Below are 72,089 nucleotides of genomic sequence, written 5' to 3'. Positions count from 1 at the left end.
AACTTTACATCCAAAGCACAAGCAACAAAAGAAAAAATAAATAAATGGGAACTGCTCAAAATAAAATGTTTCTGCACCTCAAAAGACTTTGTCAAAAAGATGCAGAGACAGACAACTCAATGGAAGAAAATATTTGGAAATCACACATCAGGCAAAGATTTGATATCCTGCATACATAAAGAATTCATACAACTCAACAACAAAAGAATAAACAACCCAATTATAAAATAGGCTAAAGATGTGAATAGGCATTTTTCTGAAGAGCAAATACAGATGGCTCAAAAGCACATGAAGGGATGCTCATTTTCATTAGCTATATATGCTGTATGGTTGGGGTCACATTTCATTCTTTTTCCGCGTGAGAATCCCCTACTACAGCACCATTTGCTGAGGTTTTGGCTGGTTGGTTTTTTTCATTTGTTTATTTATTTGGAAAGTACATGGGCCAGGACATGAACAAATATTGTATGGTCTTCTTTAAAAAATGCTTACAAGAAAACAGGGGCCTAGAATGTAGACTCTTATAGCAGACACATTTAGTCCAGAATGGTAATTATTTTTATATATCTATAACCTGGTATTTGAGATAAGAACAAAGCCATTCAGATCGGGATTAAGGTAATTCAGAACACAGGGATAAGGGAGACATTGTCTATACTTTAGAATTATACCTACTCTTTGAGACCAAAGGAAGAAAAGTTCATTTGGTCTGGAACCTAAACTTTCTGTACACATAGTCTAATTCAACCTGTCTGGATAGCTCATTTGAATGACTGAAACACAGGGAGCCCAGAATAAGAATGAACCTTTAATTCTGTTTAGGTTAACATAATGCCTAGATATATTCTAGAATATATTAAGAAAATAATAAAAAAATATTGGCAAAGTCCCTTGAGGGATGGGCGAAAAAATATGGAGCTCTTAAACTTTACCATCAGGTAATTCCCTAATACTGTGTCAAACATTAGGGACACCTAAATCAATAGGACAAGCCCTTAATCTTGAAGCTTACTCTTGTGAAGCTTATGTAGGTAGTGGAGACGCTTTGCCTACCTATAAGTGTGCCTAAGAGTTACTCCTGGAGAACCTCTTTTATTGCTCAGATGTGGTCTCACTCTTTCTAAGTCCAACTCTGTAAGTGAAATCACTGCCCTTCCACCTCTGTGGGACATGACATCCATGGGTGAAAGTCTTCCTGGTGGTGTGGGAGATGACTCCCAGGGATGAGTCCAGCCCTGGCACTGTGGGATCAACAATTCCACCCAAACCATAAGAGGGAAAAAAGTGTAACTAATAAAGTATCAGTGGCTGAGAGAGTTCAAATAGAGTTGAGAGGCTACTCTGGAGGTCATTCTTATGCAGGCTTCTGGGACACATTGATACCTATCATAACTTGCCAAATCCCAACCAAAACTATTTCAGCCAATCCCAAAGAACACCTTGGCAACATGGGACAGGACTCCCAGGATGAGCCAGGATCCAGCATCATGGGATTGAGAAAGACTTCTTGACCAAAAGAGAAAAGAGAGAAATGAGACAAAATAAAATTTCAGTGGCTGAGAGATTTCAAATAGAGTCAAGAGGTTCTTGTGGAGGTTATTCTTATGCATTATATCGATATCCATATTTAGTTTATGGTTTGAAGTGGCTGGAGGGAAGTACCTGAAACTGCTGAGCTGTGTTGATTCCTGAAGATGATTGTATTACTACATAACTTTTACAATGTGACAATGTGATTGTGAAACCTTGTATGTGATGCTCCTTTTATCCAGGGTATGGACAGATGAGTAAAAAAATAAGGACAAAATAATAAATAAACAATGAAGGTAAAAGGTGAAAAAATGGGTAGATTGAAATACTAATGGTCAATGAGAGGGACGGGTAAAAGGTATGGGATTTATGAGTTTTTTCTTTTTTCTTTTTATTTCTTTTTCTGGAATAATGCAAATGTTCTAAAAATGATCAATGGTGATGAATACACAACTATGTGATGATATTGTGAACCATTGATTTTATACCACGTATGGACTCCAAGTGTATGAAGTTTTCTCAATAAAATATTTTTTAAAAAATTATTCATTGGGCAGTGCAATGCTGGCTCAGCAGGCAGAGTTCTTGCCTGCCAAGCTGGAGACCTGGGTTTGATTTCCAGTGCCTGCCCATGCAAAAAAAAAAAAAAGTATTCATTATTCACCTGAAATTTGAATTTGACTTTATACGCTGTATTTTTACTTCCTAACTTTAGAGATGAAATGAATCATAAGAATCTGTATTTTACAATTTCAACAAATAATCAATGAAAAAAGTAAGAAATATTTTAAATTTAAGTTTTAAGTATTTAACAGTAAACAAAATTTAAAATTCAGTTTCACACTAGCCACATGTCAATCGTTTGCTTGGCTAAAGGCTACTGTAATGACCAGCTCAATTTGACACTATTAACTCCTGAGCTCTGAAAATGTTCACCTGTGTCATCTCCCTATTTGATGGAGATGTCATAATTTATTGCCAACATGGCTGCCGTGGCTGATACAAGGCAACACAAAATGGCCTAGCTTGCAACCGGCTTTCTTCCAGGAACTGGCGGTGGTTCGCCCCAAAACCGCTAACCTTAAACCTGCCCTCTGCCCTAGCAACAATGGTGACCAATCCCAGAAATCTGCCCTCTGCCATAGCAACAGCGGTGACCAATCCCAGAAATCTGCCCTCTGTCCTAGCAACAATGGTGACCAATCCCAGAAACCTGCCCTCTGCTGTAGCAACAGCGGTGACCAATCCCAGAAATCTGCCCTCCACCCTAGCAACAACGGTGACCAATCCCAGCCCGACACATGTCCCTGCATGCTCCCAGCCTATATAAGCCTGTGTACTTCCTCAATAAAGTAGACGCCTTCCACTCACCCCTGAGGGTTGTCTCGTGAGTTGTGTGCTGTGTGTCTGTGTGACTGACGCAGTACGGCCACTTACCCCCAGCCATCAGCTAATCAATTGACCAACATAGTATCAAGATTCAGTAATTACCACTGCCAAGAGGAAATGCACAATAATGAGCACAGAAGAAAAGTACTATATATGCTGAGTGGAAGATCTTTCTCAAGACCTAAGAACTTGTATCTTTCAGATAGATATTTATATGAAAAAGATGATCCTTAGAGAAACAGTTTCATAACCAATTGGAACCTAATCTTAAAGAAATCTTTGTGTGCTTCAGCAGTATATACAGTGAAGAGGGAACAGAATCTTTTAAGAAAGTTTCTATCGCAGCAGACATGGGACATTTATTTCCCTGCATTTTATAGGGAACTTAATTCATAAAATGAATATATGCTTTTGAAATAGAATTTGAAATTCCATTTATAAGACTGCAAAGACAAAGTCTCCCTAAGAATTCCATAGAGCAAAGAGTTGTGAAGCTGATATCTCTGATGAACATGGCTATTTTCTTTAAAACCTCTCAGGGTGTATTTTTGTCTCCTAAAATGAAAACAACTCGGCAATTATTTACTTCATGGTGAAGACCCAGAAGAGTGATGGCGGGCTGAACGCTCACAAAAGGGAAGGCTGAAGCTGCCCATTTCTTCGGGGAAAAACAATCCGAGTCTGGCAGCATTGCCGTCATTTTCCCCCTGCTATTCTTTTTATTTGCCAAAGCTGTGCTCTCCTAGAACATTCATCAGGCAGCCTTTTCTTGGTTAGCAGCGAGAAGTCTGCATGAATTCTAGCTCACCAATATGATCAATCTTGGGGAAAGCAAAACATAATAAAAAGGAGGGGAGATCATTCTTGTATTGATATTTACAATTCCTAGAACATATAAAACTATCATTTAAAATTAATTTCTCACCATCCCAGGAACCCACTAAAAAAATAGTTTTATTCAGAGAGGAAACTAACCTGGAGCCAGTTTGAATTGGAAATACTGTCTTAATTACTCTTCACTCTACATCCTTCTGATGAGTCCCCTGTAATGGTTCAGTTTGTTGAAAATTCCCCTCCTTTGTATTTTTAGTCTGCTGAAGTTTAAAACTCATTATATATAATTTTTAATTAGTTATAAGGTTAATTTTATAAACTTATGAACTTCCAAAACGATAATTGCTTTCCAGTCTATAAATGGATTTTTTCAGTGACTGTTAAAGGACCACATTTTGACAATAGAATCTACCACGGTGCTAAGATTAACATCCCCAGTTTGTGGACAAGGACGGCATGAAATTTTCAATGATCTTACAGTGGCTAGGTAATGCATGAGCATTGGAAAGATGACATTCAAAGCACATTACCCCACTAATATTTTACTAAGACATGAACTCAGGAGCAATAACTTGAAGAGAAAGGTCACTGTGTAATGAAGAATCATTTACTACTTAGCATTGACAAAAAATCAACAAGTTATGAATCTTTGAGTATACTCAACACACAAGAACAACACTTTGCGTCCCTTTCTTCTCTTCCCTTATTCCTCGAACTAGTGTAACAACCCTACAGAAAGGCTTAGGATAAGACTGAAGTACTGGCTGGAAATAATTCAACTCACCTTCATCCTAAAAATAATATATTACCAGCTTTGTCCTATACAAAAAGTATTGTTTGGATACAATTCTCTTGTCAGTCTTTTGCTTCTGCACAGTTTTCAAGGGAAGTACTGATTGCCCTTTAATTCTGAACTATATTTTTTAAGGTGTTAGTATAGCAAACAACCTTAGAAGTAGAGCTAGAATCTCCCTCTAGAACAAAGGACAGGTATTCTTTCTGCCCAGCATGATAAAGAAGATGTCACCATCGAGACCTAAGGACAGTAATGCTTACTGACCACTATAAAATGTCTGGGCTCCCTAAACTCAGGGTTCCTCTCCAGTAAGTAACACGCTAACACGCTATGTGTACTGGTGTCATCAGGCCTGTCTTTGTATCTCTCTGTGGGACTCAGGGAACTGGCAAAAAAAAATATATATATACATATATATATATATATATACACGTATATACATACATATATATATATTCGTTGTTGTTACTGGGAGTAGTAAGTAGTCACTTATCTTACCCAGGAGTCTCACATCTTCCACTAGTATCCATGAAGCTATGTCAGGCTGACTTGTTTGCAAGTAGAGTAAAATCTCAGACTCATCACAGCTCTTGACTGAAATTGGCTAGGAAAAGATTTCCAGAGACACAGGCTTTGCTGTCTCAAATACCTACTCCTGAGGAATTCCTTCAAATTGAAGCTGGAGAGGACCAGAAATGAGGGCTTTCTAGAGCAGAGGTTCTTGACTAGTTGCAGCAGATTCATATACTACAAATCTTTTATAGGTGCACAGTTATCGTTCAATATGTAAAATTCTCATTTCTATTTTTTTGTAATTCGACATGTAAAATGGACCTTTGCTGCAATGAGGAGGTGTACCATTATGGCACAGGCCATCAGGTGGAATGCTGAGAGGACCCAATCATGCATATGGTAGAAAATAGAGTATTTCTTGCTAAGCATATGGCATGAGAGGCCAAACTCAACCCAGAACGGGGATAAAAAGCAGAGCATTTTCTATAACACGTGAGAGTCTTGCTTCAGGGATGTAAAAATGCAGCCAAAGCTTTCAAGAACTTTATTCAAACAGGAACTGCACCTGGAGGCCCCAAGAGTGACCACACAAAGAATGTAATAACTGCAGGAAGTTTTTTCTGTTTCCCAAAACTTGCTCTCTTTTTTTAAATTGGTATTCACCTTTCCATCTGTTTAAAGGTGCTACCTCCTCAGCTTAGTAGTCAAACGTGCGCCACAAAGACAGAAGTGATGTAAACCCCAGATGTGGAGCGTTCACAGCCATGCATTGGGTTGGGACTTGTCAGGCCCAGTATTCCCCACCCACCCCTGCCAAAAAAAAAAAGAAAAAAGAAAAACACACTTATGAGGTTGATCTTCACAGGAATTTACAGATCACAACTGAGTCTTAATACAGAGCTGACCAGAATTAATAGTACCTGCTCGGAATCATTTTAGAAACAATGGGGAAAATACTTTCTCCCCAGCCCTCTAAGTTCCACCTCTAATTCTTAAGGCTAACTCAGTGTAGGTCCTAAATGAACAGATTTAGGGATTTACTCCTCTGAGGTCCTACTTGAGAGGAAGAGAGATGGGAGAGAGACATGCAGTTCACTAGTCCTCAGCAGAAGGAATCCCCGAGGAGACGGTCCTTGGCCTCTGGAGAGGAATCCCAGGTCAGGAGAAGGATGGCACAGTCTACAGACAACGAGTAGCTCGATGCAGGGAGGAACAAAGACAAATCAGCCTGGCTGAGCCCATCTTTTCCTGCCCAGTAAAGGGGTAAAATGGGTGAGCTACCACAATGCCAACTGGAATCCAAAACTGCCCTCGGACATTTTCATTTTCTCCTGACGGTTAAAAAAAAAAAAAAGGCTTCCACTTCCGTGAGGTCCTGGCAGTTGAGCTTTAAAAAAGTGACCTCCTCTGACATTATCTGGAGAACAAAGAAGAGAGCTGTCTCTTAGGAATGACTTCCTTCTCCACCTTTACTTAAAAGTAAAAAACAGATAAATATTTTAGGTTGAGTGCTGGTCAGCCACCTGCTACATTTACAATTTTACTTTGTAAAGGAAATCCCTGCTGTCTTTCTGCTAAAGATGCCTTACAGAATAAAGCTCTTTTCAGGAAAGACCAATTTGTGGCAGGCTATACGTTTTAATGAAGACTTTTGACCCTTGGGGAATACGAGAGGAACATCCAGGGATAACGGATAATAGATTTTCTGCCTTTTAATCCTGATGAGAAAGATTATTTTGAAGAATTTCAATTCTTCATGAAGAAACACAACAGATAACAGAACTGATTACTAAGAACTCAATTCTTCCCAAGCAAACTATTCCAGATTTTTTTTCCCTATTAAAACTCAATGCTTGAGTCCACTAGTGAGAGAAGGAAGGAAAATAATGTCTCTTGCTTCAAACTCATAATGGCTTCCAACTCTGCTCTGCCCACTTGAAGTGGATTGCTTGCTTTGGCCTCTTACACTGTTTTTTCTGGAAACCACTCATACTTCTTCTGGGTCACACTCCTAAACCACTGGAAGTAGTTTGGCTAAGAGGGAATTAGAGTCCAAGTATTTATTTATGACTTTATTTTACCTGTTCATTTTGAGCAACCTGCACTTTAACAAACAAAGAAAACAAACTTATTGGTGACTTTTGCAAGTACACCCTAAGGGGAGATTTTGCTGTTACCCAAACTTCGTTCCAAGTTTGACTGTGAAAGGGTAATCAGTATCAAATCCAGCTTGCGACTCCCATGGAAAAACTTACTATAGAAACATTTGCAGTCGGTTAAGACTTTGGTCCCACAATGCTTAGCAAAAGAAACTGAAGACAATTCAGAACAGAAATGGGATTCTGTAAGCCAAAACCTTAGAGCTAAGCTTTAGAAAATCAGCCATCAAAAAGCAAGATCTGTGCTTTCCTCGTTGTTTGATGCCTAGTGGCTGGAGACTGCTGTGTCTTTAAGGAGATTTTAACCAATATATTTGGGGCTGCATCTGTACAGAACATTACCTTCCGTTGGCAAGCCCCCTAGACTTACCAACATCTGTTTCTGCTTTCATTTCTATTACCCTAGTCATTTCTGGCAAGGGGTCAAGAGGAACTGCAGGCAAGTTTATAAGTGCCACGGAGGCATACAGTTGAAGAGAATTTTTTCCCTTTTACCAAGTCCCTATTTCTGCTCTTTTTATTTTTTCCTACTTTTCAATTAACTAGGAGTAACCAAAACTGGGTAGAGGTATTCATTACTATTCTGGAAAATAACACTTTAAAGGGGCAATTTAGAGTGCTCTAAATGCCTAGAAACTTATTTTTCCAGCTGAACTATGGATTGTACTCAGAGGCACCTCTTTATTGAAAGACCATGCGTTTCAGAGTTCGGCAGAGTTAGATTCTGACCCTGGTTCTGCCACTTACGTGGAGTCTGGCCTAAATCCTGGGTTTTCTCATCTGTATATAGTGATTAAAAATTATTTTTTAACCCTACGTCGTCAGGTTGTTGTGGGGATGAACATGTAATTGCAAGTTAAAGGCCTAGAAAAGGCTAAGTGTTATTAATTGAGAGTAGCTCCTTAATATTTTGCAGCAGTAGAACGCAACATTAAGGACACACTTGACAATTTTAAAAAGTTGCTGGTTATCCTCTCTGTGAAATCTGATTATTATGTAGCAGTTTGCCATTATGTCCAATAGAATGCAGTGCTAATAATCAGAGATACAAAGGCTTACTGCAGCCTTTGTTTGTTTAATGTGAGAGAAAGAGCCCAAGGACAATATATTTCTATTTTGGGAAAAAGAAACAAATTCCTCTAAAAGTCAATTGCACACTGAACATGTCAAAAGAAAACATAACACTGATAAAACATGAAAATAAGTCCTGGTGCCGGGAATAAAGTAAAACAGTGACTGTCATCTAAGGAGCAGATAGTAGACATAAACATAACAAAACAAGATCGGGAGAAGGAAACTATCCTCCATCTCTCTGCTCTATTCTCTTGATTATAATCAGCTTTGGCTCGTAAATGAAGGGAAGTAGGATGGCTCCAACCAGGTAAAGCCAGTGCCAATCTTAACCATTTGCCAAGTTCTGATGAAGAAGAATAGAGATGACTAACTGGAATTGCCATGCGATGGCCAATTTTGGTTTTGCACTGCAGGCAATTAAATTGCACGAGACTTATCTCTACTCATCTGACTCAAGGATAAACATAAAAGAGACAGAAGCTTAAAACGAAATATTTCAACAAGATTTAAAAGGCAATAACATTCTGTGCTGTTTATTCAACTACTGTAGTCAAAGTTGAGTAAGAAATACTCTGCTACTTTGATAGGATTTGCTCAACCGGCCGGATTTAAAGGTTGCTCCTTTGTTCTAGGTGATGGTATTTGGTGTTTCAGTGGAGATATTTATAATTCTTCTCGCCAAAGCAGTAATTATTTCCTATATTCCCTAACAATCTTCAGGCACCCAAAAGACGGCCACATTCTGATCTATATTCTCTAAAAATTTATATATATATATGCTTTGTTTTTCACTCTCTCAGGTGAGGGTGACTTTCATAAAGGAAGAGCAGGATTCTGGTAAATATTGGAGTCTTTTCTTTAATCAGCTTTCTTGTCTTCTATTTAGTATCACTTACTTCCCTCTGGGTTGTTTCAATGAAATTAGACTTACTGCACCATACTAAATAAAAGAAAAGTGGAGTCTGAATTAATGGAGTTTAGGTAATATTATTCTTTTAATGTAATCCAGGCTTATTACTTTAAAGAATTTATGATAATTAAAACGAGACTGAGAACTGCTTCGTTGAGATTCAAATTTAATAAATAAAGAAGCAAGATTTGCAATTAGAATATCATATCCAGGCACCAGTCCAAAGTATTGCCAACCTCTGCTTTTATTATAGGTTATTATTTTCTTCACTTATTCATTCATTCTTTCAAACACAGTTATTGAACTCATATTACTTTCCAGGCACTATGCTAGTTAATAGGGGTAGACGATTAACAAGAGAGAACTACTTCAACTGCTTGCGTCTTGTATGCTTGGAAAAACATTATCTTATTAACCTTTCCCCTAATGATCTTATTTATATTATTCGGTGTACTAGTATAATTACAAACTCATAATTAATCTAAATTACAAACTCATAATTAATCTAAATTAATGAGGTTTTATTCTACGTTTCTTCAAGAACAGAAAGTGATCAGCAACCCTTTCTTTCTCTGCAGCTGTGTACTGTAAAAGATGAAAAGCTGCCTGAATTTATTTTCTTTTGTATGACAACTTACAGGAAATGTATGCTTTCTGACTGAAAACAACTGGGCAGGTCAGTTTTTTCTTTATTCCTGCTATATCACTTATTATGAAAGTTCTACCAATAACAAATTAAGAGAAATATTATAAAGTCAGGCAAATGCTGCATGGTAAAAATATGCTGGAAATATATTATAATGAAAAGACACTGAAATTTCCAATATAGATAGTAATACAATGCCTCAGGTGGCAAAGTGACTTTGGAAAGTTAAGCACAAAAAGACAGAGCCTTGTAGTGCTCAGTATATCCAACTCCTCTTGCATGAGGCAGTAGCCACAAAAGGCTGAGTCCTGGAAGGAGAACTGAGTCTGGTGGTCCCAGCACTGTGTGACCTTGAGAGAGTCACCCCACCTCTTAGAGATGCAGCCACCCCAAACACAGGGGATGAAATCTGAAATTTGGTCTTCCCAGAACCTGATCTGATTTGTGAATTTGGCAAAACTCTTTCGCTCATTGGGCTCTTTTTTCAAAATGATGGGGTTGGACAGGGAGGTCCTCTGAAAAACATAGTGTTAACAATCTTCATTTCTAGCACTAGCTTTAATCCCACAGTTGTTTCCCAGATGAAAAATCAGAAAACAATTTCTGCATGGCCCCTGTTTCGCTCACCACTCTCCTTCACCCTATTCCTTTTGGGATCATTCAACTGGGACCATCCCTGGGCAGAGGAGAAGGTCGCATCCCCACTAGCTAGTTTCCCATCACCGCCACTCCCCAAATGGCCTGACATTCCCAAATGACAAAGACCGTGAGGGCTGAATCTTACACTTCTTGCTCTTTCTAACTACACATCCCAATCTGCATGTTTCCCTTCCAAGACATCTTTTTCTCCCATATCCCACACCCCACACTCCCCAAAGCTGCCTAGAGGCACATTTTAACTTGCTATGAATATGACAATTTGAAGGTGAGTACATGTAATCTGATTTTTCCAGGTTTACCTATCCTCCTTAATTGCCTCAGTGCAGTCTTCTTTGTAAATCTAGTTGGTTGTACTGGAGAGAGAGGACTCCTTTTAGCAGGGAAAGCAATGCAGGGAATGCAATAAGGAGACACTGAGAGATTTTGAGAGGAGGAATGACGTGATTAAAAGGGTGTTTTAGGAAGATAATTAGTGATAACGCAAAGGAGGCATTAGAAGGAGGGAGAAGCAGAGGCTGAGACAACAATTGCTACAATTGCTCAGGCAGGTGATGCCACTAAGCAGTCAGCAGGATTAGGCTAGAGCAGTGGCTCTTACATTTGAGCTTGCATCGTAATTGTCTGGAGGGCCTTTAACAGAGATGGCTGGGTCCTATCCCTGCAGACCCTGCTTCAGTAGGTCTGGGCTAAGGGCTCAGAATTTCTATTTCTAACCATCACCAAATGATGCTGATGGTGCTTGGCCAGGGCCTACAATTTGAGAACCACTGGACTTGGATCATCACAGCCACAATGATCTAGAGTATTGGGGCCACCAGTTCCACTATAAAAAATAAATGTATTTTTCCTTATTTGGTTTTAGGCAAAAACAGGGTATATTTTTGCTTTTGACTCTGTATTGACCTTAATCATCCAAGCTATTACATATACAAGAGTGTCAACTCAATGATAATTGCTTGTGCAAAATTCCTTTTTATTTGGAGCCACATCATCGAGAATTAGAAGCCTCAGACTCTAAGACTTCTTAGGGAAAGGATCATGAATTGGCATCTTCAGCTCTAGTGACAGTCTTCTTTAAATTAATAACCCAGGTGGACCTGTTCCTCCACCTCCCCACCCCAGTTGAGAAGCACTGGCTTCATAACTTGCAAAACCTTTGCACATACATCATTCTGCCTGATTTTTAAGAACAATTTTTGAATCTGCAAATTTTGGTTCTATTTATCATTCTGATTTCCCTGAGAAACATTACCCCCAACTTACAGATGAAAGAAATGAGTCTTAAAAAGGATTTTCCCCTCTCTCATTTCTGGTTTTTGCCATGATTTTAATAAATTGCCAAAAGATTGCTTATATGATAAGATAAATGATAGTAATATATCATGAAATTAGACATATAGAGACTGATCATGAAATTCAGACAACTAATCTGAAGCAAAGCATCACATATCAAAGTCCATTATAAACAGTCCATCAGCCTGAATGGACTGTCTTCTCCATTGGTAAATACAGATTCCACTTGAATATTCAACCTATAAACTCGATCAAGTATCTGTTTATTTCCCTGTGTTCTTAGAATTGATTTGATATAAAGTGGCCTCAAGCTAAGATTCAGCAAATAGTCCTTTGTTAAATGAGGAGAAAATAAGCTTCTCATTTCTGGTTTTCTGCAATTTCATGAAGAGAAAAAACTCTAAGAAATGTACTTCATATTAAACTGAGAAGAGAGATGTGTAATGAGGAAAAAATGTTGTTCAACAATAGAAGCAGTGCCACATAGCTGACCAGCTGGAGCCAAGCCAGGCTGTGGCTACACAACCCTCCCTTCATGAGAGAAGCCAACGTGGCTCCCAGAACCACCCTCACAGAGAGGTCTGCCCTCAGCCTCCCTCTGAGAAACCTAGCCATCCCTTTCCATTGCAGAATTAATGCACTTATAAAACTTTTGGGTGTTCTTTCTCTCCCTCTCCCCCACTTCCTCTCCCCCTCCCCCTCCCTCTCCCCTTCCCATCTCCATTCCCTTCCTCTCCCCCTCCCTCCCCTTTTCCCTCCCCTCCCCCTCTCCCATTCTCCCTCCCCCTCCCTCTCTCCCATTTTCCCTCCTTCTCCTCTCCCTCCCCCTCTCCCTTTCCTTCTCCCTCTCTTTCCCACTCTCTGACTCCCAACTCCTAGCTTTGAAATCAGTTTTGTAGCTTTAACATGCACATTTTAGCGTATTGAGTACACCCAAGCTATCATGGATTTAAATGAGAAATAAGTTGCTTGTATTTCCTTGGAGATTTAATTTTACTCAAAAGGTGAAGGTTACACACTGACACTTAATCTTCATCAGAGAGATAAAAAGAGAGAGAGACCATTCTGAGGCCAGCATTTCAACCTCCCCTTCCTGATTGCTATTTAAAGCACTTATTCTGACATGGAGAAAATGTAATATGTAGTTCCTTAATCTGTTTAGTTAAGGACCTCATGAATCATGTGGATTTCTCTACAACCTAAGTGGTTATTATGCTGACCCAAGGGTGTGCCATTTTGTGGACACTTCATCTTCATGTCCCTGTTTATTTGTAGCAAGTAAGCTCAGTTCTCTAAGACACTGATTAGAGGGACAATGGAAGTTGTTATCTACTGTAAGTTGCATATAGCAAAAGCTGCCAAGTGGTGTTCACATAAGTGATGATGCTGATCTTTCAGACTTGATTGTGATTTTTGATTTGGGGCTTCTAACTCTAGTTCTGGTTCTCAATAAGACCAAGAGTAGTGCTTATCCTAAATGGTTACTTTTCAGGAATACACTCCAACAGTGAATCTTGTAGATTTGCATACCAGTTATTGCATTTATAAACCTCCCTTTTAACTACAATCATCTCATCCTTAGTCTTCCCAAAGCTGTGAATCCAAACTACTTCCTTTGCTTAGCTCTCAACTCTGCAAGGAATTTTACTAAGTGGAGGGAGGGGGTGGGGGGTGGGGATGGGCAAAGTTACTAAGTAGAATTCAGCAGTGAAGGAGATGCTGAGATTTCTTACCAGCTGTTCTACATCAAGAGGAGACCTGATTTTGTAACCCTTTCCTGGCACACTAGTTGGAAAGAAGAGCCAGACGCTGTTTCAATAAAAATTTTCCTGTGAAAACATATATACAACATAACACTATGACTTAATTTGTATCTAAATATGATTTAGATAGAATTGACACTGTTTTGAATTCAACAAGAAAGTGTGAAAACACAAAGCATTGAACAGTGTGGAATCACTGGCATCTAAATTGCATAATTTGCTCCTCTCTCGAGGAAAGCAACTGTTTTCCACTGAGGTTTATGTAAAGAAAACACTAGTCCGTAAAATACAAAGAAAAAGCCAATGGTCTGAACTGCTCTTGGTCAAAACCCAGAAGTGTACTCAAATGCGCCCACGAAGAGTTAATGATGGGCACCTCCCAGGAAATGACAAATGGTTCCACAGGCGGAGTACTGCTCACTGCCCTGCCCCCAAAATCCAGACTTCCAGACTTCTAATAGTTGAAAAAGAATTTGGTTTAAAATGATTCCTGAGGTTTAGCTTGCCTCACAAACCACATTCTTTTTACCCTCCTCCCCTAGCCCAGTTAGAAAAGAAAGAAAGAAAGAAAAAAGCAGAGAAGGAGGGGAAGGAAACGAATGTGGAATTCTGATGACAGATTTACAAAATTGTCCACGTTGCTTGCTGAGGCAGACACACACACACACACACACACACACACACACACACACACACACACACACACACACACACACAGAGCTATATAAGGCCTCTGACTTCTTCTGTAGCTACTAAAATGTTTATCTCCAAAAACAGATTTTTGTCTTCCATTTTTACTTCTTTATATCTTGAATTCTTACTGTAGTTTTTAGTTTGAAATTTTCCATTTTAACTATTTAATACCATTTTATTAAATAGTTAAAATGAAGATATTGACTGTTTTTGACTCTCAAGGTCCCTGGATATCCCAAACCATATTTTTATGCCCACCTGTGATGACTGTACACACAAGGTGACATTTAATCTGCAGATACATAGGGCCCACCCTTAAAAATTCTTATTCAGTAAGTCTGGGTTGGGGCCTTAGAAAGTGTTACTGGTTCCTTCGGTGACTTTAACGCAGAGCTTAGCTTGGAAACACTGCTGCATCTTGCATACCTACACATACACATATGCACATGACTCCCATTTAATGAACACCATCAGAAAAGAACAGTCACCATTAAGAGTTCTGTCTGTAATTCTTTTACAGAGGATAACCTATTTTCCTTCATTGCTAAACTTCTTGAAAAAGTGGTCAGACTGTCCTCGCTGCTCCTGCTTCTGAGGATGGTTCCCACCCTTTCCACTGGGAACACTCTAGCTTTCCTCCTTACACTTCCTTTGTAAATCCTCTCACTTTGGTCAGTGACCACTTAATCATAAAGTTCAATAGTCTTCTGTTGTCCCTGCTTCTTCTTCAACACATTTCCAGCATTCAACACTTGACCACCTCACCTTCTTGAAAGCCCCCTTCTGCTTTGAATTATGGTGCTGGGCCCACCCCCACGTCTCCTCCTCTCTCTCTCCCTTTGCTCACTCTCTGAAGCCACTTATTTTCTCTGCTGCAAAAAATCCCCCCATATTTGCCCTTGGCTATTTCTCCTCCTTCATTACAAATTCTCCTATAGCAGGTATTTCCACCTTACAACCTCTACTACCATCTCCTCACAAAAAGGCTCCCAGGTCTACCTCACTAATCATGACCAATGCCGCAAAAAAAAAACTCCTTTTTCATGCTTGTAAGAGTCTCTCACCTGGCTCCTGACTAACACCTCAAAGGTAACATGTTCAGAAGGGAATTCATCTTTTCTCTCAAACTCACTGCTCACCTGATGGTTCATGATTCTGTAATTGGCTCAAAGCTCTCATTAAACCACAACAACCAAAAAGGTATTTAGTCCTGTTGACACTTCCACTCAAATATCTCCTACCCAGTCCCAAATTCCTATGGCCAGACTATAATTGCTGCTGTGTTCAAATAGAGGGAAAATTTTTTTGTGAAAATACATGGGCATATAAAAATACTACTCATACTTTACGGACATGTCTGAGACCCACTTCAATTAATTTTAGATTCCTTTCTTATTAAAACACTAAATTGAGATGTATTAAGTTACTTAATCTTGTCTCATTCAAAACACACTATATATTTACAGTATGAGTAGTATGTTAATTTATCAAATACTTCCAATTTTTACCTCCTTTTGATCTCTGCTTTAGGGAAGATTTTTTGAGGACTAAAATATTCAGAGTAAAAAATTAAATGTTCAAGATGAGATTTGAACAATCCTCAAAAGACAGGTAGCCCCCTCCCCTTCTATCCTGATGAAGATGACAAAGTGAGATGCTTCAGGGTTCCATCCCTCCACAGATGTTTTGAACAACCAGCAAGAATTGACAAAATCATCTTTCTCAAAGTGCCAAATAATGGTCAAGGGACTACAGCAACAGGGCAAAGACCAAATCAAGAAAAAGGCTACTTAAAATCACCCTAATCTCAGTGCACCCTGGCTAGTCCCCTCACCAGTTCGAGGCAGAGCCAGCCCATGCTCCCACTGCTGAGCCCTCATCCTGGTTCTGGAGGGAGCAGCATAATCCTTGTGCACATTCTGGAAGCATATACGTCTGGTCCAATCTGTCTGATGTTGGCCTGAGGGACTCACTGTCCCAGAACTTGCCATGAGGGTAGAAGACAGCTCACAGAGTGCTTTGGGAGGGCAGTCAAGTTGTGCTGTGGGGGGGGGGGGGGTTCTTGGTGTAGGACATACAGTGCAGTGCCTGGGACTGTGAGGAATCTGTTTCCTAGGGAAGAGGGGACATTCAGAACTATGTAAATGGAGGAATTTCTAGGGCCATGCATGCATGCCCAAGACAGGAGGCATATGCAGAAAGGATGGGGGTGGCCATCTCCAAATACATTGCATGGATCAGCCCTGCAGGAGAGCACAAGCACTGGTCAGTTTGCAGACAGGGAAAGGTATTTTTTTCCCCCTCTCCTCTGCCTCCTCATCATCCCTCTTCTTCTCCTTCTTTTCCTCCTCCTCCCTTCTTCCTCCTCCTCCTCCCTTCCTCCTCCTCCTCCTCCTCCTCCTCCTCCTCCTTTTCTCCTTCTTCTCCTTCTTTGTCAGCTCCTGGCATTCAAGGAAAGCTCTATCATAACACTAGCAGGATAAAATCTTAAAGAACTGATGCCTAAATTCCAGAGTCTAAATTCCAGTGAATACATGTTAAAATATCAAAATGCTCAGGTTTTGACAAATGTTATAAAACATAGAACAAGACAGGAAGTGGTGGCCCAGGCAAAGAAGAATATTAAAGCATTAGAAACCATCAACAAGGAGAACCAGACCTGGGATATACCAGACAAAGACTTAAAAATAGTCCTAATTATTCTAAAAGAGCTAAAAGAAAACAGAGACAAAATATTAAAGGTAATCAGAAAAATGGTGGATGAATACAAAAAGAATATCACCAGAGAGATCAAAATTATGAAACGGAACCAAAGGGAGCAAAAGGTCACAGTCACAGAAATTAAAAACTCCCTAGAAGTGTTCAACAGCAGATTGGTGCTGGCAGAAAAAAAAAATCAGAGAACTCATAGATAAGACAATTGAAATAATTCAGTCTGAGGAGCAGAAAGGAAAAAGAATGAAGAAAAGTGAACAGAGACCGAGGCACCTTGGGGACAACCATCAAGCATATTCCCTGTGGGAGTTTGAGAAGGAGAGAAAGAAAGTGGCAGAGAGAATATTCAAGGAAATAATGGCTGAAAATCTCCCAGATTTAATGAAAGACAAGAATAATCACATCCAAGATACTCAAAGATCTTCAAACAGGGCAATAAACTCAAAGAGACTACATCATGGCATATTATAGTCTGTCAAATACCAAAGGTGAAGAGTGAATTCTGAAAGCCACAAAGAGAAGCAACATGTCATGTACAAGGGAGCCTCAATGATATTAAGTGACAATTTCATGTTGGAAACCATGGAGGTGAAAAGGCAGTGGCATGAAATATTTAAAGTACTGAAAACAAAAAAATTACCAACCGAGCACTCTATACCTGGCAAAACTGTCTTTCAAAATGAGGGAGAGATTAAGCATTCCTAGATAATCAAAAGCTGAAGGAGTTAATCACTATGAGAATGGACCACTAAAGAGATTTCTGCAAGTTGAAAAGAAAGGACAATAGACAATAAATCAAAGCCTCATGTAGAAATAAAGGTCTCTGATGAGGACAATATCATGGGTAAATATAAGTTCTATCATATTTTCAGTTTGTAATTCCAGTTTTTACTTCCTACAGCATCTAAAAGGCAAATGTATAAAATGTAATGACAAGTCAGTAGTTTGCAATGTATAATGTATAAACATGTAATTTGTGACAAGAACTACATAAAAGCAGGGTGTCGGAGGGGTATAAGGACAAAGCGCGTGTATGCTATTGAAGTTAAGTTGCTATCAAAGCAAATGAGATTTTTATAGATTTAGGGGGTTAAATTTAAGCCACATAGTAACAACAAAGAAAATATTGGATAATATACAAGCTCACAGGGGCAGTACAGCTTACCAGGGGTGGGAGGTAAGGTGGGAAATTAATGCATAGGGGGTACAAAGTTTCTGTTTGAGGAGATGGGAAAATTATAGTAATGGAAGGTGGTGAGGGTCCTGAATGTGATCAGTCCCACAGAACGGTATGCTTGGGTGTGTTTGAGATGGGAAAATCTATATTGTATATATGTTCCACAATTTAAAGAAAAAAAAACAACTAGAGAGCAAAGTCAGTTAGAAGCAGTCCATGATCCTGGATGGGGTCTAGCAAGGAAGGTAAAAAAGGGCATTATTTGGACATATGAAGATAGGATAATAGACTGTAAGCTTTATGCCAACATTAAGTGTCTTGATCTTGATATCTCCAGTTAAGATGGTTGCATAAGCAAATGTCCTTGCTCTTAGGAAATGTACATGGCAGTACTCTCAGTGTTCAAGGAGCGCGATATATATAAGCTACACCAAGTGTTCATGAAACAGGTAAGTAGGAAGGTAGGTAGATGTATAGATAGATGATACAAAGAAGGAGGGTGGAACGATGGCAAATGTGGCAAAATGATAAAATTGGTGGCTCTGGATATATGGGGGAGTGAGTAGGGGTGTGGGTATGTTTGAGTTCTCTGTGTGGGGTTTGTATTATTTTTGCAGCTGTCCTGTAAGTTTTAATGTATTTAGAAATAAAAAGGTTTTTTTTTTTTAAAAATATACATTTAAAAAAAAACAGGATTTAAGTAAGTCAGGGGGCAGACAGAATGGAATGGAGTGGCAAGAACAACATCAGTAAAGGTCCAGACACAGGAAAAAGCATGACATATGTAAGTACAGCAAGCATATATGTTACATTTCACAATATAATGTGCTCATTAGTTCCAAAGGTTGCTCTCCAATAAACCATGCTTCCAGATGGTCAGACCTGGTATAACTCATTTCCTTGGAATCTCGTTGAACTGTCTCACTTTTTGATTAATAGAATGTAGTGGAAGTCACACCGCATAATTTCCCTGGCTAGGGCAAAAGAAACCTGCAGCTTCTGCTATTGCCTCTTAGAACACTCTCAGGGAGCTCTGCATCACCCGATAAGTAGTATGACTATTATGCTAGAGATGGAAAACATAGGCATTCACATGGTATGCCAAGCCCCAACTAACAGTATCCCTGAAAACCCTAAAGCATACCCAGGTTCTATTTGAGAATCAAAAATGTTTCACTCACTAAGTTTATTTTTCAGAAACCTAAAACTTCCAGATACTTCCTAGGCCAGATAAGTTCTGAGACCCATAGTTACTAGTGTCTCCAAGAGCATCAACCGGTTCCATTCCCCTACCCGATAATGTCAAAACCCCTTTGCAGCATGAAGAAGTTAGAATGGTCAATGCCCTGATATCCCTAAAGATTGGGAGAAGGCTTAAATGAGAGGGCAGAGTTATCATAGAGAAGGTAGGACTTAACAAAAGAGAGACTGCTGAATCATTATACTATTTCTTCTTAGTCTCCAGTGTCTTCAGGCAGCTAGAAGGAAACGCCTGAAATTGTGGAACTGTAACCCATACCATACATTTAAATTTGTTCTATAATTACTTGTTAAAATGTACTTGGAAATTTACTGCTTTTTTGTATTTGTATATATATTTCACAATAAAACTGGAAAAAAATAAAATCTTAATTTTAAAAAGTAGGCATTCAATTCAACAGTCCTGGCTGAGTCTAGCCTTCCAGTCATCTCTGTCAAGGTACCAGATGTACAAAGCTGTCTTGGACACTTTGGACCAGACCAGCTGCCAGTTGAATCCTGAGTGACCCCAATCAATACTAGGTAGAACAGAATTATTGACCAGCCTAATCAGCCCTACTTGAATTCCTGATCTATAAGCCAAGAGAGACAAAAATTGTTTTTGTTTTAAGTCATTAAGTTTAGAGGTGGCTTGTTATGCAGTAATAGATAACCAAACCACAAAGACACACTTGTAGAGTAGGAGAAAATAATATTAAATATGTATTCCAAATTATGGAGAGTCTTGGAAAAGTTAAGCAAAGAGGCTTTTCTTGCTGTTGTAGGAAATAGGGAGCTAATGAAAGTTTAGAGCAGTAGAAATAACCATAGTATTTTATGTAAGTTTGTTTGGCAGAAGTATTCAAAATGTACAGGTGAATGGCAAGCATTTGGCAATTTGATTTAGAAGACCTGTGGTCTAAACTTGACTGTGTGATACTGAGAAAGTTATTAACTCAAGCTTCCGATCTCATGGAATTTTATGATGATTAAATGATAAAATGTACATGAAAAGTCATTCTAAATACTACATAAAGTAATATTACTAATCAGATGAAGAAAACGGACTGGACACAGCAAAAGCAGATAGAGAGTTGGGACAGCAATCTGGGTTTAGGACGATGAATTCTTTAATTAGGATGATCAATTTGCTCCCTCTCTAGCCTTATTTCCTGTCATGTTATGCTATCCAACTTATACTCTAATCACCCCAACTAGAGACAATTCCTGCAACTTTTCTACGGGTATGCTGTGTCCTCTAAAGGGAGTCTTCTTTTCTACTTCTTGTCTACCATACCCCTGCTGATCTCCCAAGACTCAGCTAGGGTTTGCCTCTTATACACTTTTCCTTGATTCAAAGTGTGAAGCAGTCATTCTCTCATTGGTGTTCCCACTGCACCTTGTCCTCTACGGTGGTTCCATATCACATTAAGTGACGTTTTTGGTTTACATATGTGTCCCTCTGCTAGCACTGGATTCTGAGCTTCTTTGATTACTGGGCACATAGTACAGTCTTAATGAATGCATTTTTTCTTTTGAAAAAACTGGAACAATATGAGTGGCAATGTATAAAGACTGAAATAAGAGACATATTAAAGGAAAAAATCAACAACACTATATAACTGAATTTGGAGAATGAGGATTATGGAATTATCAAAGATGATCCTAAAGCTTCAAGTATTTGCAAGTAGGAGAATATTGGTGCCACAGAGAGACTCAGGGAAAATTAGGATCTAAGACGTAATGGAGGAAAAATGGAAAGCTTAGATGTGAACATGTGGAGTTGACAAAATGGGAAAACATGCAAATAAAAATATCCGGAGCTTATTGTAAATATATAGTGCCCATTGAATTCACAAATAAAGGTCCACTTAAGGTTGTGGCACCTACAATAGAGTGATAAAAAACAGTTATGCCCTTGAGAACAAATTCTCTGAAGGATCATGTACAGAGTCTCACCTTAGGGATCAAGAGAAAGAAAGGTGTTATAGAAGGAACTTCTGGATAGATCAGCTTTAATAAGTCTAATAATGGCCATGCCCCAGAAGCTAGCAGCTAGTTAACAGCAGATGGATGCCCCAGACCATCTCACACATATCGTGTCCAAATCCAAGCCCAAAATCACATATTTGCCTTTCCTCCTACTTTCCCCATCTCTGTAAACAGTTCCATTATCCACTCAGTCTTCTAAAGGAAATCTAGGAATCATGGTTAATTTTCCCTTTCCTCTTAACCCTGATATTTCCTCAACGAATCCTATGAACCTACCCCTGAAATACAATACTCGTCTTCCCTCTCCTGGCAGTCATATTTGATTCTTACCTCCACATTCCAAATCCATCTAATTCTCTTCATCCCCAATGTTATGAGCCCAGATCCAACCACTACTCAACTCTTATCTAGATGAATCTTTTACAGGTTTTGTTCCATTTGCCCTGCTACAATCCATTCTCTATGCCACAACTGAGTTATCTTTCTAAACAGAAATCTGATCAGATTTAGAGTTAAAGTGAAGATTTGGGTTAATATTTAGATTAGAGTGTACAGCGGATTCTCACTGCAGTTAGGATAAAATCTGAATTCTTTAACATGCCCTTCAAGGCCCTCTTTATCTCTGGCTAAACTGAAGCATAATTCTACCAACTCAACACCTGTCCTCACCTCCTTCCTTTAGCTAACAGCTGCCCATTCTTGTTCTCAGTTTTTCATTTCCTCAGAGTCCTTCCCTGTGTCCCATGGCAAAATACATGGTATGTATTCCCATAGCACCTTACTCATTTCCTATCAGACAAAACATCACAGTTTACTGTGCAGACTTCGGCCTGTCTTTCCTATAAGACCATGAGGGCAGGAACCCTTTTACCTTAGATCCCAGGTTGCATCACAGTGCCTGAGACACAGGAGACATAGCATTAATAAATAGATGAAAAACTAGATTGTACCATGTCACCATGCTTTTGCACATTCCTGCTTCTTTCATAGGGTGACAGTCCCTTTGTGGCCAACCTAACATATTCTCACCCTTCAAGACCCAAACTCTTGTGGAGAGTCCACCTTAATATTCTCAGGCAAAATTAGATACCTTATTTCTATTTTTCCATAGAAAACTTGCATCATTAATCTTTTCATATTATTGTGTTTACTTGTCAAACTTGAGTAACTTGAAGGCAATTATAATCTCAAGCCTCCATGCATTTTCAGTGCCTATTATTCAACACATGTTTTCCAAATGAATGAATAAATGATTCACTTGAGAAGGAAGTAGACTAAGCAAATTTCTTGCAATATAGAAGGAGGGGGCTATCCTAACCATTCAGTGATTCCAGGTTTTCTTTTCCCTGTTTGAGAGGTTTTATAACCAGACCCAATATTTTATTTTTAAAAAAGAAGCACAGAAAATACAGGTGTAAATGTAGTCATTTTACATTAGGGAAATACCTTCAGTTAATTATGAGACCACTCTGCCAGTTACTTATGTTCCCATTAGACTATTCTTTGCTTTTAAGAAAAAATGGATTCCTTAATTTTTTTTAGAAATTAATGTAAGAACATTAAAGACCACACAACTTTACATCGTTTCATGAGTTTCCACAATCTTTTTAAACATTTTTTTTTCTATTTGTAACTGTTCTAATGATCACTCTCCTTCTTCTCTGATTTTATTTCTACAACTATTTTGGAGATGAAACCTGTAGAAGGAGAAATTTCCGAAATCGATGAACCATGTTCCGTTTCAGACCTCTACCACCGACTGGTCACATGACCCGAACAGACGCCCTCCACGTCTCCGTAATGACTCCACGATGCCTCCTGTGAAGGGTGGCAATCAGGACTGTGCAAACAGTGCAAATGGTCTCTTAAATTCTCCCTCACTCCTTGCCACTGCCACGGTCTTTCACTGCTATTAAGACCTTTTCTGAATGGTTTCTTCTGCTTGAAGATCCTTTTGTATTATTTTAGACAATCAGAGATGGCTCAGGTTTATCTGTCATATTCTTACTGGGCTTTCTCTCTCATGAGACAGGGAAGCTTCATAAGGACAGGAAATATTTATCTTGATAGCCTCAGTCTCCAGGCAGTTGGTACATAAAAGGTCTGTTGAGAGGAATGAGATAAGTTAGTGTTTGAATGAATATTCAAAAGCAAACTCATCACACACACACACATGCACACATACAATTCTGTTTCTCCTCCTATATTCCTCATCCCAAGTAATGGCAACAGCTACTCAGTAGTCCAAGCCAGAAAACTGTCCTCCATCTTTCATGTTTAATTCATCACCAGGTCCTATCAATCCTAAATCCTAAACATTTCCCAAGTCTGTCCCTTTCTATTCACTGCCCCCACCTTAGGTTAAACCCCATCACCCCTGGCCTATGTTATTACCAGGCCTTTCCAAAGCTAAGTGACCACCCAGCCTCCAGGTTCTTCCCACCGCTGCTTGGTTATCTTACTAAAACATAAATCTGATGGTATAATTTCCTGCTTAAAACTCTCTATTGGGTCTCCATGGGCTACATATTAAAGGAAGACACCTTAATATGGCATAGGTATCAATATTCACAATTTCCCTCTATCATATCACCAGCCTTATTTTTCATTGCTCTTTAATCATGCCATAACTTCTAACTCTGGACACATATATTGCCTTTTCCTAAACATGCCTCCTCCTTCATGCCTCTATTCATTCAACTCTGCCTCCAACCATGCTAGACCCTGGAGCACAGTGGTGAATAAGAAAGAAAGGCAAGGCTCCAGCCTTCATGGGACCTATCTCCTAGAGCAATGGCACCATTGACATTTGAGGTGGGTAGTCCTTTGTGGTTGGGAACTATCCTGTGCACTGTAGGATGTTTAGCACCATCCCTTGCCACTCCCCACCAGATGCCAAAGCCATTTACCCACCTCCCTTCCAGTAGCAACAGGCAAAAATGCCTCCAGATATTGCCAAATGTCCCTTAGGGTGAAAAGTCACCCCAGATTTGAGGACCACTGCTCTTGAAGGAGAGGGATCATTATAACTAATTATTTAAATACAAGTGACGGGAAGCAACATCTACCTCTTCACGTGTTGTACTATCTTCCTTCTTTCTGCCTGTTGAATTCCCCCAGATTCAAGTCCAAGTCACCTTCTCCTGGAAGCCACTCAAACTTTCCCAAACAAAATCAGGCACTTTTTACTCTATGATCCTCTTTCAGGAAGTCCTCAGTGCTTGTTAGTACATGGCTCCCTACATAAATGTGCACTATCTTTTTCTCAATGAACTAATGTGCTGCTTCTTAAGTTAGGTAAAAGTAATGCCATCCCCATTAGCAAATTATCCAGAATTCAATTTAACAAACAGGGGATTTCAGTATGTACAGATTTAGTTTTGTATACTTTTCCCCAACTGCAAGAATTTTTTTTTTCTTGAAAATGATTGCATAATGATATAGCTTTCACAATGTGATGCAAGAATTTTTGTTCTAGTATATTAGATTTATGAGTCACTCCTGAAGGGGATAATTAGGAAAAGAGGAAATAGGGTGATGGGAATAAAGAAGTAAAATAAAGCAGATGGCACAACAGTAACAGGTTTTGCCTTGAGGCTTTAGCCAGTAAGGGAATCTGAGGAGATGGAAACCTTAAAACAGCACCCCTGCAGCTACAAGGAAGGAGGCAAGTGATATTTGGGTAAGAAGGGCCTGATGGCATGTGCTTGGGGAGTGATCTCTGGGACTGAGGATGTAGAAGCCAACAATTCCAAATCATGAAATCAGGAAGGCCTGGCGCATTTGGATGGAGAACAAGAAACTGGGAAAAATATCTTTTTTATGTGCATATCATTTTCAGCAAAGCAAAGCAAATTTATGGGCATCTCATTGAAATGGCAGGGGAGGAAGGAACTGAGAAATTTCTACTGAGCAAAAGATGGTAAATGGAAGGCAATCACAGTAGAACCATTTTTGATAATTTAGAATGTGAAAAATGTCACTAATACTCTTTATTTAGCATGCTGTCCTGATGGTTCTACTTTAGAGATGCTACAAAGGAGATCTATAAGCATTTGCATTTAGTCCCTTTATGACTTATTTTCCCCCTAAAGCTTAAGTACCTCAAATTGCAAAATCTCCTTACCCACACAATTGGGGAGGATCTACTATACTTTTGATAATCTCCTGATATTGTAATCTATATATTACCCCTCCATCTAATCCCAGCAGCTGCACTTGACACATAACCTCTCTATCATTGTTTTTTAAACATCCAAATCAAACAAAATGAGGCCAGAGGAACTGGCAAAAACCACCCTCTTCTCTTAGATGGAAATTCTAAGGGAAAATTAGAGATTGGAGGCAGGCAGAGCAGAAGTCAGAGGGAGGGAAAGCACAAAGATAACTAGCACATTCTATGCCAAACCAGGACTGCCCTCAGTGAGGTACTGCAAGAAGGAATGCAGGTTTTGCAACAGGTGCTAGAATACAGAGCCCTGAGCAATGTTTATCGAATCCAGGAAGATAAGTCTTCAACAATAAAAAGACATGGTGCCAAAGTTTAGGGTTAGGACTCCAAGTTTCAGGGTAAAGAGTTGATAATAGACAAAGTGTACATCACGTCTCTGATCCAATTTCTAATAGTGTACCTTCCACAGACATCAGTAGGTTTACTGAATGCATGCATGAATGACTGGAATGAATAAAGTCAGTCCTAGAGGAACCAGGCACATTATCAAAAGAGGAACTCAGATGCATGAGGATAAGATAGAATATATGTTATAAGAATGTGCATTTTATATGTCCCAGGCATATCTCTAGAAATGAGGATGTGGCATATATAGTTAATTTAGACTTGTTTTCAGAAACATGAACTCCAGACAAAAGAACAAGGCCATAAAGTCCATTTCAATGAATGGCAATTAGAAAATGCTGTATCTGGAACTTCTTAAATTCATCTTATGCCAGGATAGCCTATTTCCAGGTTCTGAGGCACCGTGTTCACCATGTGCCCTTCCAGCCGAGAGAGAAGCCCTGACTGTGCTCGCCATGTGCCTTCTCACTTGAGAAAGAAACCCTGAACTTCATCAGCCTTCTTGAACCAAGGTATCTTTCCCTGGATGCCTTTGATTGGACATTTCTATAGACTTGTTTTAATTGGGACATTTTCTCGGCCTTAGAACTGTAAACTAGCAACTCATTAAATTCCCCTTTTTAAAAGCCATTCCGTTTCTGGTATACTGCATTCCAGCAGCTAGCAAACTAGAACAGTAGGTATGATAAAAAAAAAAAAGCATGGTTATAATAAGACCATGGCAAGACCAACAGGGACTCACAGGCAACAAACAATGACTTTTATGATTGTTTTAGTCCAGTAGCTTCTGATTCTGAAGTTCTGAATAGGAAGATCTATTCTCTTATTTACTATCTTGGGTGCTTCAGAAGCTTATTCTTTCAGGCTCAGAGATGCCATTTTTATTCAAGTATCAAAATGTGATGTGGGCCCTAGGGAGAATGGAGGCTCATGTCTGTGATGTCAATCTGTAAATAAAATGTTCCAAAGCATCATTGGAACCTTTGGGGTATTTTCAAGAATGAATGGATTTGCAATAAACCATTAATTTTTTTTTGCCTCACCTGTTCTGTTTAATTACCAAAGGAATTACATCCCAAGTCCACAGAGTGATGAATTTGAAGGTACTATAACAGGGAGGAGTTAATTGGTCCTTAGAGGACCTGAGGCTACAACCAAGACTTCATGCTCCCAACTTCATGAGTGGTTCTATCCACTGGGCCAATCACACTCAGCTTTCTTGAGAGTTAATGCACATCCTTCAGCACACAGTATTCCACTGTGAAGAGTTATGTCACTGAAATAACCTTACGTAGAGTTGGAACTAGCAAAATAGAATCAGAATGGTCTTCCTTTGATGCTGCAAATACCGTAAGAAGACAACAACAAATAGCCTTTCAGACAACAACTGCTGTTCACCTACCCAGTGCCTTGAACCAGGCAGAACCAAGGAAATAAGCAGTGTCCACAGATATATTAGGAAGAGAGCAAAATTGGATATGACAGAGGCCTTAGGAGGCAAAGGAAATAAAGAAAAGGAGTGGGCAGAAAAGGGCCCTCCCACTTTTTCATCTCATCCAGCTATTTATCTAAATTGAACAAGTTTAACAATAATGGTTACATTCCTCAACATCAGAGTGTCTCAAATTTTAGCTCACATGGGAATTACCTAGAAGGCTTGTTACAAAATCGCTGTTCCAGAGTTTCCAAGTCAATCTGAGGTGGAGCCTAAGAATTTGTATTTCCAACAAGTTCTAATGTGATGTTGTTGTTTTGGGACCACACGTTGAAGGCACTGATCTACAGAAACCCTCTTTGTTTAGTCTCAGTTTTCTTCTCTATAAAATAATAGCTACTCTTCATATTGATCTAAAGGTTAAATATTGCAAAATATTACATGTAAATGTTAGATGTTATTTTAATGTGGAGGAAAGAACAATCAATTGGAACTCAGGAGTCCATCCCCCTGATTACAGGTCTACCATGAGCTGGCCCTCTCTGGGCTTGTTTTCTCATTTATAAAATGCATTAATTCATGCAACTAACACTTATTGAATACCTGTTATATGTCAAGCATTTGCCAGGCATTAGGAGTATGATAGAAAAAAAAATCCTATCCACACATTTATGATTATGATTATGCTTTGGATAATATCTAAACTGCCTTTCAACTGCAGAATTTCATGACTTTACAATTTAAAAAATAGCTTTTTCCTAGTTTTCAAGCACATCTTCGTAAGTTTGGCTTAATAAAATAAAATAATTGGGTGTTACTGCATCCAATTGACTAAATTGATGAATTGACTAAAACACATTTATGTATTATTCAAATATATTTCATGCATGCGTCACCACTCTTCTCTGTCAATAAAAAGAAATTTAAAATGTATTGGTTAAGTTGCAAACCATCAGGCAGGCCATGGTGGCTCAGTGGCAGAGTTCTCGCCTGCCATACCGGAGACCTGGGTTCAATTCCTGGTGCCTGATGGTGCGGGGGTGGGGTGGGGTGGTGGATGGGGGTGGATATAAAACAACATCAATGAAGAAGAAAGCCATTATTTACATTTAAGTTCTGTATGCTCCAATTATACCATTTCAGGTCAGTCCGTTTCCTGAGTAATTATTTGTTGAGCAACTATTAGTCAGCAGACACCATTTCTGGTATTTTGCATTTCCAGCAGCACTGACAAACTAAACAGGGAGACAAGATCATTTGCATAACTATAGTTCTTAGCACAGTTTATAATAGGCATTTATTTATAATATCACATTATCTAACTGGAAGGTTATCCATACAAGTTGCAAATTCCGGAGGTTATAATCAAATTTTTTAATTATTAAAGAGTTAATTTGTGATAGCATTAACTTAATGTGCTAGTTATTTTTTGAAATACAATTAAATATAAATTATTATTAATACAAAAGATGTTATCACCTAGAGTTAAGTCTTTATAACCTTACAATTATTTTTCTATATGCAATGTATGAGCCAAAACAGCATAGATATCAATTCAACTCAGTGGATAAATCAACTAATTACCAACACCCAGCATCTTCCTCACAGTTGATGTAAAAGTCTGCTTATTTCTTAAAGCCACCTGAAAAGAATTGAAAAATATGAGTCTGAAAACTAAGCCAACCAAAGTTCTAATAAACCAGAGTAGACTTTTGGAATGCATCAGCATTTTGGTGCTCTTCAATTTATGGACAGATTTGGAACTGGCTGAAGAAATGCAATCAACATCTTCTCAAAGAAAAAAGTCAACTTGATGGAAAGCTGAAATTTGTGTACCCTAATACATCCTTCTGAATTATGGGTCATGGAATAGTCAATAACAAGATACCATGAAACAACTACATCTGTATAATCTGAACACAAAAATATTCAGAATCGTGCATAAGTAAAGAAGTTGTCATCTATTTCATATGTCTAAACTTAAAAAAAATTGGAGAACTGAATATTAAATTGAGAGTCACACAATAGGAGATAAATTGACTACTCAATTTATATTAAAGGGATCTCCTGAAAAAAAAAAGATCATTCACTACCAAGTTAAAAAAAAATGCCAAAAATGAAATGAGGAGAGTATAATGAAGGACACCTAAAAAAGGAAAGGAAAACTTCAATAGAAGGCTATATTTTTCATCCTTAAACTACATTTTAGCTATTTTACCAGCCATTACAATGAAAACTCTTGAACCATCTATACTAGCTGTGTTTATTACCTCACCTCCCACTCTTCAATATTCTGGCAGTTGGTTCCATTCCATTGAAACAACTTTCATCAATGACCTCGACGTTGCGAACTTATGTAATCTCTGTATCCTTGACTTGATCTCTCAGAAGAATAGAAAATTTTCAGCACCAAAAAGCCTATGTTCTCTGCCCAGCCCCACCCTAAACAGCCTGTTCCCTTGGCTTGTTATGTAGGCAGTGTGGGTTTCCTTCCATCCAATATGGCTGCTCCTTCTCAGTCACTTTGATGGTTTCCTCCTCTGTCCATTCCTTAAATGGAGCTTTTCAGGGTTTTGTCTTAAGTTTTATTATTTTTATTTCCATATAACACCTATAACCTGGGGCATTCCATCCATTCCTATAACATTAAAAGTCTAATAACTCCCTTATCCTTGATTCTAGGTCTAATATTCATTTTGGCTTCCAAGCCTAAATATCTAACTTTCTATGAGACCTATCCACTTGAATCATCCACAACCAACCAAAACTGAACATGCCCAGAAGAGACCTCTTTATCCTCCCTTTCCCCACCCAAACCTGCCCCTCTTCAAACGTTCCCCACCTCAGTGGATGATGCCTATGTCCAGACAGTTGCTAAAGCCAAATACTTAAAGGGAGTGCTTGAGTCTTCCCTCTCATTCACTCCCCACCAAAACACCAGTAATTTTCTTCTACCTCCATATTCTTTCCAAAGCCCTTCAACTTCTCTCAAACTCCACATCATCACTCCCGTTCAGACCACCATTGTTTCCCCTCAGAACACTGCCACAGCTTCCTAACTGGTTCCCTCATCTCCACTGTGTTCTTCTTCTAATCATTTCTTCACACTGCAGCCAAAGACATCTTTTTTTGGGGGGGAGGGGGTGCACAGCCAGGAGATCGAACCCAGGTCACCCGCATGAAAACTGTGCATTCTACCACAAAGACATCTTTTTAAAGGCACTCTAATTACATAATTTCTCTGCTTAAAATCCATCTGCACATTCCCCATTGCACCGTTAATAAATAATTATCACACATACTAAGAGCCTTTTTTTATCTAGTTTCTGCTATATCCACCCATCTCATCTCTAGCTCCTTTCTCTATCCTGCCCCTTCCCTAGCCTTTCACACTTCTACAATGCTGAATTGCTCACCATTCCGTGGACTGCCAAAGTTTCTAAAGCCATTCCACCTGAACCCCACCCCCACTCCTTATTCTAAATCCCTTTCACCCTTAAGGTTTGCACAAGACATTACATCCACTAAGAAACCCTTCTCTGGCCCCCACCTACCAAATCTATGTTGGGTGTCCATCCTAAATCCTACCACAGGCATCCCGAACTCCCGATCATGGCGCTCGCCACACTCAACTCTATCTTCCAACAGAATGTAAGCTGCCTGCGGGCAATAACCTTGTCAATTCTGTTTCACAATTGCTGTATTTACTCATCCACTAACACAGTGCCTGACACAATACTAAAAATTAGTTGAGTGACTATACATCTGATCTCTATTTAAATAATCAACTGGAACTTAATGACCCAGTTGATATGATTAAGAACAGGAATCACCACCCTTCCAAACAAATACCTGAGACAGAAATCAGCCCTCAAAACTTTTCAGCAACCATCTTAGCAGTGAACACCTTCTTAGGAATTACTTAACACCCAACTCAGAGCTAGAACTAAAATGAGACAGTATAGTAGCGGTGCTTTCCACAGAGTAAACACTCAGTATATGTTTGAAAGGAGGTATGAGTCAGACGCTTACTTTCAGTTCTAAAAAAGGGGGAAAAAATAAAGGGAAAAGACAACAAGCCATTATCAGGTTGTTCTGCTGTCTCTTTATCAGTCAGACTCTCAGACATTCTCTTGCCATAGGCAAGGTCCAGCTGGTAATGCATGATTTATACGGAGCTGAGGAGATCATCTTTTTTCCCTGGGGAGTAACTTGGGAAGAAGAACCGGATGTCAACCGTCTAGCAGCTAAGTGTCCAAGTCTTTGCCCCCTTTGCCTCCCTCCCTCCATCCCTCCACTCCCTCCATCCCTCCACTCTCAACCTTTGGTCCCCTCCTTACTCCTTCCGCTCCTGCTCAGCTGCCCTTCCTCCCACCCCTCCCCCATCTCAGTCGTTAGCACCCTTCGGGTCATTCAGTCTTCCGGTCAGCTCTCTTCTCAGTCCCACCCCACCTCACCCACACAAAAAGCTTCTCGTTCTTTGGAGGTACAAAATAACTAACAGAGATCTAAATGTGAGCATTAAATGACCCCTCCTTTAAAACAAGCCCTTAATCAGCCATCGTTTCCAATGAGTGATCAGTATGAGAATGAGAAAGTCAAAATTACATATAAAAATTGCTGGACTTGGAATCTGTCTCCCACTTTAAAAAAATCCTTCTCATCTTCTCCATTTTCATTGTTCCAGCTAGACCCAGGGCCTCCCACCAAATGCTGACGGCTGACTGTTTCAACCCCTGCCACATCAGCAGGGAGGGAGCCCGGCAGCATTTGGTATTTGCATCAGTTTTCAGGAATGCTTTTTAAAGATATCAGTTCACTCTGCTCCCTTTAGCCGAGTTTTTCCATTAAGTTTATAAATGTGTCCTTGAACTTACATTTCTTGAATTCTCAAAAACTGGAGCGTTCTTTTTTTTTTACATTAAAAGGTAATTATAATCACTTTTCCCAAAAATGTTCTACATTTTAAGCCATTTTGATGACAACAAAACCCATAGGTAAACTTTTAAGATCTTAGGAAGTTATTGCAAGCCCAACAATTTGACTGATTCAACCCAGCAAGTGTCATCAAGTAACCTTACTGAAGAGCATCTGGAGGAACTCTTTCATAAACCTGTTTCCTTTTATACCTAGGTTATTTTGTTCAGAATTAATCTCTGACTTTCAGCAACACAGTTCAAATGCACACATGTTCCACAAAGGCAATTCAGCAGAGCGATAAAATAATTTAAACAACTATCGCTTACTCTTCTGGTCAATGCAAAAAAAAAAAAATTAAATAGGTGGCTATGTAGCAATGAAGTTTTTCTTTCCTAATAAAAGCAATTCCACTTTTAATTCTTTTTTAAAATTCTGTAACAGCAATCCTTTTGGGGGAAAGGAACAAATGTTCTTGGAATATGCACTCCAATCTCAGATCTTTTGAGAAATAAAAAATATGTGTAAAACTTTTTTATATATAAATCTTCTAATGCTGTTGCCTAGTCAGAAACTAATTTGGCTGTGGATTCCTCCTTGTAAACACCCCCCTAGAACTAACCAGACACCCTATCAAATTCTTTCACCTCCGCTCTTTCAAAGTCCTTAAACATTATCACCCAAATCATTGTTCTTAATTAGAATTACTAAGAGTTTATTACAGTTTTAGGTTATTCTCTTTTACTTTGATTAAATCTTTTTCCTTCCATTCAGAGAAAACAACTATTTAAGCATATTCAATCCTTTTTGTTTTATAGCAGCTGCTGATGGAGTTAAACAGAAATTTTTCTTCCTTAAAATTGGAAGTAAAAAAAGGGTGTGTAGTGGAGAGCACTTGGGAGGAAGAAAGGAAAAAGGAGAATTAAGGAGGAACTACACCCACTCATTTCCATTCCATGTGGGCAGGATTGACCTACACTGGCCTCTTTTGCCTTAGTTTGGGGGATAGGATGGCAGTCTCCGGTAGTCCCCACCTGCCTCATCAGGGGGTTCAGGGAAGTGAAGGAGCAGCCCTGGATGATGGCCATTCATCAGTTCTGGATGACATCCCAAGAGAAGGTTTGGAAAAGGTAGATTAATAGAAGTTGACTAGACTCAGAACTTCACAATTCTCAGGACCCCTGGCCTTTAACCTCTAATACCTGATAATGAAGGTCCCAGCTCCTCCTCTTCCTAGTGAGGGATGGAGAGTGGGGATTGGGGCCAGTGACCTTAAGGGGAGAAGGAAGTTGGGTGTTTGGAGAGAGTTAAGATGCACATTGATAGGGGCACGACTTGGGGTGTTGCCTGAAAAGACTGCTCGAATCCTCAGCCTTGATTGAGCAGCGCCTCTAAATGGGCGAGGCGCTTTCTCCAAGACGAAAGAGAAGGTGGGAAAGGCAGGCAGATGCTTAGGCCTGGGCTGTAAGAGCAGGTCACGGAATGGGTAGAGAGGTCAAGAGGGCTTGGGGGGGAGGGGGGAGCTCACTGGAAGGTTATCTGGGTCCAGGCTCAGCGTGAAGCTGATATTAATTCAGACCAAGGAATCTGTGCAGAAGAGAAATGGAAGGGGTCGGAGGGAGGACAGGGCGGTGGCAGATTCTCCACTGCAACCTCAGAAAGGAGAGACCGCAGAGAAGAGGTCAAGCGAATCACTTCGCAGGTCCAGATGATCCCTAAAACCTCCTTTGCAAAGGCAAGTAAGGGAGTCGAAAGACTTCCCCGATGGCTTGTCTAGCTCGTGTGCTCAAAGCTTATCCCCTTGCCGAGTGCCATACCGCGCCTAACCTGACCCCTCTCCCCCAAACAGTAAGCTCTCGAACTCTGTCCCAATCCCCCACAGATGGGACCCTTCTCTCACCCTCTCCGGGAACCAGATGAGAGGGAAAGCATTACTGCTGAAAGAGTGGGTGCAGCATGCCCCAAAGCTGTTGAAAAGCTGAGCTGGGATGTGGGGCGGGGAAGAGGGGGCGGGGAGGGCGGCCTCCCGCCTGCGCCACGCTGTCGAGGTTTCTTTCCCTCCTTCCCTGCCCCCTTCGCGCCCGCCGGGTCCCCTCCACCCTGCCCGCGGCCTGTCAGGGCCCAAGGTGAGGCAGCACTGGACAGCTCCTGCTTTGATCTCCCCGCTCCTAGCCCTTCCTAAACTGCCCGGCTGCCCAGAGGTCTGCAAACTCGCCGGGGCGGCTGCCCACGTCGGTGTCTGCAAAGCCCTCCGACGTGTCCAAAAGTGTTTCCAAACTTGGAAAAGGCGGGGGGAGGACGGGTGGCTGGGAAGGGCGGAGGTATGCAGACAGCGAGTCAGAGTTTCCCCCTTGAAAGCCTCAAAAGTGTCCACGTCCTCAAAAAGAATGGAACCAATTTAAGAAGCCAGCCCCGTGGCCACGTCCCTCCCCCCTTCGCTCCCTCCTCTGCGCCCCCGCAGTCTCCTCCCAGCTGTGGCTGCCTGGGCCCCCAGCCCCAGCCCGCTCATTGGTGGAGGCGCTTTTGGAGGCACTCTCGGGCCAGAGAAACTTTTGCCGTATAAATAGGGCAGATCCGGGCTTTATTATTTTAGCACCACGGCAGCAGGAGGTTTCTGCTAAGTTGGAGGTACTGGCCGCGACTGCATGCCTGCGCCCGCCAGGTGATACCTCCGTCGGTGACCCAGGGGCTCTGCGACACAAGGAGTCTGCATGTCTAAGTGGTAGACATGCTCAGCTTTGTGGATACGCGGACTTTGTTGCTGCTTGCAGTAACTTCGTGCCTAGCAACATGCCAATGTAAGTGCCTTCAGCTTGTTTGGGGGAGACGGGAGAGAGAGGTTAGTTGGGGGGGCACCCTGGTCTGGAAGAGGAGAACCCAAACCTAAATGGTAGGTACCACTTGGAGGGAAGATTCTGGCATACGGAGAAACGCCGGAGTTGAAAGGAAAGATGGATAATACTTTTTAAATGGGAAAGCTCAACTCTCCCCAGAAGTTAGGAAACTTTTAACTCAGAGAGGGAGACTGTAACTTGAGCTGGATCCTCTGGTTAGTGAAGCTGAACGGCATCCGTAGGTCTTTTCCCTAAAGATGAGCTATTAATAGCTGATGTAGTGAAATCAAGAGCTCCACCTAACAGGCCCAGTAACCGCACGGATGCCCACTTTGTAAGCCTTGAGGCTGCTTTAGAAAGTCCTTTGATTTAGAAATACAAAGTCTACTCCCTAAGAACTTTTATCTTCTGGGCGCTAAATCTTTTCTGGAGGATAATGATGGTTGTAAGGCGCCCTCTGGAGAGAGGAAGATGAAAGCACAGGGGACCAGGCCTTAAACTAATGGAATATCCATTAAAGAGTCTACAGAGTTATCCAAAGAGATTATCTGCCTTTCTGATTGTGGCCGTTCCCAGTGGCTAGTCAGTGATTCCTGGGAAGGAAAATGGGTGCTGCTTGGCATTAATACATTCTAGAAAGTAAAAGTAGCTTCTCAACTCATAATCGGCCTGTGATTGCCCTGAAGGTTAACCTTCTTAACATTTCCCAGTGATTATCAGCCACTCTGAACAACGAGAAATAACAGCACGCGTCCAAGTGTCAAGAGGCCCATACTTTACCATTAATTTGCCCTGTGACCTTAGGCAAGTCAAACTGGACCCCTTTTAGGTTTGTCACCATTCTTCTCTGGCCAAGAGGGAATGAAGAAAATCAATCTGTCTTTTTTTTTTTTTTGTCTTGAAAATGGCTGCCTAATTCCTAGACAAAGATACTGACTTGAGGTCTGAGGAATATCTGGCCACACCCAATACCTCAAAAAATTTGCTCCACCCACATGCCACAGTGTCTACCATTACATCAGCACAGATGCATTTCGGTGTGTTTTTCTTTCTGCATCCACCTTTAGTGTCCACACTGTGATAAGGAAGAATTACATTGAACAAACTGCATTATGATGTCCTTTTTTTTTTTTTAATAAGATCCGAGATTAGAGGGAAATTGTTGGGCCAGAGACAAAAGAAGAAACAGACCTAGGAAAGTTTGGAAGTACAAGGCAACCTCACCTTCTGATCATCAGCCAACAGTGGTCTGCAATAAATGTTACCAAACACGCATTTTTCAAAATGACTCACATTTGAGGAATTAAAGGGCAAATTTCCAAAATCATAAGGATTTCCATTAATCAAGTCCAGGCATAATTATTCTTCCTACTGATGTATACAGTGAAGTCAACATATAATTTTTTTAATTTAAAAATAATTATCGGGGCGGGCCACGGTGGCTCAGCAGGCAAGAATGCTCGCCTGCCATGCTAGAGGACCTGGGTTCAATTCCAGGTACCTGCCCATGTAAAAAAAATAAAATAAAATGCACTAAGTGGGGTCGTGGCATTTAAAAAATAATAATAATAATAATAATTCTCATAAATGACCCTTAAACATCAGTGCTGGACATGGTCCACTGTCCTGAATTGGGACCATTGGCAACTGACGCTGACACTCCAAAAGACATACTTCATGGCCACCCAAATTAAAGCAATTGTTGGGAGTGATTCATCTTATTTCAAAACTGGCCACACTTGTGTACTGCATTTATCCTTAATTTTTATACTGTAGGAGAGGAATTCAATATTTAAGGACTTACACTACCTGTGGCAAAGGAGGAATATATTTACTTTAGTCTGTTTTTCCCATTACTTTTCAAGATCCTTAAGCCACAGCGTTTCCCTTTATACAGAGCAAATCCTTTCTCAGGGACAAAGGTGACATATATTGGTAAAATGACCTTGTCTAAATTAAGCTACCAATTTAAAGGGAAAATTCAGATGTCTGAATTAGCCCATTTTCATAGTTACTTAATTTGTAACTCAGATCTTTTGTAAAAGGACATTAAGAATAGTACAAACTCAGTGAAGTACTAAATAACTTTGTGTTTTATAAAAAAAAAAATGCCTGCTTTAGGTAACATACTTTCCTAAATTTTCCCTTTTTTAGTTATTTAAATATTAAAAATGACTTAAACCATAAATTATTTCCTCATCAATCTACTGGTTTTGTATTACATTCAGCAATTCATCAATGCAATTTACCAGCTTAATTACTAAGCATTAGAAATATCCTTCAGACACATTAATATTTCAGAGCATTTATAAAATAGTAAATAATTAACAATTTAATTCACATATATTTGCATATTAATATTGCAAACAAATCACCCTGCTGATATCTGCCATACTTTTGACCTATATAATTCCAAGTCAGAATAGTCTTAATAAAACATATAATTGGTCTTTTAATTAGGTAAGTCAATTTTATGAAGTAGTGCATCTATTTGTTAATTACTGCTATCAATCAATTAAGTAATGTTACAATTTTAATAAATATTTCCCACTTTTCTCTTTCCTCTACAGCTTTATATGGGGTGAGTACAATTTTTTTTTTGTTTTTTCACTTTGAATTTCTCAGCCATAACAATGCCTTCTTTGAGGAGGGAAGGAGAGACTACATTGGTTTTGAAGAACCTTTGCTCCCAAGAAAATGACAAAGAGTTATGGTGATCAAAACCTTCTCGGCTATTTTAGAAAGTACCCACCCCAATCTCCAAAGTGGGCGGGGCTATCAAATAAAACTACCCTCATAAGTATACCCAGAAATAGAGAGTAAATAATCCAGTGGAAGTTTGGGTTTTAGCATCAGCTACTACGAAGAAGACTTTACTGAGCTAGAAAATCTTTTTGCTCCCTTGGAATCATTTGCAAGCGTACTATGAACAAATTCTTAGTTCATGAATTGAACTTAAGGCATAATTAAAGATAAGTATATAGATTCAGTTCTGTATTTAACATATTCTATTTAGTTTATTGGAAAAATTAAAAATTGTACTTGGAAATTTGTTAAATTAAGGTGATAGTAAATGCGCAATATAACGTACTCTGTAGATATGTTTGTACACTTCACAAAAACAGAGGCCATTTTTTAAAAATGTGTATGTTCAATGTTCTTCATAATAATCTTGTATTTATTCTTTTCTAGGAAACTGCAAGAAAGGTAAGAGTCCAATACTTCTTGTTAAATATCTGGTGATAGTCAATTATCAGAAATGACTTATAATTTAACTAAATTTTAGGAAATATGGAAGGAAAATAATTTGTTAAAATTTTGCCCAAATTAATATTAGCTAAACCATAATAATAAGAAAATTTGGCGTTCAAGATAACAAAGTTTTACTATCTTCCAGAATCATCTCTAATTACATTTATATTACAAAATTGGTGCTTTGTATTGTAAAGTAAAAAGGACTTGTTTTTACTCTGGACTGAGAAAGGATTATATTGGTTATAGGTAGTAAATGAAAGTTTATATATAAATGTGGTGTTAAACAGATGCAATAAAATTGTCATTTTGTCCACAGTTATCATTTTATTAAAAATACTATTTATAATATTGACCTAATGAGCGGAGGCTGTAGCAACCTCCAGTCTTCAAGTTTTAAAAAGTTGCATATAATTATAAGAAATATACTTTTATCTGTTGTACTATTTTTATAGATGCTATCTAATGATTCTGTGGTTAGAACAGTCCAGGCAACTATTTCTTATCAAGAATGGTTTTGTTGTACTCTGGAAATTGCTCAAGCATGTACTGTCTGTATCTTCCTGTAGGGCCCAACTGGAGATAGAGGACCACGCGGAGAAAGGGTGTGTAATTTTTGAACTATTAAAGGGCTTTGGCCTATAATTGAATAAGCCAAATTAGAAACCATGGGAGAATGACGATTTTTGCTCTGCTTCCTAGTGTTTGTTTTTTAATTTCTTCTTTTTTGGAAACATAATTATCTAGATAATTTCACCACATTCTAAGCAGATATTGCCCTACCCAGAAGGCAAATGAACATTATTATATGCAATCAATATTCTTATTAGGACAAGATTATCCTTTAAAAAAGAAAAACTATTACACATATATATATATTTTTTGCATGGCCTACCTTTTTTGTTGTTGTTGACCTGTCCAACACCCAACACCTGCGCATACATAATGGAAATGTATTTACTTACGCTTACGTAGTTCTTCTATTAACATACTTTGTTTGCTTTTGAAGTGAGATCTCTTATATAGCTTAGAAATAATAATGAAATAATCATCAACATGCTTCTCTGCTTAAATTCATACATATACAAATCAGGCTCATGTTTTATTTCTGATATTCTTAGATCTCCTTCTATTCTTATTTGACATTCAAAAGCACCTGGTTTTGCATTGTATAACATTCTTGCCTATATAAATACCTTTTTTATACGATTTGAGAAGTGCAGAATTACATGTATTCCACTCAAATAATTGATTAGAGGCAGAATTATGTCCGTGAATTATTTTAAAAACATAAATATATTAATTGTAGGAAGTCTGCAGGATTTTCTGCCTGTGATAGGAATAACTTTATTAATTATCTTGCCATTCACACATAACATAGCAAAACAATTGCCTGGGCTCATCATCCTCAGGAAGTGGCAGTCAATATATCACTGTGCACTGCTAAACATAAGGAGTTCATAAAATTATGTTTTAACTGTAATTTAGATTTTCATGTGAACATTGGGGCTCCATCATGAGTTAATATTCAATAGCTAAGATATTGCTCCAGGAAAACACTCTATGCTTCATCTTCCTACATTGGTTGCTAAACCTCTTTCTAAAATAGACCATGTCTTAAGTGAATTTGATCCATGACAAACAGGCTATTGTGAATTTCCAGCCTATTTGCCATAGTGAGAGGTCCAGTGAACAAATGATCTTACCACATGTGTTCCTAGGCCACCTTTTCCATATGCAGGTTTCTATAGGACCTGAATAGCCCTGACTTGATTCACTTTTTACAGGGTCCCCAAGGCCCACCAGGCAGAGATGGCGAAGATGGTCCCGAAGGCCCCCCCGGTCCTCCTGGCCCCCCTGGTCCCCCTGGTCTCGGTGGGGTACGTTGTCTTAGCATCATTGACTATTTCATCTCCTAGCTAACTTTCATTTCTTATACCTCCACTGGAAGAAGGATCCTTCTGGAATTTATTTTTAATAGTTAAGGGAAAATCTGCTCTTTGGAGATTAGTATATTTAATTTCATTTCTTTGGTTTCTTCATTCAAGGTTCTAGTTTGCCGGTTCTCTTTGTGAGCCCTTGTTAATTCAAAGGTCTGGTCTTTGTGTTCACTGAAGGTAGCTGCACTCCTCACAACCATTATTTAATTTGGGGATTTAATATCTTTTATCAGTAGGGCACAAATAAGAGGTGCTGCATTATTAAAGAGTTTGATTAGACTTGAGTTGCATAAGTGAAGTCCCTGATCTTAAGCAATTTCACAAACATCCTCTTCTTTTTATTCTCCTTGGCTTGACGTCTGCTGAACCAACATTCAAAGCAGTTTTAGGTTTAATTTGCTAGAAACTAATTTGAGAAAGGTGCATTTCCCTTCTTCATTAATATCTTCTTTTAGCTTTATGTCTTTAACAATGGTATGAGTGCCAAATGGCCTTGCTGCAGGAAGGAAAACATATTTGCTTAATTGGTTAGTACTATGAATCAGAGGCCTGATTCTAATATCCAACTGTATGCAATAAAATAAGACCTTTCTCCCCCAAAGATCTTATTATGATTGCTTATCTACTCAGTGCATTAAAAAGCACCTTCTTTAATAGTTCTACCACTGTAAGAGAGATCTTTACCAGTAAAGTTATTACTGGAGACTATTTTTTTTAAGTTTAATCTTCAAGGGGTATTTTAATTTAATTTTCCTCTGAACTTGAAAAGTCTTTCTATTCTTCTTGAAACTCCAGCAAGAAAAGGGTCTCCTAGCCATCTGGTGTAGTTTTGGGGGAGAGGGGCAACAGGTAGAAATATAAAGGTGTTCTCTTGATCACTGCTTAATTTATAAGGGGTTTGCAGCAACGTTTAAAGTTTAGAAAGTTTTCCTTCCTGAGGGTAGAGATAGGTGGGGGTTGGGCAGAGGGAGAGTATTAATAAGATTAAGACAAGGTAGTGTAGGGAAACTCCCCACTTCAAACTCAGCGTGGACTACATTTTAAACTGTATTTCTCTGGACTTTTTAGGAATTTAGCTCAGTATAGAACTCTAAAGTAACAATTATGAACCCTTATATCAAAAACACCGCTCCCCTTTAAACAACAACAAAAATCTGTACAAGTAGATTGAAAAAAAAAATGACATTACCGTTAAGTATAACTTTTGCTTTGTTTTTTCCTGTAGAATTTTGCTGCTCAGTATGATGGAAAAGGAGTAGGACTTGGCCCTGGACCAATGGTATGATTATTTCTTTTTCTTATCATAAGCAAAAAATATATTAAATAGAAAATTCATTTTTTGTTAATTTTTACAATGCTACTATTTTAGCTCCATAAGAAAACTTAATGCTGAGATCAGGTAAAAGCAAGAACTCTTTTTGTATTAAAAAACTATCAAAACATACCTGTCCTAGGAGGCTCAATTTTCTTTATAAACGTGCCTCATTAGCATAGGTCAGATGCTTATCAAGAAATAACTTTTCGATATAGTAGCTATAACTTAGGCAAATCAGTATAGTTCAGAACAGTGATCACGCTAATTATTTTGCATCCTTCAATATTCTTAAGATTTTAAACAACTCTTAGAGCCACAGAACTATTAAAGTCTATGAACTTATTGGAAATGATCAATAAGTTCTAGACGAGCTGATTCATTTTATAACTGGAGTTTAAACCTTTTTCCCAAGTTCATGCAGGTGGTTAGTGACAACTAGGGCTAAGCACCAGGCAAGATATCTGAATATTTCATGATGACTCATATATCTAGTCCTTGACTGAAATATTAATTTATTCAACAAATATTTATCAGGTGCCCTCCACGGCTCCCAGACTATATTATGCATTAGGGATATAGCAGTATATATGACAGATTCTGACCTTCCCTCAGGAGGAAATGTTTCTTTTTATCTATTTTCATTAAAATTCCTTTTTTTTAGTCTATTAATACTAAATCATTATAGGGGAAAAAAACAAGTAAAATTCAGCATTTAGGTCATTCAGCACAAGTATTCGGGAGCACATTCTGTAATTTGAGTAACACTTAGAAAAGTTTCCAGCACGATTATGACAGTGATGGCCTATCTTTTGCAAGTCAATATTCTAGCAAACATTACTGAGGTGTGTTAGGAAAAAAAACCTGACATGAGCATGCAAAATGTATGCCAGTATATGAAACAGAGGGAAAAAATGCTGGAGGCAAAAAACAGATTGATTAAAAATCTACAGAGTTACACACACATGCACGCATGCATACACGCATACATATAGTGATTTTAATGAATTCCTTCCAAACAAAGGTATTTATCTATCCAAAGTGAACATAACCTTTAAAACCTAAAATTTGCCTGGACAATGCATCCAGTATTCTGTTTTTCAGAAGAAGGTGTTTTGCTGGGGCTAATGGTTTGTAATAAGCTAATACACTACAAGGGTGAGGTAATAATTTCTGTAAATTAAAACACTTGAGAAGCAAAGTACCTTTAATTGATGATTTTCAGTGTCTTAGTTTTTTTCCTGGTAATTTAAAGCTTCACATCTGAAATGAAGTAGAGATTTTCTTTTTTGCTTTGTTTCTGTTGGATGTTTTGAAATTAGCCATTTTAACTAATGCTGGACATTAGTCGTTTTTAAAGCAGTACCTATATTTCAAGCACTAGTAAATGTCACTTTAAAAAAAATACCTATGTAAGTTGAGAAAATTAATATGGATTTTAGATTCCCCTGATTTTGGGACATTTCTCTGTGGGACACAAAGCAGAGTATTTTACTTTTAAATATCGGTGAAATATAATTTAAGCTTGTGCATCCACACACAAGTGCAGAAATATGTAATTAACAAACATGTGTTTCATAAACAGGGAAGATAGACAGCCATCAAATATTAAAAGAATTTTCCATGTTGAAAAATCAATAACTTTAAATCCCTAAAGGATCCTTTTCTGAATTAATGAGTAATCATCATCATTCTCACAGCCGCCACAAAATAAACTACCTTGATGTAAATGAAACTGATGCAAATACATGGAAAAATGAATAAATATCATTAAAAATTCATGGGGCCAAAAGAAAATTAGTTTTAATATATGCATTAATTGATTGAAAAGTGACAGTTTCTTTTAATGTTGAGGCAATTTCTAAAACCAAATAAATCTTACCATTAAGATGATGTTCTTTTCAAATGAAATCCCTATCATTTAAATATAGGCATTAAAATAGGGGGGCAGGCCTGACTGCAGAGTCCCCAAGACCTTTGTGTCATGAGCAAATTACTCAAGACTTGTGCCTGAAACATTTTCAGCATTATGAGGAACAGACAGATCCCACAGATGAGCTTATCAGGCATTGGTTACTGACAAGGGAGTCAAGAATGTGTATTTAGCTTACAAACTAATAACATTGTTTTATTTTGCTTGCATGCTAGGGAATGAAGAACAAAGCAGAAAAGAACCCACTGTCATTTGAGCCATATTTTCAACAATAACGTTATATAATAACTCATCCAGTATGCTGTTTCAATAATATTTTATTTTCTCTTCATCCCTCATTACATCCACTTTTCTTTGACATTTTCATCAGTCAGCAACAGCCCTTGTAGGAGTTAAAAGTTATAACAAGTCTTCCTCTGATCATTAAGAAGGACTTTTGATCTTTTTCAACTTATGTTCCTTGTGGCAATAAAAATATAAATTTCTTAACAAAGTATGACATGGGAAAATGACACACGACCAAGGAGATCCAAATAGAAATGTTGCATCCAGCTCGGCATAGGGCAGTTGTGTATTCTGCAGTTTGTCAAAGACCAGTTCCCTGCATTGCATTAGAACAATCTCCGTCTGCCCAATTGTGCACAACTTAAGAAACCTGTGACCACCCTCCCCAGTCCTCATTGAGCATTTTACCGATTGAGGTGAGGAGAAAAGGAGAAGCAAAGGGAAAGAAATATTGAAGGAAACTTGGGTCCTTGAATACTTTCTAGAGAGGGACAAAAATGCTGAAATGAAACCAGAACAGGTCTGTTCAACTGTCCATCACAAAGTATCTGTGGTACCTCTAAGCAAGTCCTACCCGACCCTAAAAAAAAAAGCCAGGACAGTTTATCGGTGCTAACCACATCTGTCCTCTTTACAGGGCTTAATGGGACCCAGAGGCCCTCCAGGTGCAAGTGGAGCTCCTGTAAGTACCGGAAACTTAGAATCTCTCCCGTGTAAAAGGACAGATTTCAGTTCGGTCTTGGCGTATGATATCTTTTTTTTTTTTTTTAACTCTCAGGGCCCTCAAGGTTTCCAGGGACCTGCTGGTGAGCCTGGTGAACCTGGTCAAACTGTGAGTACATTTTTTTCCCCTTATGTTAATTTTTTTTCAGGAAGTTAATGAATATAGCCTTAAAAAATGATGGTTCTTCCATTTTCTTAGGGACCCGCTGGTTCTCGTGGTCCAGCTGGCCCTCCTGGCAAGGCTGGTGAGGATGTAAGTACTCACACTTTCATAGTGCCTTCTAAGTGCCTCTGCTTCAATGAGGATTTCCAGAATCAAATTAAGTATCCTGCCAAAAGTTGAATATGCCTGACTTAATTCTCCCCATATGGAAAACAGCGCTTTAATGAAAAATTAATTCACTTGATTATATTTAAGGAAATGCAGTTGTTAATTAAATATATATTTGGATGCACATTTTTAAGTGCTGCCTCATCCTCCTATTGTAAAGCCCAAGTGTCTACACTTTCATCTGGCAGTTTATCAAGAAAATGTTTGCCCCTGATCTGTTCGTATTTTAGGGTCACCCTGGAAAACCTGGACGACCTGGTGAGAGAGGAGTCGTGGGCCCACAGGTGAGACTTTTTTGCACTACCTGAATGGGTCTGACAAATAAGGGAACTGGAAAAGGATGTACACAATTTTTATTAATGAAAATAGCATGATGCTAATGTCACCAAGCTTACTATAAGCAACTAAATTGTGTTTCTCTAAATACCCCATATCGGCTACTCCTGTTAGAACTTAGTCTGCTGCTCTGGGCTTCAAAATATACTAGTCTTGGGTGGTATGACAGTGGCTCAGTGGCAGAGTTCTCACCTGCCATGCCAGAGACCTGGGTTCGATTCCCAGTGCCTGCCTATGCAAAAAAAAAAATACATACATATATTTGTCTTGAACTTTGATGAGAAGAAAGACTTTTGGAGGGAAGAAATCATTGTCTTTTTCTTTATAACAAAAATGTTGTTCACCTTTTGTGTTTCTTTCTAAGGGTGCTCGTGGTTTCCCCGGAACCCCTGGACTCCCTGGCTTCAAGGGCATTAGGGTGAGCACATTCTTTACCCAAAAACTCATTGTTGGTGTTTTATTTTCGGGGTGGGGGGGAACTCAACTATATTTAAACTCCTGGGTAACACCTACTTGGTTTCAAGTTCCTGGGTTTGCTGTAGTGGAGAGAGAGTTAAAGGATAAGATTGCTTGGAAGTAATGTGGGATGGAGTTTCTTCATTCTGCTCATAGCTACTTAGAAACTGGGATCCCCACATTGAAAACTGTTTAGAACATGAGCAGATATTTAGAACCATCTAAAACCCATAAAGTTTTAAAAGATGGAAGGGGTGGGAGAGAGCATTTAATCCTATATCCTTAGTGCAGGGGGCTTAAGTGAATTCCCTGGGGCAATCGAGCTGGTTGGTTTGGAGCTGGATGTTGGGATATCATTCCACCATGACAATCGCCAGATTTATCGCAGGAGAGATTCGATACAAAAAATATAAGGTACTTGATTTGATCAAGCACCGGAAAGGAGCGTCATTTTAATAATAAGGATTCCTCTTTCAGGGACACAACGGACTGGATGGATTGAAGGGACAGGCTGGGGCTCCAGGTGTGAAGGTAAATACTAAATTAGTTTGAAACACCCCCTCCAGCATACCAAAAACTACACTCTTACTGAGGACTATCCATATTCTAAAAAGTAGCTTATTTCCTCATCAATTTTTCAAAATCCCTCCATGGTAAGGATTATCAGATTCTGTGACAAAAAAAAATTAATACTGTATGTTTAATTCAACATCTGTTATACAATTGAGATAAAAATAATGCCATTGGGGTGATGAAAAAGTCTGGGTAGTCGGTGAGGTGATCATTGAAACATTGTGAATGTAATTAATGACCTGGAATTGTTCAGTTAAAAATCGCTAAAATGACAAAAATTATATATATACGTTACCACAATATTTTTAAATGCTTAAAAGGTAATAATACATTAGTTTCTTCCTCCATTTACCTCCCTCCTCCTGTAACTTCAATAGATCCCTGCAGCCAAAATAAAAGTAAATAAATATATAATCAGAAATTAGAATACTAGATGTTATTTTAAACTATAACTTCTTTACCATGCATTAATTAGACAGGTACATTCATGTCACAATACTCTTTTCCACCTCTTTCCTGTGATTTATCGGTGCACATTCAAAAAATTTTTAATTAGGTAATTAAAGCCTCAGAAGTGTGTTATCTCTTGGCTAGGCTCTTCTCTGACAGCGTTTTCAACTATAAAATGTTCTCTTTCCTATTAAGGAGATAATGTGATATTAAAGTGAATACCAACGTAATTACAAATGAATGAGTAACGAATACTAGCGGGACCAGAAATGAACATGAATATGGAGAATCTGTTCTAACTTTCCAGCTGCCACACAGATGGATAAGGTCAAACGCATTCTCCCAAGAGCCTAATACACTAGCTCAGACTTCTAATCACGGCATCATAAAATGTTAGAGCTGCAATGAGACTTGGAGACTCTATCGTTTTGAGGATGAGGGAAACTGAGGCTTAGAGCTGGTGACTCCCTTGAAATCACACATCTAGCAGTTAGAAAGACATAGGCTAGAATTCCTGACTTCCACTCTAGTACTCCTTCCCAAAGAGTACACTTTCTATAGAGTCCTAGAAATGAAAGGCGTTTAAATGGTCTCTCAAATCATGTTTCTTCTGTATCTAAGTCAGATCATCTTGAAAGAAAGTTATCTTTCTTGTACCATAGATTAAGTTCACCCCCTACCACCATGGCCATGTTTTTATTTCTTCAGAACAGTATAGATTGGAAGTAAATATGAGAGCTCTAAAAACTATTATGAAGCTTCAAATTTTCATGCCTATTTTATAAAAGTAAAAATATAGGATGTTCAAAATAACTTTAAAGGGGGAAATTTGGTTATACTGAGCACAAATTTATCCTTTGCCCTCTGTTTTTATGAAATCATTTCCAATATATAAGCCTAGTCTAAATGCTATTCAAAATCTAAGGGGAAATCGGGGAAGGGGGAAAGTAATACTCAAGTTCATCTCCCTAGTGCCTTAAATAGTATCATCAAAATAAAAATCCACATTTAACTGATTTGTTTTTAATTTATATATTATTTATATAGCATACCTGAGAAACAGTCTCCATGAGTGTAAGAGATGTTATACAATATATACATAGTTCAAATTGTGATGCTAGGGCAAAAATGACACACTCAGAAAAAAGTCAATAAATATAATGAACAAAAACTCAATCCTTTCCCATGTAGGGTGAACCTGGTGCCCCTGGTGAGAATGGAACTCCAGGTCAAACAGTAAGTATTGATTACTGAAAAACTAACTGTACACACTTTTTGCTAGCTGGACCTTCTTTAGTGTTTTTGCTAATTACTATTTCCCTCAGCATTGTGTTCTTTGATATTTTTCTAATAGCCTTCCGCATACTTAATTGAAATCCATTACCTTTTGGTTGAAATTAGAACAAGACCTATTTATTTCTCATGGATTCTAGCTCATGTTGGAAATTGGACAAAGCAAATGATTCCTGTGACTTTTTCAAAGTTTGCATTCTGGATTTTATTGAAAATGTTTCTGCTTCTAGGGAGCCCGTGGGCTTCCTGGTGAGAGAGGACGTGTCGGTGCCCCTGGTCCAGCTGTAAGTGCTTCCATTTTTTTTTTTTCAGTTTTATCCTTTTAAAAATATTCTAATAACTGCCATCTAACTTTCCACTTTGCTCTCCCTCTTTATTTTCTACCTAGGGTGCCCGTGGAAGTGACGGAAGTGTGGGTCCTGTGGGCCCTGCTGTAAGTTTGGGCACTGGGAAATTTGGAAGGGGTGGGAGAGTGTGGGGCGGAAGCTATCCTCTTTATTAACTTCCTACAAAACACATGACTGCAGACACTTCATCGAATGTTCTGTGAGGTCTATGAATGATCCCATTTATAAGTACTGTCCTCAGGGCTTTTGATTGATATACAAAGTAAGATCTGCTCTATTTTAGGTAATTGAATGTCTTCCCGTTGACCTCTCTTCCTAATGACAACGGACTACCTGTCAGTTTTCTCTCAAAAGACTCTGATCCCCTCTTGTTGTGTGTTGGATATTTACTGGGAGGAAATTTCTTATAACCTTCTGCTTTGATTTCAGGGTCCCATTGGTTCTGCTGGCCCCCCAGGCTTCCCAGGCGCCCCTGGTCCCAAGGTAAAAATACTGGTGATATCTTCACCATGCTTGGCAAACATTGGATTATGATGTGAAAGATAGCAGCCGTATTATGGAGAGAGAGTCACAGGCGGGTTACCTTAATTAGGCCCCTCCTTAAAAGCAGATTCACAATGACCAGCATCTCACTCCAAGCCTGAAGTAGACCATCTCTGTACTTGAGCACTATGAGAATAGATATCAGTGGGACATGAAAATGGATTTCATGGATCCTTCCAGGATAGACTGCCAGACTAGTCAGGTGGAAGAGGCTGCCTGAGACCCAGAGCCTCTCCCTTTCTCATTTTTGCCACAATCATAGGCAAGACAAAAGGCAGCAATCATACTGAAGATGGCAGAACCAGGCTAGGAAAATAAGAAACCAAACCCAGGTTTAGTGGTACTAAACTGGATAAGGAAAATCATTCCAGTCCTAAAGAAAGGTCCTAAGATCTTGGTGTCCTAAAAACAGATCTGCTGCTTCATTATTTGCTGGCTAACTCGATAGTGTCATTTCCTCTTTTAGGGTGAACTTGGACCTGTTGGTAACACTGGTCCTTCTGGCCCTGCTGGTCCCCGTGGTGAACAGGGTCTTCCTGGAATTTCTGGCCCCGTGGGACCTCCTGTAAGTAGTCCTTAAATACTTAACCTCAAAAATCTTCAAGGGGAAGAAAGAAAAAAAAAGGAAAAGAAGAGAAGAAAGAATGAATGAACGTGGGGTCAGAGAAGAAGAAAGATATTTCTATCAACTGATACCCTTCCTCTCCTCCTTTCCCTCTTAGGGTAACCCTGGAGCCAATGGCCTTACTGGTGCTAAGGGTGCTGCTGTGAGTATCCGGGGGTGGCCAAGGGGTGCTGCTGAGGTGTTAAAGACAATTAGCTGCATGCTGCCTTGACAGCCTCTCACCTCATGAAGGACCAGGCTTCATTCTCCCCCACAGGGCCTGCCTGGTGTTGCTGGGGCCCCCGGCCTCCCTGGACCCCGCGGTATTCCTGGTCCTGTTGGTGCTTCCGGTGCTACTGGTGCCAGAGGACTCGTGGTAAGTGACCGAGGTGGTGCCTTTCAGTGTCCTGGAATACCAGCTCTGCCACCATTTCATCCCACGTAGGCCTCCTCTTGTAATTTGATAAGTCATTGTGTCCTTCCATCACATTTTCATCTTCTTATATCAGTGTATGGATTTGTACGTACACTCCCTCCCTCTCACATTCACGACACACTCAGAGCATCACCCAAAGGGACATGGGGCAAAGAATCCAATATGGGTCTTGTCCCTTCAGCCAACACCATTCCCCAGGAGGCCGGATAAGAACTGGGCACATTTCTTGGAGAACCTGAGTTCCTTCTTACTTTGATTTATAATCTCCAAGAGATTTGTCTGCCAGTGTTTTGATGAATGTTCATCATTTGATGACTGTTTTTTTTGGATCCTAGGGTGAACCTGGCCCAGCTGGTTCCAAAGGAGAGAGTGGTAGCAAGGGTGAGCCTGTAAGTAATTCTGTGATCACGATTTTACGGAGTTGTTATTTTTCAGTCCAGTTTCTTTAGTTAGATATGATATAAAAATGATTTTTTTCCTACTTCCTCCTCTTTTATTTTTATTTTTATTTATTAAACAGGGTTCTGCTGGGCCCCAAGGTCCTCCTGGCCCCAGTGGTGAAGAAGGAAAGAGAGGCCCCAATGGGGAACCTGGATCCAGCGGCCCCACAGGCCCTCCCGGGCTGAGAGTAAGTTCTCAATGCTCCCCACCTCCAGGCTCACCAGTGGCGTGGGATGGAACCCCTTCTTTGAGTTTTGGTCAAAATCACCATTGTAGACTATGGAAGCACCTGTTTCCCATTTGCTTTATTAAGTCAATAACTCCCCACTTGCTGTGTTATAAAATGGGTCTGGAAATGTGTTACCCGATGTCTGCAGAATTCTCATGCACACATTCCTTTGGGGTTTGGGTAACATTTTTTGGCAAGTTTGTGTTCATATCTGCATTCCTTACATGCCTGCCAATGTTTAAAAAACAAAAACCTCTGCTGTAGCTGATTCAAAGCTTTTCCTGACTCCTCATGTACTTTCCTTCAGGGCGGTCCTGGTTCTCGCGGGCTCCCTGGAGCTGACGGCAGAGCTGGCGTCATGGTAAGTTGCCTGACACTCGGTCCTTGGGAAGGAAATCAGTGCCTCTGGGGGTGGATGTGTCATCACTCTTAGTGCCCTCTTCCTCCCTCCCTTATTTTTAAAAATAGGGCCCTGCTGGTGCTCGTGGTGCAAGTGGCCCTGCTGGTGTCCGAGGCCCCAGTGGAGATTCTGGTCGTCCCGGGGAGCCTGGTCTCATGGGACCCAGAGTAAGTACCGAAATGATTCTGAGCAAGTAACACCTGGCCCTGTTTCTTTTTAAAAAAGACCTGGTTAATATTTAAAAATAACAATAAAAAACATCAAAAGTAAATTTGGTAATAAATTTACTGATGGCTGCCTTTTTACATTTTGGGTTATTTCATGAATTTCTTGTTTATTGCAAATAATTCAATGGCTATGAGATTTTCAGGAGAATAGATCTATTTCATTATGTCCAAATTAGGTTGGTTCCCCTAACAGCGTGAATCTTTTGTCTGAATTTGTGAGCTTTATATAAGGTGCTCATGAAATGTATTAGGGCTATACATTATTAGTCTGCTGTACTCAGAAGTGAATCATTTTCTAGCAATCAAAAAGTACTATAATGTATTCACCATCACACTAGCTGTGGAGAAATGACCTTTAGATCCGTAGACACTCAATCCATAGCAATAGAGTAATTTTTTGCCTCTATTATCTTATGGGTGAATATCAACTGTAATTGTACCACCAGCAAGCAATAGGGGCAGCAAAATATAGCAATAAAAGTCCACTTTGAAAATTGTTTACTAAAAATTTTAGTTTCTCTATTATGAGCTAAGTAGAGTAATACATTTGGCCCAGATAGTATGTTGTTTAACAGTTTCTTGAGATATTGGTAAACTCATCAGTTGCACTAAATTCAATAAAAGGAAACGCACAAACAAGAGAAAGAAGAAAGACTTCACAGCTCTTTTCACACCTTCCAACTAGTGGCTAATTTTCTTGATGATTTTCCCTAGGCAACAAACAAAATGGGGGTGGGTGGGAGATTGTGACATTTCAATTAATTTCAGCCTCAAGTATCTGCGTAAAGTGCCAACATAAAAGCATCCTCGTTTATTTTATAGGGCCTTCCCGGATCTCCTGGAAATATTGGCCCAGCTGGTAAAGAAGGTCCTGTGGTAAGTATCCCTCATTTTCCATTATATTCTCAAGGACACTTATTGGACCTTTATCAAGTTGGTTTTGTGGCTTATTTACACATGAGTACATTGAAAATAAATAACAGCCCCATACATCATCTGGGGAATGCAAAATAATAGATTGCAATTATGTAGTCCAAATGCACACAGGGCTGAAAGGAATAAAGGGAAAAGAAAAACATGGTAGGGAAAATTGAAGCTGGTGACAAGTGTATGGTAAGAGGGGGGAGAGGGAAATTGCATACTTATGAGACTGAATTGGTTCTCTGTGTACCAACATCCTGTTTAGAACTGCAAAATGGATTTACCATGTATTACCACTTTATACAAGAATCTCCATGCATTCGGAAAACTGCTCTCTTTCATCGCATGGCAGCATTATAATCCTAAGATTGTGCGAACATGTTGATGCCGAGTAAACTTTATATTAACTCTGGTTTCAGGGCCTCCCTGGTATTGATGGCAGGCCTGGCCCCATTGGCCCAGCTGGCGCAAGAGGAGAGCCTGGCAACATCGGATTCCCCGGACCCAAAGGACCCACTGTAAGAAACACCACACCCTCCCCAGCCTCAGCACTTTGCTGCCTCACTTCACCAAAACTCTATATTTCTCTCCTGTCTCATTCCGGTCTACCTTGAGATGACTTTCTTTCAGTACAAGACATTAGCAGGCCCCTTTCTGTTAGAAGTGTACCTCCAGTGTATAATATCTACCTGCTGAATATCCCCCCTCCTGAGTTAGACGCCGCTGTAGCTCTCCTTGTTCTCTCTATCCACCTCATGCAATAATGGATTGTGCCTTAGGTTCCAGAGTTCAAGGACTAGGTATCTCAAGGAAAACACAAAAGCAAGCGAGAAATTCACATTTCAAAATTCATGGTTAATTAGACATGAAATGTGGGAGGTTATTATTCTTTTTGTAATTTTTGTTATAGGGTGATCCTGGCAAACCTGGAGAGAAAGGTCATGCCGGTCTTGCTGGTAACCGGGTAAGTTCTAACTTCTGTACAGATCTAGTCACATAGCATTTACCTAAAAACATACAGACTTGGAATCCACCTGACACCATTCTGCCACTTTTTTTCCAAGACAGCATCCCTAAGGGTCTTTTTACCATCATGAGATGTCTTTTGTTACAAACTACATTTATAAGGCAGTCAATTCTAATAAGTCAGAATGTATAAGTCAAAAATATTTATGGAAGTGCTTGGTTTTTATTTTATTTTATTCATCCTGTGGTTAAAAGGATGTGAATATACTAGTAGCATCCTCTGACTTGTATGAATTGCCCTCCATCCATGGATTTCCCTTGACCCATCTCAAACGTTAGTGGGCAATCTTTGAGCCTTGGCAGAGAACCCCCAATAAATTAAATTCATGCTAAAATGACAAGCTTGTTTTTAGGAAGTAATGCATGAGGCTTTGAGGCACCTTCAACTGCCTGGCTCCTGGATAACCCTGAGCCTTTCTGTTAAACATTTTTAGGGTGCTCCAGGTCCTGATGGAAACAATGGAGCTCAGGGACCTCCTGGACCGCAAGTGAGTATTTCTTCCACCCTGGTTCTCTTCTGCGTCAGGATGCATCAGTTTTCTCAAAATGACCATTTCTGTTTTCCAGTCTAAAAGTTGTATAGCTATGCAGCAATGGAGGCACACATCTGTACTTATGCTTTCTTTCCTATCTCTTTCAGGGTGTCCAAGGTGGGAAGGGTGAACAGGGTCCTGCTGGTCCTCCAGGCTTCCAGGTAAATCAACTCAGACATGCAAAATACTGCCTTTGGTCAGCTGTGAGTCAGAGTACCGGCCCCCCCTACCACACAGCATATGCTCTCAGAACCGAAACAATTATTTTGCTTTTTTTCAAAGCAATGCTTTGAGTAACACTTTATTTATGCAGACTAGTGATCATGTTGCTACTAGGTAATTCCCACCAAAACCCAATTATTAGCAAATCCCCTGAATATAGCCATAAGATTGAGATTTGTTATATCTTTTCATCTAGGGTCTGCCTGGCCCTGCAGGTACAACTGGCGAAGTAGGCAAACCAGGAGAAAGAGTGAGTAAAACAGATGATAGGAAATTCACCTAAACTTAAGAATTTCCCCTGTTAAATACCTTACTGAAGTATGATTATGGTATGTTAAAGAGAATTTCATGTTTCATGTTAGTAATAGTGTTCTCCATATGTTAGTGCTAATGGAGAAAATGATCCAAGTTACTCATTTTACTTTTATTTTAAGGATTGAATGAAACATACCATATTATGAAAGTAAAACCTAGCAATGACTTCTTTTAATAGACTGACTTGTATTGTTCCTGATAAGGTGAAAACACAAGTTATTTCCTTCCCTATAGTGAAAAGGTAAATGTGTCAAACTATATTTACTGGGAAACTAGAGCCTGAAAAATTGCTTTTAATGTTTTTCTTGGCATTCAGACATGACACTGCTATCCCACAATCAGAATCTGATCTCTGAGTCGTTTTCTTTGTAATTGTGATGAATGTGCTTCGAGTCCGCTACATTCTGTGGCCTGGTCTCCTTTGTCAACAGTGGGGTACATTAAGGAGACAGCTGGTCAGTAATAAAGGAGATCCACTTGGGTATACAATTAACTAGGTAATATGCAGAATATGATAATTTCCATTAAGATGGCAGTCTGCTACATAGCTGAAATAGGCAATGTTTGATATTGTTCATTATTATTTATCATATTATCAAAGGAGATAGTCTGTTTTGTCACTTTTTTAAAAACAACGAATTAAACAATGGGAAACTTAGGCTTGCCGATAACAGGTTCTGGGACTGGAATATCTCTGCTGTCAATGGAATTCTCACTTTTTGTATCTTTCCGTAAACAAAGGGAAGTTCTCATGCCTGAATAGGCAGTGTGTTTGTGCACTCATGCAGGCGGAGCCTATCCAGCTCCGTTTCGCCCTTTCAAAATCTTTTAAAACTTCACAACCATAAATGCGTTTAGTGATATTATATAAATTTCATGCTTTATTTATTCTCATGTTTTGCCTAGGGCATCCCTGGTGAGTTTGGCCTTCCTGGTCCTGCTGGCCCAAGAGTAAGTGTTATATCATTCGTTTTCATAAACTTCTGGCTCTGTATCTTTAAAAGAAGTGGCGCTTTCTCCTATAGCCACTAATGACCTTCCAACAAGACCACATCGGATTCCTAAACTAATAGTAGCCTTTTTTTGTTTAATTGTTCATAATTCCTATTCAAAAGTAATCACATGATTATAAGAAACAGATGAACTAATGTATGCGTTATATTCCATGATTTATATGGACAGGTATGATAGATTTATAAGTAATCTCTTACTAAAAGTTCATTTTTTGCAATGTGTGTTGATATTCAATCTAAAGCTGAATTTGTGAGTTAATTTGACAGAAAAATAAAATAGATTTAATGTATCTGTGGTCATCAGATTATCTAGAATGATTAATTTACCCCTGAACCATCCCTTTATGTGGCTAGTTTCCACATATCTAGGAAGCCCAAACAAGTTTAGTGTCATTAAAGTTATAACAAGGTCCTTTGAAACAGTTGCAGTGTGAACTCATGATAACTATTCTGGCCCATGGAATGCTGTGTCATCATGATATTTAGATGCAGGTTGGGGAGATATTTAAATATACATATAGAGCGGACCATGGTGGCTCAGCAGGCAGAGTTCTTGCCTGCAATGCCGGAGACCCAGGTTTGATTCCTGATGCCTGTCCAAGCAAAATATATATATATACATATATACACGCACATAGATATATACCTCCTCTGTTGAATATTTATATAATTGCTATTATTAGTACTATTGCCTGTGCTTGCAGAAGGGAGGCACAGATATGACAGTGTCTAATCTTATCTACCCGGCATTGCTATTCAGCTAAAATGAATATATTCCCTATAAATACCACACATAACTGTCAACTATTTTTATCCAAGGATCTATCAGGTAAAAGACAATAAAAGGAAAGGAACTCTAAAAGTTGAAAATTATACTCTAGAAGCAACAGATTTTGGAGTTGTAGACCACTAGAGCTGAATGAGACTTTAGAGGTGATTTCCTCTTCATTTTACCAGTGGCATAAATAAGGAAAAAAAAAAAAAAGAACTATAATTTGTTAATAAATGGTAGAGCCAGGACTGCAAAGGTCAACAGGTATGAACTTTGGTATGTAAAACAGTATGAGCAATGCAGCATCCCTCCCCACTCTGCAGGGCGAACGTGGTCCCCCAGGAGAGAGCGGTGCTGTTGGTCCCTCTGGTGCCATTGGAAGCCGAGGTCCTTCTGGACCCCCAGGGCCCGACGGAAACAAGGTAAGAGCACTATGTTACATGATGCTGGTTTGGCCCAGCCTACCCTAGAATAAATACATCTTTTACAATAAAATAAGTGTTTTTCACATTTTCATTTATTTTCAGTTCTGTGATGGGTCCCATTTCTGTAAATAATAATCTGATTCCAGTGAACCTGAATTATTTCAAAGGAAAACCAAGGCACTTATCCCAGTGTTTTATAGATGTAATGAAATCCGTTGTGGGTTTTCGCCCCTTTCCCATCACATTGTTCTCACTTCTGTTTTAATCTTGAAACAACATATACATTTGGACATTATTTTTAGAGCATAAAACTTTACTTTTTCAACATCCCACCCCATCAAGTAAAATGTCAAAAAGTAATTCAGTTTTAATAATAAGAGAATTTATTATGGTACAAAGTAACTGAACAGTACATTGACCCCAGAAATAGAAGCCTGAAAACTTAAGTTCTGAAATACAACCTGTGGATCAGATTTCAAAAGAGGTGGACTTAGATATTCTGAAAAAGAGTTTACTTTTAACCACAATAAGCAGAAAGTAACTCATATTACCTTTAGGGATAGAAACCCCAAAGATTATCTGCACAAAGGGTTTTTGTATGTGGGAGTATTTTTTTTTTGGGGGGGGGGGGAGGTGATAAAAGCAGGGTAAGAAGGAAAGAGGAAATAAGAAAGGAAAAGTATGGTTCTGTAAGACAGTAGAAGTACTTTCAAAGAGATTTAGCCCAGAAGCTACCCAACAGGTTTTAAGTACTTGGAAATGCAAGGTTTTCTGTGAAAATGGAAGTTTATAGTCCCCACTCTTAAAGAGATTAAAATGCAAATATCTCCCCTGTGATACGGTCTCTTTCCATGATTCCTGTCTGGGCTAAGAGACTTTTCCTTAAAAAATGTTTGTGGGCATTTTGTGGGCCCTCTGGATCCCATTGTCTTGTATTCTTGTTTTTCATGTCTGTCTTAACTTAAGAAGATTGGGAGCAAGTTACAGGGGAGTTACAGCCACCCTCTTCTTTTTAGTTCTTCTTTTTCAGTTACTATGTCAAGGATAGCATCACCCTCTGTTGTATTCTCCTTCCTTTCAACAGCCCTTCTTTTTGTGTTTTTAGCAGGCAAAAATCATATCTATTAAATGTTTAAGTTGGAATACTCACATACTTTGGTTCTTCAATTTCTTTTACCACTGAAATAATTGATTCCACATGTGTTTAATTCAAGGGTGAACCTGGTGTCCTGGGCGCTCCGGGCACTGCCGGTCCAGCTGGTTCCGGTGGACTCCCAGGAGAGAGGGGTGCTGCTGGCATACCTGGAGGCAAGGGAGAAAAGGTACCCACTCAGTGATGGACTTCAGTCCCTAATTGTTGATGAACTCTATCAAAGAAGGCTGCAAAGGATGCCCTGTTTGTTTGCTTTTATCATTCTTGGCAGATGGTATGGTAGCATTTTGATATCTATCTATGTATTTCCCTCTGCCACCTAGCACCTATGCATTTTTAAACTCACTAATCTGGCAAAATTCCTTGCTACCATGGAATTTCATGCAAACAGATGGTGTTGAGTAATACATGAGGCTCATTTTAATGCCACTAACAATAATGCTTCATCCTGCCCTAATTAATGGGAATAAACTATATTGAACAGCTGTCAACCATGCTGCCGCATGACTTATGCCATAAGAAGGATCAGACACCATAGCCCATGGTAATGTTGCCTTATAATTCTGTCCTCATGAATCTGTACCTTCCTTGATTATGCTTCAGGAGGGTAGTGGACATTAAAAAAAAAAAAAGACTGCTTAGCATTAATCTGGAAAAGGCTTTAAATTATTTTTCTAATTTCTCCCCCTCATTCAACATCTAAGAAATGATATGTAATATAGACCTTACTAGAGATCTTAAATGACTGAAAGTATTACAGCATCTTCTGTAAAAGCACTTCCAATGAAAACAAACAGTTGCCTCCACTTTATAATCACAGGGTGAAACCGGTCTCAGAGGTGAAGTTGGTACCACAGGCAGAGATGGTGCTCGTGTGAGTGGAATTTTGTTTCTTTGCACATAGATTTTGTTTTTCACATTTTACTGATTTTGAATTGAGTTTTCCAAAATAGAGTTGACAAAAGAAGAATTCGAGTGTAGTAAAATAGTCCCCCATTCCTTTCTGGATGTATGCCTAGTAATATAATTTTATGTGTTCCAGTAGAAGACTCAATGGAACTTATTCCTTTAGAAACACATAGCCATTCAATTCCCAGACCATGTACCCCCCCCAAAAAAAAACCACACATAGCCAAACTTCTCTTTCTTTCCTCTTGTTAACTATACCAACAATAAACTACAAACCAAAAGCTCTAGGTTTAATACAATTTTAAATGACTGTTTTAAGTTAAAATAGGGTTTTTTTAAAAAGACATTACTTCTCATACATTTTAAGAGGCCAGAACTTCTAAAAAAGTCCTCTTTCTTCAAATGCATGCCCAAGGAATTTTATCATTCAAAGAGCAGCCCCAAAGATTAGCTAGTAATGGTCCAATGGAGATGCCAAAAATAGTCCCATAACTGTATAATAATCTAATAATTTAACATCTCTTTCAGATCAGAGACTGCCTTAGTTCTTTCTTCCCACTATCCCTGGTAAACTCATGGAGGCACATTCAACAAAAGTCCTTCTTTGAATCACACAGTCCTAACACAGTCCTAGCAGTTTCAAAGGATGCTTCTCATTTTCTGCTCTTCGGGGAGTTTTTTGAGTGGAGAGTTTGGATCTCCCAAATTCCTACACTGCCCTTGACTTACACATTTCCACATTTATTACCAAACACTTTCCTTCCAATAGTCTTGAATTAGAGCTGAAATGTATCAGACTCTTTTGAGGTCCCACTAGAGTGTGCAGTAAGAATGTTCCATCACTGTCTGAGTAGGGGAAGGGGGGATGGCAAGGCTGATTTTGGATGGTATGGGATATTATGAGTAAGGCATGTTTCCTTTTTGGTACTAGGGTATTCCTGGTGCTGTGGGGGCCCCTGGTCCTGCTGGAGCCACTGGTGACCGGGTACGCATGTATTTTCACAGAGTTGTGACTCTCTGAGCCAATAGTAGCATCTAAAATTTCCTGCCCACACAAGTCCCAAAGAGCCCCCACCCACTCATTTTGAAATCTAGCTATTGTGAAGGGGTAGCAGGAAACAAATGTTGCATGTCTAGTGTTCTCTTTCACTTCTGTATAGATGTTCCAGCAATCTGATCTATACTCTAATCTCCTTCATTCATTTTAAAGTTTTTCCCTGTTGCCCATTAGCAATATCCTAATGCACTGAGCATTCACAAGGCCTTCAGTTGTAAAAAATCAATAAAGCATATAGTGTGACTATTTCACATTGAATAGTCCACTTAAATTAGACCTTACTTATTGTATTGAAAAGACTGCAACAAATAGATCAGCTACATGCCCATCTAAAAATTAAATTGTTCTCCTAAGTATTGTGGGCACTGAGTTATAGTGCTTTTGCAAGTATATGAGCAGTACCACTTGTGTCCCCCAAATGAATACAACCTTTAAATGGAGTAAGGACCCACTTCATTTTACCCTGTGCTTTAACATTGGTAATCTCTCTCGAGGCCACCGCAAACTGACAATAGCCCACCATGTACCGTTGTTCACTCTCCCTTTGACCTCTTTGAACTTCTATGTGAGTCATATTAACAAACTCATCTTTGGTCCCATGATAGGGTGAAGCTGGTGCTGCTGGTCCCGCTGGTCCTGTCGGTCCTCGTGGTAGCCCTGTAAGTAGAAACCTGGGTAATTCTAGACACTCCTACCTCACTACTTTTAGATATGGGTAAACCAAGGGTTGCTGAAACATGTTTAAGTGCCTTCTTCCACCTAGGGTGAACGTGGTGAAGTTGGTGCTGCTGGACCCAACGGATTTGCTGGTCCTGCTGTGAGTATCATGTAATGAAAGTTCATCTGCAAACATCCTAAATTGGGGAGTACAGTGAAATGGAATAGCAGAATGATAGCTGATCCTTTCCAACAGGGTGCTGCTGGTCAACCTGGTGCTAAAGGAGAAAGAGGAACCAAAGGACCTAAGGGTGAAAATGGTGTCGTTGGCCCCACAGGCCCCATTGGAGCTGCTGGCCTAGCTGTAAGTTAAATCCACTGGTGGTCCACACAGCCAGTGAGATTACCCATGAGATCTTATTCAATATACACAGACCAAGTGTCTACTGTCCACATAAAAGATGAGAGAAAATAAAAACTTACATTTGTATGCCATTTAAAATTTATGAAAGTTTTATAGACTGTCTTATTTTAATTCTTCAGTAACCCCACAAGAATGGTAATATTGAAGTAAGGAGATTGACATTTATTTCTTATGCCACAGATGATCGTATCTTCTAGTAGAAATGACAGAAGATTAGAAAATAAAAGATATTATCTATTAGTAATAGATAAGGAAATGCTTCTAATAGATAAGGAAATGAACCCTTTTAAGAATAGCACAGCATCTACAAGAATTGCTTGTTCAGTGAACTGACCCTGTCTTTTTGTTCCCGTTAGGGTCCAAATGGTCCCCCAGGCCCTGCTGGAAGTCGTGGTGACGGTGGCCCCCCTGTGAGTATTTAGGATCCATTAGGAATGACTTGAAATTTGGAATTTTTGCTAAACCTCGATTTGATAAGAAGACTTTGGAAATTCAAGTTAATTCTAGTCAGAGCAATTAATGGCATTGAAGTTTAGGTCAGGTACATGGGATGTGAACTTCATCCCCGCTGGAAGTGAGTTCAGAATATATTGCTACTAGCTCACTCGATATAATAATCAAAGTTGGCTGGGGTCATTGAATTGTGAAGTGGATAAAATATTTCTTTGTTGTCCTTTACCCTTTAATTAGTTCCCCACTTCTTCTGCCTGACCAAATCCTTCCCCTTGACATCTAATGTTCTCACACGGATGCCCTAATGAACTCTACCAACTCCTTCTCTCACTAGACAGCACTTAATGTCATTGTACCTTCCTCTGGAGACAAACTTACCTATTCAATGCCTATTCCCTTTGCACCTACCCAAGTAATTAAAATATATTAATGTATACACATTAACAGGTAATAATGGCATAGTGTGTTATCTTCTTGCCCTGGTAATCATCAGATGATGTATTAGCAAGAGTCAAAATGGCCTGAATCTTGCACTTAATGCAAAATATGGGCATTATAGCCAGGGGTTTGTTGGTAAGGAAGATGTGTGGAAAAGCTAGAACTTCAGGGTCCTGGTTAGAACATATCCTATAGGAGGCTGTGTCCTCCCTCCTCTTTGACTCATCCCTGGTGACCCATATTAAGGATTTCCCAAAGGAGACATCCTACCTTACCCAAAACCTTGGTGTTGGTATTGACTGTGCAATTGTGATGTGCTTGGTTCTAGGGTGTTACTGGCTTCCCGGGTGCTGCTGGACGGACTGGTCCTCCTGGGCCCTCTGTACGTAAATCACTTCAAGCTTATGTTTTCATTAAGTCCACCCCAAAGCCCTGACGTCTGGTCAGGAAACCAGTAAGAAACACGCTGTGGAAGCATGTTAAAAATATTTGCTATTACTTTCCTCCTCCAAAACCAGTTTGTCTGAACCATTAAGGCAAAACCATCCCAAATTATATTTTATAATATCAGTTTAAGAGGATTTTATTCATGCAAAGCCCAGTCCCCTTTTAGAGGCACAGTCTCTGTGTTAAAAATAAAAAGCAGAACCATTTTAGTCACATATCTGATATTTCTATAACTAATTACCCTTTATGGCCAACATTCTTCCTCCATTGTTAAGGTATAATTGTCCCTGAATTTAAAGATGGTTTGGCCTCTAATTTAATTCTAATTCAGACTGTCCTGTCAGTAGTCAAGAGAATTTAATTAATTACTAAGGATTAAGTCTTCCAGTTAAGGTTTCAGGGGGAAAAAAATGGCAAAGATGTTGATTTCTTGGAATCCTTTTGCAGGGTCATACCAGAAAAATCTTCATTCCCTGTAGGCATTTAATTAAACCTCGTTGAGTGCATATGTGATTCCTCAATTAGGAGCAAAATGCCAGTATTGACTTTCTTCAGAAAAGAATTGAGGCAGAGTCCGCCAAAACCCAAAGTCCCATTCATTTATGATGAATTCATATAACCCTACATAGCTCTGAGTCCAGTGTTCCAGGATGCTGGTGGCAGGACACTGCCTTTTCTTACAGAATTTTGTCATAGACCCTGCCTCAGTTATTTGCTTTATTACAGCCTCAGAAGAAGGGAGAAGATAATTGCTTCTTTCTACAAAAAAGAATGTTAAAAGTCTAAACATTTCCCCATCATAATGGCCAGGATATTATTTTGTCGCCTCACACTGTTTGCCTCTTAATCTCTGGAAGTCTCTGCTGCTCTTTTCCAGGTCCGTGATGCTTACCAGAAAGTAAGTGACCTTGTACATTTGCTCACAGGGTATTACTGGCCCTCCTGGCCCTCCTGGTGCTGCTGGTAAAGAAGGGCTCCGTGGTCCTCGTGGTGACCAAGGTCCAGTCGGACGATCTGGAGAAACAGGTGCTGTTGGCCCCCCCGGCTTTACTGGTGAAAAGGGTCCCTCCGGAGAACCTGGTACTGCTGTAAGTGTCTTCAAACTCATCTTTCTTAATACCTTGTGTTGAATTAAAATAAAACCTTCACACATATATTCAAGTGTTACATATTTGTGGATGAGTATTGCAGTCTTCCAAACAGGGCTCAGTTGAGCCACAGAATCTTTCCAACAGATATTGAGGTGCCCCAGACTCAGCAGATGCTCAGAAGGTGTTAGATGGGGATGACAGTCAGTGAGAGAACTCACTGTTTAGCCACAATCACCCTTTCAGCTGCTATGGAGGATCTCTTCCTGATTCCCGGGTTAGAGCAGATACCCATTACCATCAAAATCCCATTGGATGGCCCTCTTACTGTAAATTAATCAGCCTCATTAAGCCAGTGACTCCTTAAGCCTGCATCGGCCAGTATTATTACTGCTCAGAAATTTGTCTCTCTCAGCCCTGGCCCAGTTCAGCAGGCCAAGGTCAAAGCTTGTTTTCCTGCACATGTCTACAAAACTACTCCACCATCCCAGATGATCTCATTAACCTCAATCACATATTTTTAAAAATTTTATACCATTAGTTTTAAGGAGAAACCAAGTTAACAAATACATTTGTGGTATGTGTGTGTGTGTGTATGTGTGTGCGCGTGTGTATGTGCGTGCGCATTGACTGACAGATATATAGATCTGTATGCCAAGATGTAAGTGCTTTGTCATCACTACAGAAAAGACTCCAAGGATATGTTCTACTAATAGGAGAGCACTAGTCGTGATCTATACCGAGGACAGCTCATTTGTACAGTCCTCAAGCCAGCCTTGTGTCATCAGCTAGGACCTGACTGTAATACCCGTTGTTTTCTTCTTATTTAGGGACCCCCTGGGACTGCAGGTCCTCAGGGTCTTCTTGGTGCTCCCGGCATCCTGGGTCTCCCAGGCTCTCGAGGTGAACGTGGTCTGCCAGGTGTTTCTGGAGCTGTGGTGAGCATTTGACACCATTTTGATTTGCATTAACATGATAAAAGATTTTAAAGCTGCCACTTCAAATGTGACAGATTGATCACTGAATAACTCCACTTAAGATTTTTATTCATCACATCTTCTTTCTACAGATCACATGTCACTTATCTAAGAAGCTTGAATACCACCTTACTTAGACACACACTATAGAGACACAGCTTAACATTATGCAGAATGATTTTTGTTCTTTTTACATGTTTAAGAATGATATAAGCTGTAACTGCATTTACTTCTCTGCAGTATGAAATGCTGGCATCATTTATTCTGAGGGAAGACTGCAACTCTAGAAGTTCTGAATCATTCCATTAAATCATACACAATGACAGCAACATGGAACCTTCTTATCTCCATAAACTCTATCAATTTTATGAATTCATTTCACTTGGGATATTGAACAAAACCAAATTCACCTTGTACAGCCCAGGATTCCATAATTACATAAATCCTACCATCTAGGTGTGTGGGAGGGAGGGGGGAATCTCTGATGACACTTCTTGTCATCTGATGACCGAATCAAATTCAATTTACCTTCTCACTTCAAACCAGAATCTCTGGGCTAGGGCTGGTTTTGGAGGGTGAGGTTAGCATGCAGTCCAATGAGACAGATACCGTTTTATCTTCTCTCCCTCTTTAGGGTGAGCCTGGTCCTCTTGGCATCTCAGGCCCTCCTGGAGCCCGTGGTCCCTCTGGTGCTGTGGGTAGTCCTGGAGTCAACGGTGCTCCTGGTGAGGCTGGCCGAGATGTGAGTCCAACCCTTGGTTTGTAAAACAAAACAGAGCAGTATTTGGTGTGAGGGTAACTTTAGGTGAGTAGTGGAGTTCTCTCAACCCAAGTGTCTGAACTAGATGGTCTGTTTCTACATCTCCATAAGTTCTACATGTGCTGGCCACTCCTAGTATTGAAATTATTAAGTTACTTGGGCTTGGAAAATGTTGATAGAATGCTTCAATGTTGGGCCACCATTTAAAAGACCTCTAAGCAATCTATGTTGGCACGTTCTTTTTCCTATTTTTTAAAAGTCTGAAGTGTTGAGTACCAGGAGTGATGAAGGTGGGCCAGCTGGAGCCTCAGGGCCGGTGGGCAGCGGGGCCTCACTAAGCGCTTTAATGTGTGTGGTGTGGTATCTTCACAGGGCAACCCTGGGAATGATGGCCCCCCTGGACGGGATGGTCTCCCTGGACATAAGGTCAGTGCCCCTCTTCATCAAACTCTGTCTTATTTAAAAGCCGTTAACATCCAGGCCAGATCCAAGCAGAGCTTCCTTTTGCCTTTGGTAGGGAGAACGTGGTTACGCTGGCAACCCTGGTCCCGCTGGCGCGGCAGGTGCCCCTGGTCCTCATGGCACTGTGGGTCCCACTGGCAAACATGGAAACCGTGGTGAACCTGTGAGTTTGTAAATACCATCCCTGAGTGTGGTCATCCTCACGGCCTTCACTTATTGCACCTTCCCACCCTGGGGACTGATGGAGACATGGGGAGGGGGATTTTAGGCATGGCTGTTGAGTGGAGCTTTTCTTTTCCAATTCCCAGGGTCCTGCTGGTGTTGTTGGTCCCGTCGGTGCCATTGGTCCAAGAGGTCCGAGCGTACGTACACGATGAAGATTTCTTTACAAATTGACATTTAGCCAGGATCAATCTAGGCTTTCCATTAAGAAAATAAGCAATAGACATGCTGGGCTTCATATTTTTTTAAAAAAATTTATTCTGTGTTGAGAATTGCTTCAAATAGCTTGATATATTTTAATTCTTTCCTGCTTATTTGTATTAAATAATCACAACTAGGTAGCCACTTTCCAGACAGCTCAACAAAAGCAGATTAAGGGAAGAAGAGCCTTAGAGATGGGTGTAGCACCCACATGGCTTTTTTTCCTTTGCATGTCTTGAGTGACTTTTGGAAACAGATTAAACAGGTATTTGTAGAGAAGTGAGTGTCATTTTTTAAAAAGAACGTAAATGTCCTATTGGTTTTACTCTCTCATTGCAGGGCCCACAAGGTCTTCGAGGTGACAAGGGGGAGCCTGGTGATAAGGGGCCCCGAGGTCTTCCTGGCTTAAAGGGACACAACGGATTGCAGGGTCTTCCTGGTCTTGCTGTAAGTAAATCGTGGCCATCCAGCATGGATAGTCATCTTAAAGACCTTCCGTTCAGCATGGTCTTCCCAAATTTCCATCGCTTTTGTTCCAACACCTTCTGTGTCATCTCTATTGCCCATTCTCTGGTTAAATTCATCCCTTGGAGATAATGGTTTTTCATCCCAACACAAAAAGGTGAGGGTTAAGGAAGATAGAAATATACATGTATTAAAATATCCTGGCAACAATGTCCTTAAGCTCCTCTTAAAAGAAATATGATTTGGAGAATGACTAATACCACACTGCTGAAATAGCTTGTGGGGAAAAAAAATAATCGAATATAATAGATATAATGGGAGAGAAGAGCCCCACTTTACATTTTCAATGTTCTCAATCCAGAGTCCATGGAAACTAAAGTTTTGGCATTCAATTTGAAAAACGCAACAAAATCTATTTATTTTTACATGTTCTGAGAATGTGATTTTCTTCCTCTTCTCTCTTTAAAGGGTCAACATGGTGACCAAGGTGCTCCTGGCTCTGTGGGACCTGCTGGTCCTAGGGTAGGTCAATCTAAGAGGTGATTCCTTTCTGAAGTAGAAGCCGACGTGGGCAGAGAGCCTCCGGGCTCCACTCCCTTGTGCGTTTTCACTGAATCACATGGACTTGGTGTCCTTGTTTCTTAGGGCCCTGCTGGTCCTTCTGGGCCTCCTGGTAAAGATGGTCGCACTGGACATCCCGGAACAGTTGGACCTGCTGGCATCCGTGGCTCTCAGGGTAGTCAAGGTCCTAGCGTAAGTAACATTTTGGGAAATAACGAAGGACATCCCTGGCCTAAAGAGTATTTTCTTAAGACTAAACCAAGACAGTTATGAAAACCTATAAAGCAGTCGTACTTAAATACATTTTCTAAAATATATTAAAATTGTGTATCTGCAACAGGCCCTTTAAATCCCTATCAGCAAGTGTGCCTGGGAGCAAATTATTTATTTACAATGAACTTGTTTCTTTTTTACTTATTAGATCATGTTTTTGTATGCAGCTTGGTTGAAAATCTCTGCTGTCGTTGACTTCTGTTACTGTAACTAAGTAAAGCGCCTCCTTTCTCCCCACTCTCACTTTCACCTTTGCAGGGCCCTCCTGGTCCCCCTGGCCCTCCCGGCCCTCCTGGTGTGAGTGGTGGTGGTTATGACTTTGGTTACGACGGAGACTTCTACAGGGCTGACCAGCCTCGCTCACCACCCTCCCTCAGACCCAAGGATTATGAAGTTGATGCTACTCTAAAATCCCTCAACAACCAGATTGAGACCCTTCTTACTCCTGAAGGCTCAAAGAAGAACCCAGCTCGCACATGCCGTGACTTGAGACTCAGCCACCCAGAGTGGAACAGCGGTAGGTCATGATGTCCAAACCAGACTGACTCTTCTCATAAGTTGGCTTTTCAAAATCAGTTTCAGGCATAGGCCTACCAGCGTTTAATCTTGGAACTAAAATGTATTTGTGTGAAAAAAAAAATGCATCACGTGAACTCATACACAATTAATGGAGCATCATTTTCTTCTCCCATCCAGCACCCATTTTCAAGCTTCTCGTAGTACACATTTTGTCCTTTCCACAGCAATCTGAACCCCAAGTTGATTTTTCAGGGAGGAAAAGAGAGAAAGAAACTATCAAATCTTGCAAACAGCCACCCCTTTCCCATTAAACATGGGGTGCACAATGTAATAGTACAGTCAAAACTGTTACTATGGGAATCAGTATCTTTGACTATAAAGTATTAGAACCTATTAACCTCTACTCAACGAGAGGTTTTATGACCTGGGTCTTGTTTCCTTAAAAGGTCACTACTGGATTGACCCTAACCAAGGCTGCACTATGGATGCCATCAAAGTATACTGTGATTTCTCTACTGGTGAAACCTGCCTTCGGGTCCAACCTGAAAGCATCCCAGCCAAGAACTCATACAGGAGCTCCAAGCCCAAGAAACATGTCTGGCTAGGAGAAACTCTGAATGGTGGAACCCAGGTAAGAAGTCCTACAATTGTTCCTATAACATTTTGTTATACTTGTCTACTTTTTAATGATCTGGATTACACATTAAAAGATGGATTGCTTGGACACACCCATATAATCAAAAACTGTTATTTCAATTTGAGTTAACTGATCATCATCAAAGAAACTGATTGACATCCAGAGTGAAGGAGCAGGGGCCAGACCATAGGTCCACATGCATGTGCATTTTTGGAATATAAGATGCTTTTCTGAATTTTTAATCCAACCTTTTCACCAATTTTATTGAATGCCTATTAGTGAAAATTATTGGAAAAAAAAGAAGCCAGAATCTCTATCTCCTTGCTCACTTATTCTAAAGAAGAAACACATACATAAAGGCTTAATGAAGTAGGTATCATTTTAGATGACCTTGCCTCAGCTTAATTGGTTACATGTCCATTCCAGATAACTGATGCCTCAAAGACAAGTCAATTGAGTTTCCTTAAAAAGTACCGTTTTTAAGGTGCATAAGTGGTTCCATGGTAGAATGCTCACCTTTCATGAGGGAGACCCAGGTTCGATTCCTGGACCATGCACAAAAAAAGTACCCTTTTAAAAGGCTCAGGTCTGAGTCCATTATTCCTTTCTATTCCAGACCACAATTGTAGCTCTTAGGTGCACTTCATCTTTTTTACTTTTATTATCTGATAAATGTCCCAGCCCCTCTCCACTTAACCGGGATTCCTATCTTGTTCTCTGTAGTTTGAATATAATGAAGGAGTGACTCCCAAGGAAATGGCTACCCAACTTGCCTTCATGCGCCTGCTAGCCAACCATGCCTCTCAAAACATCACCTACCACTGCAAGAACAGCATTGCGTACATGGATGAGGAGACTGGTGACCTGAAAAAGGCTGTCATCCTGCAGGGCTCTAATGACGTTGAACTTGTTGCTGAGGGCAACAGCAGGTTCACTTACACTGTTCTCGTAGATGGCTGCTCTGTAAGTAGACATGAAATATGGGAAAAAGGAGGGAGGGAGGTAGTTCTAGCTTGACCATTAAATGAACAGATGAATGGAAGACCTAACTTATTTATCTTTCTTATAAATGTATTTATTTAAATTCAAATGGTAAATCTAGAGTATTATCATGTTTTGCCTTCTGAAATGTTTTCATGTATTCCATGTCCATGAATTAGTTGTGTTTCCTTTAACATGCATTTGCTAAATGGTGTTGTACACCCAAAACTTAAAATTAATTGAGGTGAAAAGGAGCCAAGCTATAATTTATAGATTTTGTATTAGTAAGGCCTACATTTGTTTCTCTCTGCTTCTCCACAATATGCTATAATTTAAAGACCCACCCAAATTCTACCTCCTCCTCCCAATATGTACACACACCAACCCTGAAAGGAATATTTTAGAAATAAGTTACTTAGTATGTGTTGAAGCATTAATAAAACAAAATTGAACCTAGTTGGGAAGTCCTTCCCCTGAAGCCACTCTTGATGCTGCTGTTTCAAAGATGAACCACAAAGATGTGTCGATGTGGGACACATAGCTTCAGGGTAACACCGATAGGCAAAAAAAAAAAAAAAAAAATGGTTCTTATAAAAGTTAAAATGTCAATGTTAACAGGTTCAGAAATAGTGCTGCTTTATTTATCCTTTTTATTCCCTTTTTTTAAAACAGAGAAAGACAAATGAATGGGAAAAGACAATCATCGAGTACAAAACAAATAAGCCGTCTCGCCTGCCCATCCTTGACATTGCACCTTTGGACATTGGTGGTGCTGACCAAGAAATCAAATTGGACGTTGGCCCTGTCTGTTTCAAATAAATGAACTCAAACTAAATTTTTAAAAAAGAAATCCGAACAAACTTTCTCTCTTTGCCATTTCTTCTTCTTCTTCTTTTCTTAACTGAAAGCTGAATCCTTCCATTTCTTTTGCAGATCTACTTGCTTAAATTGTGGGCAAAAGAGAAGGAGAAGGATTGATCAGAGCATTGTGCAATATGGTTTAATAAACTCCCTCCCATCTTTCCCTTATCCCAAAGATTTGGAATTTTTCAACACTCTTACACCTGTGTGAAAAATGTCAACCTTTGTAAGAAAACCAAAATAAAATTTCAAAATGAAATAAAAACCATGAACATTTGCACCACTTGTGGCTTCTGAATATCTTCCACAGAGGGAAGTTTAAATCCCAAACTTCCAAAGGTTTAAACTACCTCAAAACACTTTTCTGCGAGTGTGATCCACATCATTGGGTGCTGACCTAGCCAGAGATTGACTGAGGTACTTGTCTTGTTTTATTCATAATGCAAAGGTGCTAATTAATAGTATTTCAGATACTTGAATGTTGATGGTGCTAGAGGAATTTGAAAAGAAATACTTCGTATTGAGTTGTATTGTTTTTTCTTCCCCATTTGATTTAACGTCCGTATTTTCCATCTTATCCCCAATTAAAAGTGTATGAAACATTTGCCCAACGTCTCCTCCTCTTTAGATTCAGCGTTTGTTCTTTGCCAGTCTCATTTCCATCCTCTCCCATGGTTCCAAAGAAGCCTTGTTTCTTGAACAAGCAGAAAATTTAAATTGTACCTATTTTGTATATGTGAGATGTTTAAATAAATTGTGAAAAAATGAAATAAAGCATGTTTGGTTTTCCAAAAGAAAATATTGAGTAAAATTCCTTGCTTAAATGCTCTTTGCATTATAGCATTTCTGCCAGCTATTCATCCTGGTAACCCTCCTTAGATAGATAGATGGAATAGATTAGATAGATAGATAGATAGATAGATAGATAGATAGATAGATGGATGGATAGTAGATAGAAACTATGCAAAAAGGGTAGTTTGGTATAGTAGATAGTAGAAAGAGCAGAAAATAAGGATGCAGGAGATTTGAGCTCCAACTCTGGCTCTGCTCCTTATGGCTGAGTGACGAAAAACACTTCACCTTTCTGAACCTCAGTTTCCATATCTACCACATGGGGAAGAGTCCTTTTCTGCATTATTAAACATTTTGCCTACTCAAAATACATATTACCTAAACAACATGGCATTGTTGAGCTAAGTTTATTATAAGCATAAAAAGTCTTAAAATAAGCACTTTTTTTTAAATCAGAGGTCCACGGAAATTTTTAGTTTATCCATTAAGTACTTTGAAACAGTGGCTGAAAGTTGGTCTATGCACAATTTATATTATTAACTAAAAAGGTTTCAAATATTCAGTAAAAATGTCATACACTTAACTCTTATGCGACTGAATGCACTGCCTGTTAAGAGTTAATGTGTATGCTGTCAATCAGCATAGACAGTTGTAGATAATAGTACTGTGAACACCTACCTGCCAAATAAAGTTCATTTCCCTCCCCTGCACCATTCAATGACATCTTTAATACACTTAAATATAGTAAGGTGTCAAGTAAAATGTTAAGATTCATTTAAAGCTTATTTCCTATTGCAGAACATAATTGTGATTGTAATATTTTCCTCCCGTCATAAGTCATCTCAAGATTCAATCAGTTTTAAAAATGAAAGGCCGAACATAATGAAAATCTATTATTAAGTCTAAAACATCAGCAAGGTCCGCCAACCAAGTGGTAGCCTCAAATGATGGCCCTTCCATCACCTGAATCAGAACACTGGGATGCTCCTTAAAATGCAGATTCCCAGTTCTCACCCAACAGACTCAGATTTAGTAAAGAGTCCATATTTTTAAGTACCTGGGAAATTCTGGTGTGTACCAATTGGGGAACCATTGGAGAAGGTGAGTGCCAGAGTCCTTTGGAGCACTAACATTCTAAATCTGACAAAAAATAAATTGTTGTAGTATTAAATGATCTAAAGAAAACTAAACCCCAGGAATCATAGTACAGGTACCCCTATGAATAAAATGAAATGATCAAGCTTAACTTGCATGACAAGCAATTAGAAA

General features: G+C 39.5%; 1 protein-coding gene across 1 annotated transcript; it reads left to right on the top strand.

Moving 5' to 3' along the window:
• Positions 1-34,779: 34,779 nt before the first annotated feature.
• Positions 34,780-70,305, top strand: COL1A2 (collagen type I alpha 2 chain). The gene is made up of 51 exons (XM_077123670.1): positions 34,780-35,126; positions 38,338-38,352; positions 38,967-39,002; positions 40,185-40,277; positions 41,563-41,616; positions 44,505-44,549; positions 44,646-44,699; positions 44,790-44,843; positions 45,152-45,205; positions 45,622-45,675; positions 46,191-46,244; positions 47,928-47,972; positions 48,260-48,313; positions 48,418-48,462; positions 48,806-48,859; positions 49,386-49,484; positions 49,642-49,686; positions 49,801-49,899; positions 50,295-50,348; positions 50,480-50,587; positions 50,937-50,990; positions 51,098-51,196; positions 52,079-52,132; positions 52,597-52,695; positions 53,088-53,141; positions 53,638-53,691; positions 53,844-53,897; positions 54,155-54,208; positions 55,180-55,224; positions 56,382-56,480; positions 57,698-57,805; positions 58,457-58,510; positions 59,477-59,530; positions 60,208-60,261; positions 60,366-60,419; positions 60,516-60,623; positions 61,040-61,093; positions 61,903-61,956; positions 62,948-63,109; positions 63,940-64,047; positions 64,721-64,828; positions 65,219-65,272; positions 65,364-65,471; positions 65,617-65,670; positions 66,071-66,178; positions 66,665-66,718; positions 66,842-66,949; positions 67,289-67,547; positions 67,996-68,180; positions 68,910-69,149; positions 69,840-70,305. The coding sequence occupies exons 1-51, from the start codon at positions 35,040-35,042 to the stop codon at positions 69,984-69,986; spliced, it is 4,104 nt and encodes a 1,367-aa protein (XP_076979785.1). The 5' UTR covers positions 34,780-35,039; the 3' UTR covers positions 69,987-70,305.
• Positions 70,306-72,089: the final 1,784 nt, after the last annotated feature.

Source organism: Tamandua tetradactyla, chromosome 1 (genome assembly GCF_023851605.1).
Source record: "Tamandua tetradactyla isolate mTamTet1 chromosome 1, mTamTet1.pri, whole genome shotgun sequence".
NCBI lineage: Eukaryota > Metazoa > Chordata > Mammalia > Pilosa > Myrmecophagidae > Tamandua > Tamandua tetradactyla.
This window is presented reverse-complemented; position numbering and strand designations above follow the sequence as displayed.

Excerpts from the sequence above, each read along its gene's own strand:
- COL1A2 (XM_077123670.1), top strand. The coding sequence starts at position 35,040 with ATGCTCAGCTTTGTGGATACGCGGACTTTGTTGCTGCTTGCAGTAACT. Across the intron at positions 53,692-53,843 it reads AGGGACCTCCTGGACCGCAA|GGTGTCCAAGGTGGGAAGGG; the intron begins GTGAGTATTTCT and ends TATCTCTTTCAG. Across the intron at positions 69,150-69,839 it reads TTCTCGTAGATGGCTGCTCT|AGAAAGACAAATGAATGGGA; the intron begins GTAAGTAGACAT and ends TTTTTAAAACAG.